At 37.9% G+C, this 72,089-nt stretch overlaps 1 protein-coding gene across 2 annotated transcripts; it reads left to right on the plus strand.

The window, feature by feature from the left end:
* Window positions 1-17,219: 17,219 nt before the first annotated feature.
* DCN (decorin) lies at window positions 17,220-59,834 on the plus strand. Of its 2 annotated transcripts, XM_074144635.1 has the most exons (9): window positions 17,254-17,414; window positions 19,940-20,012; window positions 21,485-21,717; window positions 37,798-37,910; window positions 47,638-47,851; window positions 48,037-48,150; window positions 49,373-49,466; window positions 53,972-54,110; window positions 55,212-59,834. In XM_074144635.1, exons 3-9 carry the CDS (start codon window positions 21,513-21,515, stop codon window positions 55,404-55,406), a joined length of 1,074 nt encoding a protein of 357 aa, XP_074000736.1. In that variant the 5' UTR covers window positions 17,254-17,414; window positions 19,940-20,012; window positions 21,485-21,512; the 3' UTR covers window positions 55,407-59,834. The 2 variants fall into 2 exon arrangements, with proteins under 2 accessions (XP_074000735.1, XP_074000736.1); XM_074144634.1 differs by lacking the exon at window positions 19,940-20,012 and having other exon boundaries at window positions 17,220-17,414.
* Window positions 59,835-72,089: the final 12,255 nt, after the last annotated feature.

The following is a 72,089-nucleotide window of genomic DNA, read 5'->3' on the forward strand; positions in this document are numbered from 1 at the left end:
CAAAATTCATTCAGCTTTGAAAATAATTTAAAAGAAAACTTTTTTTCACAAGAAGCAGGAAATCCTAAATGCTTATTTAACAGAGGGCAATGAACGCTTCCCAGTATGATGTAAAAGTAAAATAAATACCATTCTCAGTCACATATTGTTCAGACAGACACAATATAAACAGATTATATGAGAGGCCGTGAGAAAACTGCCTGCATTAATAGACTGAGATATGAAAATAGTTTGAATAGTATTATTACAGTGCATTTACTCAAGGGCATTTTCACTATTCTCTAGATACACCTCTTTTGCCTTATGGTAGAACACAGAAAAATACAAATTTTTTTTCTCCCAAATAGTTTGGAAAGAAAATTGTGTGATAGTCTGAATAAGAAATATTGTAATACAGAGATTTATTTTCCACTGTTCTTTATCAACAACCACTGCAGTAGGAAAGACTTAGAAACACGTTTTCCAAAATAAGTGCCAATGATCAGAAATAAACATTTTCCTGTAAACCCAAACTTTTTTACCAAATTCTACTTTTTGCATTTTAAAGATTCTTTTGACAGACATTTGTTTGAGTGAGTGCTTAAAGTTAAAGAATTTAGCAAACTCCTTCATCTGATTGCGTACAAGGGAATTATATTTTTCTTTAACCTCAGTGTATGTTTGATATGACCATAAATAAATAGGTCAATTTTGTGCATCAAATAAGTTGTGTTTGCTCAGTGGGAGATGTGGGAATTCAGCACTTCTAAAATGAGACCACATATCTGGATACAAGTGTGTATTTTGGGAACTGTATTAGAAAATTTAAGCTACTGTGAAATCATGTATGAATAAAATATTACGGGAAGAGTAACCAGATATTTCACATACTGAAAAAGAAAAGTGTTGGCTCACATACACTTTAATAAAGATTTGTATTTTACCTCTGAAGAACACATTCAGAAGACCCACTAATTTCACTAATATGGACTTTGTCCAGACTGCATTTTTCTCCACTAATGGTAAGAAACCATTTTAGCCTTTCTCAGCTCCAGTATCTAATGCTTTATCTTTCCTTGGCATGGGATTGGTCTGACATTCTTCATGGAGGGAATATTTGGGAAATAGCATGTAATATATTGCTGTGCGTTAATTGCTGCTGAGTTTTATTTTATTAGCATACATGCTAATAAGGAATGGGAGGACAACACAGCAGGGCACGTGAAATCCAGGAAGTTCTTGGAATGCGTTAATGATAATTTTCTTCTTCAAATGATCGAGGAGCCAACGAGGAGAGGAGCCATGCTGGACCTTGTCCTTACCAACAAGGAGGGACTGGAGGTGGATGTCAAGTTCAAGGGTAGCCTCGGCTGCAGCGACCATGAAATGGTAGAACTCAAGATTCATAGGAAAGCAAGGAGGGTGTGCAGCAAGCTCGCTACCCTGACCTTCAGAATTTTCACTGAATTTCACTGAATTTTTAGAGTTGGAAGGGACCATAAAGATCATCTAGTCCAACTCCCCTGCTGAAGCAGGATTGCCCAGAGCATGTTAGAGCATGTTACTCAGGATTGCATCCAGGCGGGTCTTGAAAATCTCCAAAGAAGGGGACTCCACAACCTCCCTGGGCAGCCTGTTCCAGGGCTCTGTCACCCTCACTGTGAAGAAGTTTCTTCTCATATTTGAGTGGAACGTCCTGTGTTCCAACTTGTGCCTGTTGCCCCTCATCCTCTCACTGGCAACCACTGAAAAGAGTCTGGCTCCCTCCTCCTTCAACCCACCCTTGAGATACTTATAAGCATTGATAAGGTCTCCCCTCAGCTTTCTCTTCTCCAGGCTAAAGAGTCCCAGCTCTCTCAGCCTTTCTTCATAAGGGAGATGCTCCAATCCTTGAATCATCCTTGTTGCCCTTCGCTGGACTCTTTCCAGTAGTTCCCTATCCCTCTTGAATTGGGGAGCCCAGAACTGGATGCACTATTCCAGTTGTGGCCTCACCAGTGCAGAGTAGAGGGGGAGAATGACTTCCCTCGACCTACTAGCCACACTCTTCCCTATGCAGCCCAGGATTCCATTGGCCTTCCTGGCCACAAGAGCACACGGCTTCCTCATTGTCATTTTGCTGTCTACCAGGACCCCCACATCTTTCTGTTCAGAACTTGACTCCAGCAGGTCCACAACTAACCTGTATTGGTGCCTAACATTCTTCTTCCCCAGGTGCAGGACCCTACACTTTTCCCTGTTGAACCTCATGAGGATCTTCCTTGCCCAGCTCTCCAGCCTGTCCAGAGCAGGCTTTGGTCTCCTGAGAGATCTGATTGGCAGGGTAGCGTGGGAGAAAGAACTGGAGGGGAGAGGGGCCCAAGAAAGCTGGTTGGCATTCAAGGATCACCTCCTCCAAGCTCAGGAGAGGTGTATCCCAAAAAAGAAGAAGTCAGGCAAATTAGCCAGCAGGCCTGTGTGGATGAACAAGGAACTGCTGGACAAGCTCAAGACCAAAAAGGAGGCCTATAGAGGGTGGAAGCAGGGACTGGTAGAATGGGCAGAATATAAAGAAACTGTCCGAGTGGTCAGGAACCAGATCAGGCAAGCGAAAGCCCAGGCAGAACTAAATCTAGCCAGGGACATCAAAAACAATAAGAAAAACTTCTACAGATATGTCAGGGACAAGGGCAAGACTAGGGAAGTTGTGGGCCCTCTCCGGAAGGAAACAGGAGACCTGGCCTCCCAGGATATGGATAAGGCTGAGCTACTGAACAACTTTTTTGCCTCAGTCTTCATCGGCAAGGGTTCTAGCCACACTGCCCAAGTCACGGAAGGCAAAAACAAGGGCTCTGAGAATGAAGAACTGCCCACAGTAGGAGAAGATCAGGTTCGAGACCTCTTAAGGAACCTGAAGGTGCATAAGTCCATGGGACCTGATGGAATCCACCCACGGGTCCTGAGGGAGCTGGCGGACGAAGTTGCTAAGCCGCTTTCCATCATATTTGAGAAATCATGGCAATCTGGCGAAGTTCCCACTGACTGGAAAAAGGGGAACATAAACCCAATATTCAAAAAAGGAAAAAAAAGAAGGCCCAGAGAACTATAGGCCAGTCAGCCTCACCTCTGTGCCTGGCAAGATCATGGAGCAGATCCTTCTGGAATCTCTGCTAAGGCACATGGAAAATAAAGAGGTGATTGGAGACAGCCAGCATGGCTTCACCAAGGGCAAATCATGCCTGACAAATTTGGTGGCCTTTTACAGTACTGCCACAGGCTTGGTGGACAAGGGCAGAGCAACAGACGTCATCTACCCGGACTTATGCAAAGCGTTTGACACTGTCCCGCACAACATCTTGGTTTCAAAATTGGAAAGTCATGGGTTCGATGGATGGACCACTTGGTGGATAAGGAACTGGCTGAATGGCGACACTCAAAGGGTTGTGATCAATGGTTCAATGTCCAATTGGCGGCCAGTGACGAGTGGAGTTCCTCAGGGGTCAGTACTGGGACCAGTGCTGTTCAACGTCTTTGTTGGAGACATGAACAGTGCGATAGAGTGCACCCTCAGCAAGTTTGCCAACGACACCAAGCTCCGTGGTACGGTCGACACGCTGGAGGGAAGGGATGCCATCCAGAGGGACATGGACAGGCTTGAGAGATGGGCTTATGCAAATCGCATGAAGTTCAACCAGGCCAAGTGCAGGGTCCTGCACCTGGGATGTGGCAATCCCAGGCACAAATACAGGTTGGGCAGAGAATTGCTAGAGAGCAGCCCTGAGGAGAAGGACTTGGGGGTGTTGGTGGATGAGAAGCTCAGCATGAGCCAGCAATGTGCACTGGCAGCCCAGAAAGCCAACCGCATCCTGGGCTGCATCAAGAGAAGTGTGGCCAGCAGGTCGCAGGAGGTGATTCTACCCCTCTACTCTGTGCTCGTGAGACCCCACCTGGAATACTGTGTCCAGCTTTGGAGTCCTCAACACAGGAAGGACATGGACCTGTTGGAACAGGTCCAGCGGAGGGCCACGAAGATGATCAGAGGGATGGAGCACCTCCCCTATGAAGACAGGCTGAGAGAGCTGGGGTTATTCAGCCTGGAGAAGAGAAGGCTCCGGGGAGACCTCATAGCAGCCTTCCAATATCTGAAGGGATCCTACAGGAGAGCCGGAGAGGGACTCTTTGTCAGGAGATGTAGTGACAGGACAAAGGGTAATGGTTTTAAATTGGAAGAGGGGAGATTTAGATTAGATATTAGGAGGAAATTCTTTCCTGTGAGGGTGGTGAAGCACTGGAACAGGTTGCCCAGGGAAGTTGTGGATGCCCCATCCCTGGAAGTGTTTAAGGCCAGGCTGGATGGGGCTTTGAGCAACCTGCTCTAGTGGGAGGTGTCCCTGCCCATGGCAGGGGGGTTGGAACTAGGTGATCTTTAAGGTCCCTTCCAACTCTAATCATTCTATGATTCTATTATTCTATAGTTGTTGTGCCCGCACAATCAGTACACAAAAATAGATGAAAGTAACTAAAATAAAATGTTACTACCCCTAGTTTTAGCATAGTTTTCAGAGCTTTGGTGCTTATATTTTCTGTCCACCCCAGAAAAGGGTATTTAGACGTTGGCCTTTCAATGGTTGATCTCATGTTTGTTGATTCAGCCAATCCTGAAGTCTACAGAAAAGCCAGGACTTCAAGATGGTTACTTTTTACACTCTTTCAACCAGAAGATGATGTGTCCACTTTTCCTTCTCATTTTAGAATATGCAGTCACATTTGTTTTTAGAGAAGTCGTTCTTTTTGATTTGTGAACTATTTTGTTGGATTCTGAAGTAAGAGAATTATCCACTGGATGTAGATCTTGTTTCATTACTGTAAGTAACATAGTTAAAGACCATGAGTAAAAGCCAAGCATTCAAATAATCCACCTCACAATTCTTAAATATGTGATTATAATGCCACCAAGATGTAAAAGTCCCTGGCAAACTCAAGAATAATTTTCATAGAAAGTCAGTGTTGTCATTCTTCTGCAAAAGGGGATCAAGCTACAAGATGTGATAAAGTCATCTGAGGTAATTTGGAATTTTCACATGGTAGGTGATATGGTGCCTTTGTATTGGATATGAAGGTGGAGGTTTCCTATATTTTCCTATATTTCCTATATTTTAAAGACATGTATGAGAACGTAACAGTGACAAAGATTCGTTCAAAAAAGGGCTGTTCATCCCAAACCAGGTTTTCCTTTCAGTTTTTTAAGCCTAAAAATAAGAAGAGATTTAATCACTTTGAAGGAAAATTTAACTAGATCAAGAGTCAATCCTTTTGAAAATTCTTTACTGTCAATAAATATCATCACAGAGTTAAAAGCACAAGATTTTCTAGTGTAGCAGACAAGGCACAGGGGATGATTGCTCCACTCTTTTAGGCTCTGGTGAAACTCATATAAAGTGTTAGGTACCCCATTTTATGATTTACTTAAGAGGATCTGTGGGAGAATGAATGAATTGTCAGAAGGTTGGGGAAAAAAGTGTGACAAGAGAAATGGTTGTTTAGAGAAAAGCAGTTGTTTAGCGAAGTCTTAGGAAGGAAATGGTGACACTCTTCAAGTATGCAAAAGATTCCTATGAAGAAGACTGTGATGAGTTGTCCCACAAGAAGTAAAATAAAGAGTAATTGGCTTAATTAACAGCAGAGACTCATATTTGATACTGGGAAAGCTTTAACAACCATCAGTAGAGCTGAGTAACAGGATCCAGTGCTGGGAAGTGGAGCCCTTCTGGATCTGCCTGGGCACAGGGAACAGAAACAGGCACAGGGGGAGAACCAGCATCTCTGACAGGTGTTTTACTTGATGCTGCCTCACAGCAGGAGGATGGACTAAATGGTCTCCTTTGTTCTTTCTCCTACATTGCTATTATTAGTGCAATTTTTATGCTGCCCTTTGTCACAAGCTTGCAGTGACATACCCCTACTGAGAAAATAAGTGCTGGAGATTCTGCTTCACAGATGTAGCATGCAGTTTATATACTATAAAGTGCTGCTGGGTTATCAGCTCAAAAGCATATCAGCATCAAAGGAGTGTTTGTCACACCTGTGACCCTTTTTACAGACTTGTAACACATGACACTTGTGTGAAATTAATTGTGTTAGCTTACCTTGGATAGAATATACTTTTTTTTCTGGAAATTAATGGACACTGAAGGAAACTACTCCATTATGCTTGGCAACCCTGTAAACACTATGTCATATTTACTATGTAATATATAACTGGTTAATGACTAATGTACATTGAAATAAAAGAGACATGGGACTCCAGTTCACAGTCATTCTTATTGAAAAATCTTATTGAGTTAAATAGGAATAAAATAAATTGTGCTCTTACAGAAATGACTCAAAACCCAAGAGAGCCAAATAATGAATGAGATTCTTTCAACAGAATTTTTACATGGAACACGATATAGAACAGAGATTTATAGCAAGAATATAATTTTCCATTAATTTCCCATTTGATTGTGTTGGCTATTTTGAAATTACTATACAAAACCAATTTTGTTTCCTATTAAACACTTTTGGCCATTTTCATACACACAATTCAGACAATCAGATTTCCTATCTGATGATTTTGGGTCTTCTTCTCTTCAAAGAGCTGGATGATTATAAAGACAAGCAAAAGGGTATTCTGATAAAATAATTTAATTCCTAGGCTTCTAAATAAAAAATTTGTGTGGATATAAAGGCATTGCTCATGGTGACAGAGAATATCCTTTTGTCCAGTTACTGCCTATATTGAGTACACTGTTCTCCAAAAGCAAAGAGACTGGAAGAGTTAAGAAACTGATGCACAGTTTTCTGTGCCTTATGCAATCATGAGTTGATGGGTCTTAGACTACCTCTTGAACTGCAGAAAAGCTCACATGGAAATCCAAAATTCAGTAAGAAGTAGATCTAAACCAAAATCAAGCTTTAACACTTAAGATAAGCCTGAGAAGTCTGAGCAAAGGGCACACTATATGTCAGAGATTGGTAGAGCTGAGTTGTTACATATGTCACACCAGTCACTTCTGTTCATCAGCTTTATACAAACAAAATGAAACTAGGAAAAAAAGAGGGTAAGGTACTCTGGATGTCTAGAAATGTCATATTAAATTAAGTCACATTTTGTACTAATTTGCTGTATAATTGCCAGCTGCCCTGACTCAAGAGGTTGCAGTCATAGGAATCATAGGGTCATCATAATATTTTTAATAGTCCCACTTAGCACCCAGCACAAAGCTTATCTCTCCTCAGTATCAAAAGGCAATTTCTTCTCCTTTAGAGTACGAAACAGCAAATCCCTAAGTGCACATCACTTTTTAACTGGACAAGATAAAAATACACACTTAAATATTTGTTTTGGTGAAAAATGGGAATATGTAAAAGGCGAAATTCTTTTTTTTTTTTCCAGAACAGGCTAAGCAATTCTTAGACTGGTAAGTTAACTAATTCAAGCTACAATAAATATTGTACAAACTTTCATCATAAGGCAGTAATTTGACTCTGTTTTTCCTTGATGAAAGATACCTGACATTATTTTTAAAAGCTTCAGACCTGAAATATAAGAATGTGAATTTTCATCTTCTACAGCCACTGATCTCTTATTATAAACAGAAGGTCATATTATGGTTTCATTTTTTAAAAATAAAATATCCCGAGGTATAATCTTATAAGAGAAGCCATAAAAATATAATACTCTCAGACAGGCTGAACCTCCTTTCAAGATTCAAAGAATAAATTTAAAAACTACAAAAAAATGTTTTGCTGTCTCTAGCATTTTTTGCAGTTACATTTCATACATTTTGTACTTTTTGAGTGCCACCAATTTTGTTCTCCTTTAATCTGAAACATACCATAATAAATTATCAATTCACTACTTGAAAAAGAAACTATATGAAGCAGCTTCTTGTTTGGGAAAATAACACCAAACTGTCTCAATGAATACAAAATCTGAGAGGTTGTGGGGGGACTTCCAGGAAAGGAGGATGAATTTCAGTAGATGATGGGAGCTCCATAACTCTGCACTAAATTCATATAAAATGGTTGGCCAGTGATGTTTGTGGAGAGGAGTCAGAACAAACTGAAAAATGAAGCTATGTAAAGTGGTGGTAAGGGATGAAATAGAAATCTACTCCCACAATGACCTGTTTTGTTGTCGCTATAGTTGAATACTTGAGGTCATCAGACTGGTCAGGACATAGAGCCTCTCAGCCTAGCAATGCCATCTCCTGCATGTCCTGGTAATGCGTACAACGAAGGATGTAAGATATCCCAGTGACTTCAGGTGACTTCAAGTTTAGCACTTCAAGGCCACAGAATAAAATAAAAATGCATCAAAGTAATCTTAACCCTAAGTAACCCTGATTTGCCCCTGCAAACCTGCTGTAATCCATAATCCAGAAGTTTATTCTGTTGGAACTGGGGGAACGCAATGTCTTTGGGACCCAGAAGGAGAAGTGAGGTTGCAGAATAGATGCTTTGTAAACCATATAGGTTTCCATTCTGGATGTGCACTTGACAAATACATGATTATTATTAGATAGGCACTTCAGACTAAATAGCAAGTGTCCTTTAGGGTAAAATATAACCTAAATTGTAGCCATAGTTGGATAGGTGAAAAAAAAACCCAATAAAGCCACAAAAGTAAGGCTTTTGTGAGGCCTGCAAGATTCCACAAAGTCCTCTAAATTATTAGCATTTTCTTGGATGTATTTTTAAAACTTGTTTTTCTTTCTTCTACCCTATAATTTGAAAAATAATTGTTTATTTTTTGTGACTTATTTCTATTACTTCTTTTGCCAAATATTTCTCATTTTAAATTGACATGAAAATGGCACTTCAGGCTGTGAAGGGATTACATACAGTATGAACGCCTCCTCAGAGAGTGGAATTTTCTAATTGTGACTGAAAGATCAGTAATTCCTCTTGTGAGGCTGATTCAAACAATTTGGAGGATACAAAGTGTGCAAGAACATAGTGGAAGACCTTTAACAACATGATAAATGACTGCTACAACCTGTCCAAGTTTCAAGGTCCAATTGACACTGGTTTTGGTTTTATAAATGAAGAACAGTCTCTGAATAGATTTTTGCTTGGAAGCATATGTGTGGTTTCTTCAGAGGCAAGTTTTCCATCTTATTAAAAGCTGATACATTTATTTTGAAACATCCTATTTAATTTTCACATGTAAGGCAAAATAACTCCATTTTTAAATTAAGTGGGCAGATTCAAACTAGTTCAATATACCGAGATTTTCAAAATTGATTAGTTGGTGCGGGTCCCTGGCTGTTTTCTGTGTCCATCCTCCAGTGCGTTATACAATACATGATTTTCAAAAATTGCTCTTTGAAAATCTCTTTGAAAATCAAATCTATTAGAGATATTTTGGAAAAGTGTTAGTCACTTTTCCAAATCTTGACTTAGGTCTCTACGGGTTTGTGTTCCTGGTATATTGTGACAGATGAAGATGATTCAAGAAAATCAGTGGCTAAATTTTGAAATGGCATAAATCACAGGATGCTGAAAATTCAATAAGATGGTACGATTTGTGTTTCCTGGGGATGTGTCTCAGCATGCACATAAATTCATCTATTACACACCTAGATCTAAAAAAAAAAAATAATCAAAAATCCAAAAGTGAGACAAAAAATGCAAACTGGGACTATTAATAATCAAAGTATAATTTAACTTTTGTTCGGCTGAAACACAATGGACGTGTGTTATCCTCTAAATTAAAATATAGCTGGTCTTTTTGGAACAGAAAGTTGCTCCAGGAACACAGTATGGAACAAAGAAGTGACTGAAAAACATGTTGTAAAGAAGGAAATACAGCAATGAATAATGCAGAAAAAGGACAGTCTTCATTTTTTCTAATTACCAATAGAGTAAACATTCCACTGTAATTCAATAGCTGAAGGAATTGCCATCACATTCAAAGTTTTTACATGTAGAATTAAACTCTGTTTTGTTTAGAAAACCTCACTATGTTCTATCCAGGTTGACCATGGAAAATTACTGTTGAGGAGCATGAGTACAATTACTTGGTCAGAGGAATCCTTTGAGGAGCTTATTTATAAGAATACAAATAGAATATGCTTTAAATAGTAGAAACCCTATATCTGGTTAATGGTAAGTTAAAGTGAATTACTCTTCAAATACTTAATGAAATGCAATGGATATTTTGAAGACTTCTCCCTGAACAATATTGTAACCTGGAAGTGTTTAATGGCTGATGACCATAACTCCAAGTGATCTTGGAAGTGGAAGAAATCTGATTCTATATTGGTCAAGAAACATTTAAAAAATGTTCAAGACTTTTTTTTTTTTTTTTTAATTCTGAGTCATGATATTGTGAAAATAAATTTCAAAGCTTCCTACTGCCCTTTTTTACAAAACCCCATTTCACCTTTCTTGAAGAGTATTTTACCTTTCTGTGTCTTCAAATCAGGTAAAATTTAAGTACCGTATATAGTGTTCTCATGATCACTTCTCCATTCTGAATGCTAATATCATCTGTGCTATTTGGACTCTGCTCTCACATCATTATTTTTCTTTATTATATTTTTAAATTGACTCAAATGCACTAAGGTACTTCAAAGGTTCAGGAGTTATGAAACCCACATCTTTTTCATTTGAACGCCACAGGGCACACGCTGTTTAGACAGGGTTGGTTCTTATGTAACTCATCACCATCTACCTTAAGATTCTCAACAAGAACTGAGAATGAACTCAGAAATTTCTGAGCATGAACTCAGAAATAATCAACTGAGGTGGATTATAGAGAGGTGTGACCTCTCTATAATGAGGTCACACAATCCAAACAAAATGGGTAAGTTTTGTGATGTCATTGCTTATATCTTCAAAGTCACCATTTTGTATGTTTAGTTGAAGTTAGAAATTATTTAGTTCCACAGCAGATTGCCAGCATACAAAAATGAATATTTTAATACAGACACACAGACACAAACCCTCCTGTAAAGGTCCTTTTTTTCTATTCCACTCTTTCTTTCAGGACTTTCCTCAGTAATACTGCCACTAGCTCCCCCTGAAAAAGTTTACTGTCTGTGATGACTAAATCGGAAATCAAGGATGACCTGGCTATTCACATGTTTTTCATAATATGGGAATAGGCTGTTCAGAGCTGCACAGGATGTGTCTCATTTTGAATGCTGGTTCATAACCCCTGACTAACAGAGGACATGCAAGGAGTATAGTTCCAACATTTGCATGAATTACTGTCATCCTTTTCTAGGGCATTGTGTAATCCAGCTGGGATGGTGAGTCTTATCCAGAGTATGACCTAAGGGCCATCAAAATGAAAACTGTTTGGATTTTTCATCTGAACCTTGAAAATGGTTGTATTCCAACACAAGATACTGCAAAAGATAAAGCAAGCCCAAAATCTGATTAAACAGCTGCTCACTTGAAATTTCATCTCCTCTTACCTAAACTAGTCCTCTCTCCTCTCCAGTCATCATTCCCTCTTTCATGGACCACACTCCCAGAGTGACACTCTTTCCTGGGAAAGTCTTTTCCATAGGGACTTGTGGTCTCCTGATAACTTTGGTGACGGGCATCTGCCAGCACAGTCTTTCCTTCATGTAAGAGATTTTCAGGAGAGCAGGAGACTGCTGACACTAGAACAGAAGGCAGGCAGGAGAAAATGTAATGCTATCACTGACATACAGGAAATGGAGCAACTGAGTACTAAGACAGAAGTATATCAGTGTGCATGATAGCAAATATTTTTGCATATGTTTTCTTCATGACTCATTAATGATGAAAAGGTAAAGTCAAAGTGAGGTTCTGGGGTCTTTGGCCCACGATCACTTTTAGTTTTCTCCCACTTTGTTTCTAGGATGTCTAGGAGCTAGGAGGACTTATAAAAAGTGTAGTTTTACCTATGTACTGCATTTTTGAGGGAGAGAGGTAACAGCGATCTCAAAACGTACGTCTACACTACAAAAGTGTGAGGAATAGTTAGGACAGGCTTCCTCCTCAAGAGTGGAAGTTAAGTTCAGAGCATTTCATAGAATCATAGAATAGTATACATTGGAAAAGACCGTTAAGATCACTGAGTCCAACCATTAACCTGTCACAGCCAAGGCCACCACCAAACTGTGTACTTCAGCACTACATCTACAAAAAAAATACACGTAGATGTAGTGCTGAGAGACATGGTTTGGTGGTAAGTTAACAGTGCAAGGTTAATGGTTGGATTCAATAATCTTAAAGGCCTCTTCCAACCAAAATGATTCCATGATTCTATGACTCTACATGTCTTTTAAATACCTTCAGGGATGGTGACTCAACCACTTCCCTGGGCAGCCTGTTGCAATGCTTGACAATCCTTTTGGTGAAATTTTTCAAAATATCCCATCTAAACTTCCCCTGGCATAACTTGGGGCCATTTCCTCTTGTCCTATCACCTGTTACTTGGGAGAAGAGACTGACGCAAACCTCATTACAACCTCCTTTCATGTAGTTGCAGAGACCGATAAGGTCTCCACACAGCCTCCTTTTCTCCAGGCTAAACAACCCCAGTTCCCTCAGCCATTCCTCATAATGCTTGTGTTTTAGGCCCTTCACCAGCTTCATTGCCCTTCTTTGTGCACCAGCACCTCAATGTCTTTCTTGCAATGAAGGGCTCAAAACTGAACACAGTATTCGAAGTTCAGTCTCACCAGTGCTGAGTACAGGGGGACAATCACTTCCCTCATCCTGCTGGCCACACTATCTGATACAAGCCAGGATGCTACTGGTCTTTTTGGCCATGTGGGCACACTGCTCGCTCATATTCAGCCAGCTTGCAACTAACACCCCCACATCCTTTTCTGTGGGGCAGGTCTCCAGCCACTCTTCCCCTAGCCTGTAACATTGCATGGGGTTGTTGTGATCCAGGTGCAGGACATGGCACTTGGGCTTTTGAACCTCATACCATTGGCCTCAGCCCACTGATCCAACCTGTCCAGATCCCTATGTAGAGCCTTCCTACCCTCAAGAAGATCAACACTCCTTCCCAACTAGATGTCATCAAACTTACTGAGAGTGCACTCAATCCCCTCATCCAGATCATTGATAAAGACATGGAGCAGAACTGGCCCTCATATTGAGCCCTGGGGAACACCACTTTGAAATCATAGTGAGTAGTAAGGCTACATGGATATGTGGTTATCTCCTGCAGCTGCTGAATACACTTGGACAAAATGAGTTGATTGAGGAGGAAACAGAAATGCCAGTGGAAAGGAAAGCCATTGCTGAGCACACGAACAGATTTGCCTTTCCAAAGAAAAGAGATCAAATTAAAGGACCTATCACATGTTGGATACTTCAGCTGAGGACAATTTGAATTTGTTTCCTAGAGTGACCTGTAGATCACACAGACTCCCTTCAGAAGACAGAAGGGGGATGACCATGAGGGGTACACAGCACATGCTCTTACAGAGAGGGAAAGGGAGAGAAGGGAAGACAGATGGTGATGGAAGAGACTATTCCTCCAAATGGAGGTCTCTCTTTTGAAGTTGCATTTGGTTGCATTTTGTTCAAACAGTTCTACAAGTAGTGTTTTCACAGCCATATAAAAATAATGCTACTGGTAGCACATGTCCAAAGTCTGATACGTTGGTCCTTTTGATCTGTAGAAATATCAAGAAGTTCAGGACTATAATTTCTGAGGTTACAGAGCACTGAAGGAAACTTTGATACTCAGAATATCCAGAAATTACATTTCTGTCTCTTTAGCTACCTTGTCAGGCTGTTCCTGGGTCAATATTTACCTGGATCAATGTTTACTAAGCTTGGGTCAATATTTACTCACATTTTTAGTAGAGGAACTCCATTGCTATCGTAAATAACAGTTTACGACAAGTGATTAGAAGAAATTATTATACATATTGTAGACAGGGGAGGAGAGACAGGCAGTAGTATATTAGAGAATGTGGAGGATGCTATGCTAGGGAGCTAGTAAATCCCGGGCATGAGATATAGAGGAGGTGGAGAAGGCCCCTGAGAGGCAGCCAAACATTGGGTCTGGTTTCATCCCCTCCTGATGGGGATTGGCACTTACCTAGCTGATTCATGAGGATTTTGAGGCAGATTTGCCTGCCCTTATTCCTTACCACAACCACAATAACACTAACCAGTCTTTGATCATCAAAGCTGGGAACTATTAGAAGGCAGCCCAAGAAGAATGCCTTTTTCTGTAGTGGAAACTTAGAATGAGGCAGAACCTGAATCTCTGGGCCACCATGTTCCTGCAGGACAGATCCTGTCCTCCTGCTTTGGTTTTATTCCAGTAACATTCTGGATTGCAATAAATGCTACCTTTTTATTAACCCAGGCTCCTTAAAAAAACCCTTTTCTTTCCACCCCCAGGGTCAGATTGTGTCGGCTCCCTGTTCTTCTGAAGAGTCTGCAACCTGTGCTGGCAGCGCTGGATGCGGGCTGGACATGCCTCTCTCCCAGCCCAGCCCAGCCCTGCGCTCCAGGAGCTCTTCCCCCAGGGTTTGTTTGCTCCTTGCAGGGCAGCTGCTCATCTCCTTCCTGCAGAGACTTCCACTGGACTCAGGCAGAGAAGTCAACAGCAGGCAGGCTTCCCGTCTTCTCTCCCACCACTGCCCTTTGAAAGGTCCACAAAATGATCTGTGAGCAAATGAAGCAGATGCTATCCATCAAAATTTAATAAAAAGACTGTTATATAAATAACATTAACATGCAGTTGCCTGTAACTTTCTGGGAATCGGTATTTGGAGCAGCATGTAACCCTATAAGTTCATTAAATTGGAGTAATAAAATCATATAGAAACCAAGATTGTTCTAATAATGATTTTTTAATATTGATTTTGCTGTACTCAAAGTAGGCCAGACTGAGAAAGAGAGTTTATCCATGTTAGGCCCTGTGTATGGTCATGGGCCTTAAAATTACATAATGACTTAATATTGTTTATGTGGTACTTTTGAAAAAGTTGTTTATTTTCTGAGTGACATAGCAGGGGGCAAAGAGTGGAGTTAAAGGAATACTTATATTAGAAAGTATCCCACATTCCCATAAAAGCATACAAGTGACTGAAAACAATTAATAGGGTACTGCACCAATATTCAATGTCATAAGACCTCTCCCATTCAGTTGCTCAGTCCTCCACATAGTTCACTGTACATTTCAGGAGGGCTTGGATGCTGAACACATACCCCTTCCACCTCTGCGTATCAACAGGCAGCATGAGTGTTTTCATAATTCCTAAAGGTGGTAACATCTTTTCCCCCTTGGAGCTTCTTGGGATGGACTTTATTACAGAAAAAGTAGGAAAATTCTCCTTCTATGGGCAGCAGTTCCTCTGCAGGTAGACTGGGAGCCTCCAGTCTACCCAGCAGGCACCTTGTTCTCCACCTGTTCCCACCTTGATCTTCATGTTTTTTTGACTCTCCCTAATGCCTAAGGCAAAAAAAGAAGGAGAGGTGGCTGTCCATTCCCTCCTGTTCCTCTGAAGAGATGACTAAGCTATTAAATTATAACACCTTTCAACCCCATAACTGATATCAGAACAAATGTATTACAATTTTACTGGGAAAGGATATGAATGGGTTTTGTGAAGCAAACTGACAAGAAGTTCACCCTGACCTGTTCCTCATCAAATCTTGCTTTGAAATGTTTTTAAACACCAGATGCAGCTGGTGACCAAGGTTCAAATAACTGACATTACTAAGATGCAGCCAAGATTTCAGCAAGCCTCATGGCGACACTTCTGGACAAAGATAAGGCTTTGTTGTAAGTATGAAAGCTTGGAACACCACTAATCATATGTAGAAAAATGTCACAACAGAAATCATTAGCAGTCTTGAATCCAGTGGAGAGACAGGGGAAAGAAGTTAACTCAAGGACTAGGCGTGAATAAATGATCCTTAACTTTTAGAGTGAACTAGATAAAGAAGCTGTAATGTAAAATGTCTGATTACACCTCTGTGCTACACTGACCAAAATTAACAGTCAATTATTCTACCATGTTTTCTTCCACCAAAGAAGAACAATTATAAGAGCTGTTTTAATGGCTCTTCTTGAAATTAAATGAAGAGAATAGCTAAAATTTCAAGAGTTTATTGTGTTTCTAAAAATTCAGTCTTCTTTTAAACATCATTACACATTTTACAGGCTTTAATTCCAGATTTGCACCTGGTCTTAGCCTAGGGGCAGAAATAAAAGGATACAAGCCAAAACACAGAGACACAAGCCTCTAGTATTTAGATAGGACAGCTAACAGCACAGGGAAGCTACACATGTTCACAATGTGTTTGGATTACTAAATAAATAGTAATTATTGTATTTGCTCTCCTTTCAGCTTGTTAGACTTTTAAAATTGCACAGAAATAGAGACACTGCAGTTTAGCTTCCATTGATATTTGCATCAAAACAGAAATTACTAAAATAAAATACAACTCTGAATGAGTCAGATACATTTTTCCTTTCATGCTTTAAAAAATCTCCACAGTCTCTAAAAAAAAAAAAAAAAAAAAACCAACACAAAAAACCAACCCAAAAATCAAAAAAATCCCACCCACCCCAAAAAACCAGTTAAATCTATTTTCCCCTCTGCTTTGCTGTCCTGGTGAGAAAGTGGGAAAAAAAAAGCAAAGTTTATATAAAGCAGTTCTAACCACAAATGTTAGAATTGTTCTACTAATGAAAACATGATTTTCATATATATCAAAAACATGCTGTAGTTTGAAGAAATACATAAAAACTCTATTATTAGACAGGATAATAGTATATTACACTACAAACTGCTTGGTTTGACAGTGATTATAGCATAAGCAAAGGCAGGTTGATATCTGTTTAAATAGTTTTACCTAAAGCTACCCTTTTTTTCTGATATAAATCTCCACTTTGACTAACTCCAAGATTAATTTTATATCATTTCCTTGAATTACAAATACTATAAACAAGAGGAACAGCCAAAAATTTTTCTCAGTATTGAGTCAGAAAAAAAAACATAGTTAAAACCAAGAAAACTTTCCTAAATATATGTTGTAGGGACATAAATAAAGTAAGTAAGAAGAATTACAGCTAAGCATCTGTCTTATAGTGTACAAGTAGTTTGGGATTCTAAACATATGAAAAAGAAATAAAAGCAAATGAAAAAGCAAAAGGAGGAAAAGAAAGCAAAAGAGCTGATAAAGTTTCTGGCTACAATACAGGAGACATATCATTACCATATGATCTAATGTGGGTGTCAGCCTGGATTGTGTTCATTGAGAGAAACCTTATTTTTTAACTGTGCTATGGAATAGAAGCAGGAGGGTTTTCCACCAAGTGACAGTCACTGAGCTGAACTTACCCCCTCCTCCTTTCCACACCTGCAAAGCCTCTTGCCTGGGTTGAATATTTAGTTTAATTACATCTCAGCTTTGAGAGCTCCTGTTGCAAATCCCTGGATTAAAAGGTACGGTTTTCAGTAATTCTCCTGAACTATGCTGCACTAATAAAACTTCAGGCAAGTCTACGGCAAGAACTAGTTGAATTTTAAGAGAAGCAAGGAAAAAAATCCTACTAAATGTCTAGCAATGTTAAGTTTTGTATCCAGCACTTTTGTTTCTTGTGAACATAAGAATGCATTCTCAGGGACTGTGCAGATTTCCTACTGTTTATTTGACTGTTCTGTCTCTTGTTTTGATTTGTATAAGCACAACTATAGTCCTTTCTTTTTCCTTACTGTAAACTTTTGCAGCAGTATATTCTCTGTTAGCAATCCAGTGTTTAGAATCGGTGATGGAGTGAGTGTAAAAAATGCGTGAGTTCTTACATTTCTGTTTTAAACTGCACTCTGTGATTTCTTTTTCATTCGGATTTCTTCATATGTATTCCAAACATTAATGAATATAATTTCAATTTCAGAGAAAAAAATAAGTAGTAGTCAGTTAAACGGGTTCAGTGTGTGCCTTTGTAATGTTAGAATGTGCTGTGTTACAGTGTACAAACAAGGGACTCGCATTTAAAGAAGGTTCCTATGAATGAAATAGCAGAAAAGAAAATTCCTGGAGTTTAAACTCCTGTTAACAGAGTTTGAATCTCTTTAAAACTTCCAACTTCTGTGTTTGCACATCTAGACTCTATTACACAAACTGGCTAAAATATATAATGTAGGGGATTTTTTTGGAAACTGCACGTATTGTTTAACATGTCTTTTGTGGCATTTTGAGAGATTTCTGACAGTAAGTGAACTAATATTTAAAGCTTAATATTAAGGTAAACTGACAAGAAGACCACCAATACAGTGGTGACGTGAACTGATGAAGCACATTTCCAGTGGTATTTTAAACTGAAATGTGGCCAAGTCTATGGTATAGTTTCCTCTGTTTGTGGAAAAGTCTTCCTCGTTGTAAACACATAATTAAAACAAATTTAAACAGTCATGTCCTGCAGACATAAATATTGTTTCACAGACCTTTAAGAATTCAGATTTTTTTCCCCTCTCTATTTTTTTGTTAAGTGAAATGTAAACATTTCTTACTAGTACAGTTTTGTATATATTTTTTTTTCTCTAACTGTTTATGTTCATTTACACATGCAAACAATAGGAACAGATGTGTGTGCCTGCAGTACGAACACGTATACGAATAAAGATATGCAGACACATATCTATCCCTATTTCCTGATTAATATGTAGCTTGTGTGTGCTATTTTCTCTGCGGTGTCCTCAGATTAGATCCTTGATATCCTTTGTTGTCCTACAGTTTTCCCTTATACACAGCTCTTACTGATTTCATTATAGTTTTGACAAAACAGAGACCAAAGGAAAAGGCCTACTACAGGGTTTAACTGAGATAAGTGAAGTCATCAATATTAATAAACAAGAAGTAAAGTGTGAAGACACTTCCAAAGTGCCTTTGTATTGGTTTTGGGGTTTTTTGAGAGGTAGTAATTTAACTCCAGGATAAGATCCTGATTGTGAAATCTTGGGATGGACTATGCTTCAGCAGTGAGCCGGGGAGGGAATACAAGCAGTTTTAAATATTTTAAAATATTTAAAAAATATATGAATACAAAGAAAAGAGCTGGGGAAACTCTTTAAAAAGTACTGATTTCCAGTGCTGTGCCAGGGTTGCGGTGCAACATTTTCAATGTTTATTAATGTTAATGTATATTCTGAAAAATAATTTGTACTGGGGCAATGTTTTATTGATAATTTTCACAAGACAGCTTATTACGATGGACGGTGATGATATAGCAAATTTGTCTTCCTGTTTCAGACTATTAATAAATTACATTGTTGTATTACAATAATCCATATGTAATAATGATTATTGCAAAAAACTTTTTTTAGTTTAAGCTGTGGTAAGAACTCACTACCATGTATTAACATCACTATGCTGTGACATCCTTACTTGTCCATGTGTACTCTTTGTGCATCCTGGGGATGTTACCGGGGAAGGGACCCAGCCCCAGTGTTGGTGGGGGGCCAGGGCAGGAGGGAGCTCAGGAGGATGGCCCACATGGGGACACAGCCTGCCCCTGCTACATGGCACAAGTTTGCAGAGCACTGAGTTGGGCTAATAAGACATGCTAAAGTGCTCTGACCCTCTAGTTGACATTGGCATCTGCTAAACCCCTCAATGCATGCAGTAGGTAATATGGCTGCACCAGGAAAAGAAAGTGCTTTCAGGTCCAACTAAGAAACCAACTATGTCTCTTAAAGAAGCAACAGAAACGGTGCTTTACTCCATGTGTCTTATTTTATACGACGCTATTTTATATGACACTAGCATGTTTTATAAGGTAACCTTATCATCTTCTTAATACTGAGCCCTAAAGGTTTCTGCAGGATTGCATATTGGCATCTGTAGGTAGAAATTAATGAAGGAAATTGAACCCAGGCACAATATAGATTGTTTCTAATTCCAGGCCTGTGCTTTTTATTTATTTAACTTTTTTTTTTTTTTTTTTTTTTTTACTAACCACTCCTGTTAGAGTACCTGGATGTGTTATTCTAGAATGTACCAGTCTCTCCTAAGATCAGCTGACCATGTTAGTCATCTACCTGGTAGGTTCCATATGTCAATGTAGAGAGGGAGGCAGTCCTTCTCCTCTGTCTCTTCCCCATTTTTTTATCTTTCCATTAGTCAATATGGAGCTGAGAAATGCTATACCACACCCCTAACTGTTAGATAATTTCTGCTAGAAAAAATTAATCCCAACTAGTGCCCAGACAAGGCATTTCAGAAGTTATTGACCTGAAGAAGCAAGTGAACTTTTTTGGTTTCATTACAAAGAGCAACACTGTATTCAAGAATATGCCATCCATTTTAAGAAAAGGGTCCTAAATAAATGACAAGTTTGCCTTTATATCACTTGGCAACTTGAAGGCAGCTTTCTTCATATTTTTTTTTGCGGGCAGTTTTTAGACACACAAAGGTTTGTAAAAGATAGTCATCCTTATATAAAACAAATAGTAAAAGAGAATAATTTTCAGAAAATTAACTGATCTATACAGCCTTAATAAAAAACATGTAAACAGATATTTTGTAATTTCTCCTTAGTGCACAACAACACAGGTAGCACAACATACAGTGTGTTGAAATGCATTTAGGCCTAGGTCCCAAGAACAGGTATTTAAGCAGTTTTCCTTGTTAATATCTATGGCAATACATACTTGTGTAAAGTTGCTCCTGAACATGAAAATCTGCAGAATGAGGCCCTGAAGGCCCATTAGAAAGTGTGCTGACAATACTACAAGCATCAATTCCAATGCTTATGCAGTGCAAGGCAGAGAATTTTCAGGGTGCATTGTTTATATCATAAAATCCCCTAGCCAAAAATCTGGAAAGCAAGCTGAGAGAATCCAATATAAGACAACATTGTATTCCATTTTATTGTGCTGTTTAAACTAGGAAAGAAGTACAGCTCATTTAAACTAGGAAAGAAGTATAGCTCATTTAAACAACTAAAGATCTTCCCCTCTCTCTCCACCCTGTCACTAGATCCCACTCTTTCTCAGTCAGTTTTACTAGGCTATAATTTAAAACACACAGCAAACTGGCACTTTAAAAAAATATTTCTTAAGACATGAAATACTGCATTACAGTGAGTTTGGGAACCTCAGGTTTGTCCCCAGGAGACAAACTCATTGCTATGAAACAAATGCTAATGAAATAAAATAGACTGTTACGTTGGCAGAAAACAGACACATGGAAAATGTGGCCTATTGTTTTGACTGTTTTGCATAACAAAGTTGACAGTGCTGCCTGTTCCTAATAAATATTACTCTAAATCTGCAAACAGATGTGTTTACAGTTGCCTTTAAACTGCTCTGTAAAAAAAAAAAAAAAAAGGCAGCCTATTGACAAGCACTTACCAGACTCCTATCTCATAACTGTCCTATTTTCACAATTCAGTTTTCATTTATTGAAAGGAACAGTTACGCAATTGGTGGATATGCTGGACCTCCTTCAGCAGGAACTGTGCAACTATGGGAAACTGCTACTTCTGTTGTAAATCTCCCGCTTTGATCCCTAGGTTCTGCCCGGAGTCGATGAACTAAGCCATGAGGTTGGCTCTTCTCTTCATCCTACTGCTGCCAGCATGCTTGGCCAAGCCGTTCCACCAGCAGGGCCTCTTTGACTTTATGCTGGAGGATGAAGGGTCGGCTGATATGCCTCCAACGGATGATCCTGTCATATCTGGATTTGGGCCAGTGTGCCCCTTCCGCTGCCAGTGCCATCTCCGTGTGGTGCAGTGCTCTGACCTAGGTAAGCCCAAGAGTGTCTTCACAGATTATATACTTACATTCTAGCGACAGGTTTGCAGCTGAGATGGTGAGGGTGCTATGCACTGTCACTTTATAACTGGGGTTTTGTCAAAGAAATATGCTACAGCTACTGTTAACTAGAATGTACTGTATCAAGTAGGTCATAAAGCCCTGACAAGATGGACATTTGTGACCATGCAGAATGTTTGATTTTTTAAATGTAGGTTTTCTGTATGTACCTTTCATTTGTTCTTTGAAATACCACAGATTTCTGCTGCAGACAGAACAACTTTTCAAGGCTATTCATTCAAATGTATGTTAAATAAATTCAGTGAGGTCAGATGTGGGGATGGAAACATTTTAAAAAGTTCTAAATTGCATGGTCCAAGCTCCAACACCCTTAATCATACTGTCTAGTACCTCAACATAAAAATCATCCCATTTCCATTGGAATACATGAGCATGGAATAACCAAACCTGATTCATATATGCTGGAACCAGTCATTTGGAGGAAAGAACTTGGAAATACTCCAAAACAATGAACACATTTTGGACCTCCTCATTCAATATCCTTCTTAGACACTGGTCAAGCTGAAACCATGAGAAACTTTCTCACAAACTCCCCTTACTCCCTTACTTACAAGGGCTTGTCTGCACTATCAGACCAGCAGGATGTGAAGCCATGCCTGCCACCACTGTATTTGACTTCCCCATGCAGAAATCTCAAGTACTGAAGTTGACTTCAGTGAGACTGCTCTTGGCTTAAGCCAGTATTATTCAGTCTAAGTCACTATGCAGTGCAGAAAATCAATTAAAGCTGGTTTTGCTCACTATTTTCCGATGTTATAGCATTGGCTTGAAAATTGCTGTAAACCATGGCACATATTCACCAATTAGGACCTGGGTCTCATTGTGGTGGGTGTTGTATAATTACAAAAAGAAGGGGGAAACATTAGTTACATCCCTAGAAACTTCTGTGAGTTTATTAAAGCAAGCCACATAATTATGCAACAGATACGTTTGGCAAAGACCCAGTGAATAATGCAAGCCAAGTTGCACAAATGAGCATGGACTAACCTAGCCATGCATTCATAAAGTTTTCACAGTACTGTCCCTGTTGAAAGACCTTTTCTCTTTTTTACCATTTAGGCGCCAGATAGTAGCAAACATGGGGTGGGGAGTGGAGAGGAGGTTGCCCCACATGCCATGAAGGTCTTAGGTTTTATTGTTGTTACACTGGCTAATGCTGATGGAATTTAAGTTATTTTGGGAACTTGTCCCCAGTCTGCTTCAATTCTGCAGAACGTAAGGAGCTTTCACTTGGTAAAAAAGTAGAGATATTCACACAGGGACCCTTTGTTGCTGTACTTGCTCCCACGTTCGTTCAGCTCTCCTTCACACACATGGTTTCCAAAGGGCTGCACTACAGTCTACTCCCTATAGATGCTTCTGGGTTAATAGGGTCCCATACTGACAAGGAGACTCAGAAATACAGCAATTAAGGCCCCAGGTCTGTATCCCGTTATCTGTTTCCCAGATAATTTTGAGAGGGGTGATAAGAAAGAGATATATTTTGAGCTTGGTTTAAACCCACATGCTGCAGATACTGCAATGAAAAGATTGTGTTTTTGGCGCAGCTGAGCTGAGAACATCCAGCCTCTGGGCATGAAGGAAAAGAGATCTTCCTGGGCTTAAAATAAGCAGCCCTGAAAAATAAATAATATTTCCCTGGCAGAGCTCAAGGAAGTAATAATCATTCTGAGTTCCTCAGCCTTGGCATTAAGTCCATCCTGATGTCCAGCCCCTGATGGGTCATGGCCCAAGTGGGAGGCTCACCAGGGCGCAGGTCCCATGGCTGCCCCTGTGAGCAACCACAGGACAGCTGTGTGTGCTGCCTGCTCAAAGGCAAATCTGCCCTCCGCTCTCCTCTCTTCTAGCCTTGAATCTGTTTCTGTATCACTCATATTCAGATAAGGTCAGATTTACCTACTGACTTGAGGAAAGCTGAGAGCTGGCTCCAAGAGCTCAAAATTTTGTTGCAAACTGTGGAGGTCCTACCAGGATGACCAACCATGCTCCTGGGCTGTGGGATGAAGGGTGCTTGGGGCACAGCAATCAGGAAGGCAACGTGCAGGCAGGAGCCATGAAACCAGAAATGACAGTTCTACCTCCCTGCAAACCATGTCTCCTGGCCCGCCTCACCCTTCAGCTCCGGGCTTTCTGACCCAACCAAATTAGCTACCTCCCTCCCCTCACATTATCAAATTTAGTCATCTAGTCCCACGAGCACTAATTGAAGAAAAACTGCAGGCAGTAACAAGACTCCTCCCAGGGATACATTAAGAGCTTACTATATTAAGTCCCACAAAGGAAAGTTGAAATCTGGATCAGGATCCTTCCTTCCACTCAGTCTCTGGCATGGAAGGAGGGCTCTTGGCAGCCATGAGCCCCTGGGTACAGAGGGCATGTCAGAGCAAAGCAGTGGGAGGACACTAATGTGGGCTACTTATGGAGAAGTCTCCTCTTCTTCAGCATGCTTTTTTTTTTTTCCCAAGGGGGCATTTGTTATTTTTAAACTCTTGTTTCATAAGGAAAAGCCAGCTATATGACACAGTTATGTGAATAAACCACAGGAGAACTATCACATCCAGGTTCCAGAGATCATGTTTGCCCCTTGTCTAATGGTCACTGGATGGGAATAATAATAAAAAAATAATCCAAATTCAGTAAAAACAGTGAAAAAAATGCACAGTGGTCCAATTACACTCTTGTCAGCTGAATTTTTGCATTCCTGTACTTTTAAGCTTCAGTCACATCTTCCTAAGCACATACCTCCAAATTAATTTATTTTGCCTCCAAGCCAAGAGCTGAGTTAGCAGGAAGGAGAGCGCTGTCTTCTCACACCCTGAAGAAGAATTCTTTCTGAGCTGCGGTTACTGACAGATCGAGAGCAGAGCCCCACGTGCCTACCTTATATGAGATATATTACCTTTGTGCAGCAGGCTCAAGTATCTCATCAAGGAAGGCCACCACGGTATCTTTATAAAAGCTCTGCCTTTTCTGAATCTGCCTCCTGTTGCTAAAAGGGAGCCACAGGTTCACTTTTTAATCATGCCTCAGCATAAGGCATTACTCTGCTATAGCCAGATTTTCCACAGAAATCACAAACATCTTCTTTATTAGCACATATTACAGGTGGGGAGTAGCTGATGTAGCTGGTCAGAGGCAGGTTTTCATGTTCTAAAGTAATACAGGGAAGATATGCAGTCAGTTGGCCAGGCAAACATACCTCATAAAAGCCCTAGCAAGGATTAACCGTTCCGTTTAAAGTCTCATCCTCCCAAAGGGAGTCTCAGGAAAAGGTTCTTCCCAGAGTGCCCTGGTAGGCAGGAGGACGCATGTGTGATTACTCAGTCCTGCAGCGGATGCAAAATGCTCCATAAGCGCATTCAGAGGTGGTGGTCAGAGCTTTATTTCACCTTCAGATAAGTCTGTCAGCCCCTTACAAAGTGAGCAGTGTCTGTGTTCTGCAGGATGCAATGAGATCGCCTTCCTTGGAGGCTTCACAGGACGTAGGGGGGTCCCTCCAGCACTCTTGCCTTGAGCATCCATGGAGGTTTTGTGGTCTCCAAAAAGTGTGTGAGAGATGAATGTCAGTAATCAAAGTTCAAGCAGTATTACAGCTTAAATTGGAATTTTACTCACAGCTCAGAAATGCATGGTTTCTCCAGCTGTAAAGTAAAGGAGGGTATATTAAAGCTCAGCATGAGTGTTGGAGTGTGTGTTTGAAAATCACTTTGAGATCAGTGGGTGAAAAGCTCACAGATACGTAAAGCATTATTCCAGGGATCTGGTAACATGAGGCAGTTTATCTGAACACATACTGTGTCTAAACTGCATTAACTGATGGTTCCTCAACACTTGAACCGTGGTAATGTGACAGCAGCTAATTTAATTGTTGACAAAAGATGATTTATCTCATTGTATAAAATCTTCCAGAAACACCTGAACACCCATTTTTGGATCATGACTCTATTTGTGAACTTCATCTCTCATTATAAAGGAAATTATCTCATTTGGGATATACTGTGATTTGAACTTCTGTTGTCAAATAAAATATTTTTTTAAGAAAAATAATGCATATCTCATTGGTGATCAGTCTCAGACATTACATGAGTTCAAGAAAACAGATAGGATTACTTACTATTGTGTACTTAGTTTTAGAATCCCTGCCATTATTTGAATGTTTACCAATCTTTCAAAAACATAACTTTTAAAGCTATATATTTAGCTCAAAATCTTACAGGTTTATAAAGGTGTAATAAGAGAAAGCATGGATCCTTAAAAAGCTAGACATTAACAAATGTAATTTTTAAATAAAAAAGACTTTGTTAATTTACATTGTAATTGCTGAGCCCTTAGGACAAGTTATTGCATATTTTATGCATTTTTTCCTTCTAAATATAAGGAATAAAGACATTCCTTTTATGTTTGATAAAAGCTGAGACCCTTATGAAATCCCCTGACTCCATGGAACTGGATCATTTAACAAAAATATTAATAAGAATGGAACCATGAAATCTGGGAAAGTATATTGTCATTTATACTGAGAGTAGCCTCTGCATCACAATACCCTGGCTTAAAACTAAGGACTAGATGCCTTTTTGGACAACATTATTTAGCCAAATATAAGTAGCGCTGTAATTAAACACAAGTCATCTGGCTTTCCACATGCTAACCGGCTGAACTACATTACTCTAACATGATGGAGATCAGACTGGATGATCTGTATGAAGTATTACAGGTATTATCCATGACTAGGAGTGATCTCAGGTGATGTTAGCTATCTAAGAGTCACCTGGGCTCCTTTCACAGCCATGGGGAGAGTCAGGCAGCCACCCCATGGGGCAGTTCATCCTCATCTAAGGTGGATGTTAGTGACAGAAAGGATTCTTGGAAAATTAAACTGCCAACACAGGGCCTCAATGACCACTGGAGGCTATATGATTTACTTTCAGATTAATTAAGTTATGTGTGATAAAATTAAAGCATGGGTAAAATAAACTTGGGTTACCAGCACTATTTTGTAATAAATTTGCCAAGGATTATTAAAATTTTTGTATATGTTATGCTTAGATACAATTTTTGGGATGCCTTGGAAGTTAAAGAAAGCATCAATTAAAGCCCTGTACTCAGTACATCCTGAAAAATTATTAAGTCAAGAACCCAGTAATTACAAAACGCTCTTGAAAAGCTGTCAAGAAAAAAAAATGTATTGGCCTGGATGTAGACTGCTTTATATTAACAAAAAGTCCTTCGCTTTTGCCAGTGTAACAGTAAAGGACAGGCCATGTTCTATTGCAACCTGAATTGCTGATGTTCCAGTTCCAGTTGATAAACATTATCCTAGGTGAAAATTAAACCACTCTAAATACATCCCTTCTTTACTAGCTGCTTGCTCCAAGGTAACAGTTACCAACTCTGTGAGCTTTCTTTCTATTTTTTTCTTTTTTTCTTTGATTAGTTTGCTTGCTTCAGCCTAGGAAATGCCATTTGAGAAAGCTTAGTGGCAGGAAAAGAAATCCTAACTGCCAAGTCCAGGTGATACAAGAAGTGACTGTTTTCTGGTTTGCACTGTGACAAGGGTTTATTTCTAAAATTTCCTAATGCACAAATAATTAGTTGATAGCTAGTAAAATGTGAGTCAATTATTATGTCATAGCAGGTGATTACAGTGCTTAAAACATACTAAATAACTACTGCTGGTACCTACTAGTGTTATGGATGTCTATAGTATATGTATTATTTAAAAAACTATACATGTTTTCACAACATAAAGCCTGTGTTATTGAACTGCGAAAGATTCCCGGCCAAGTCTTAGGAAGAGCTAAAGAGTCCAAAGGCTCCTTCCCAATGTTCACTGAGAATCCACTGCCAACAGGGAGACCTAGGTTCTGTGCGGAGTCACTAATGATAACAGAGAGGAACCACCTATACTAGCCCCCAGCTACTCAGGAAGACCACTTGCAGAGTCCAGTTGCCATGGTACTTAGAACAGATTCTAGTTTTAAGCAGATTTTCAAAACACCTCTCTCTAACACAGATTTGAGAGTGTCCCTTCCTTATTAGCTTTGGACGCACTGGTCTGTATTTTGCTTCACATAGAACTCGAATTCCTAGGTCTCCTCCCTGTGTATTAAAAACAATAAATTGGCTTCTCTGCAAGCAAAGACAGACACAAAGGGTCCTTAACACCAAGGACTATGCTTGCATGGGGCATTTTTTGAGCGGTGGGGGGATTGAGTTGTAATTTTCAACTTATGGGACCAATTACGGGACTCAAACAGCTCTGAACAAGTGACCTTGTTGTTAGCAGGGTTACATTTGCTATATGGGCAACTCTACTGCAGACTTCTTAGTCAGTCAATAGGGAATGAAAAAGGTGAAAAGCAGTATTTAAAGAATTTGTTTGTTGTCTGCATGCATGCTCTTAAGTGAGAGGGCACCCAGGAGAGCATCCACTACCTTTTTTGTGTTTGTTTCCTGGGCTCTATTTGGAGTGCTTTGAGTTGCTATAAAGATCTATTATGGAGAGGATGCTTGCAGTTTTAATTTCAATGAGAAAAGGAATGCAATAAGTACTCATATTTAAAAAAGCAGTGAAAAAAAGAAACCTTTTCTGCCCACAAAATCTCGAAGCAAATTTAGATTTAGTTGAAAAACAACAAATTGATAGATTATTTACAGAAATAATAAAGCATTTAAAACAAGTGCAAGTGTAAATGGGGTTACAATCTGGTTCTGTAATACATCATCAGATAGATGATGAAATTTGTAATGTGCAATAGGTCATCCCAGAACCAGTTTCTGCCTGTACCTCCTGCACCATCTAAAATGTGAAAGCCTAGGATGACCTCCGTTTCTATGCTGAACTGCAAGTTTTCCCTTCTACTACTCCAGTGTGGGCCTCAGAAACTAAACAGGCTCTCAAAGAATTCATATTTTAGGGTGACATGGAAGAAGAGTGTTTTTAGTGGTGCAAACTCATTGCTGCATATCTCTGTCTAAGAGGTGTAGGAGCAAAGAAGTGAGTGAGTTAGCCAAACAGGATTAAAAGCTATGTTATCATTCAGCTCCGATGCCATTTTTTTTCCATAAGTTCAATTAGGTCTTTAGCTTTGATTTCTACACCTTCAGATTGGGAAGATTGTACTAATTCTTTACCACTGGAAAGTAAGAATGCAAAAAGAAAGGTGAATGGTGCTAATAAAGTCTGTATATTAGCAGCAACCCGGAAAAGAAAAAAAGGCAGATACTAGATACTGAGCAGATACTGCAATAAAAATGAAAGAGGAGAAGACCAATGGAAGACGACCAGGATGTGAAGACAGACACAATAGGAACTCTTTCAAGAAAAGAAGGGATAGTGTGAACATGGAAGGGAAAATCGTGCTTTTTCAAGGGAAACTATAAGAGAAATGCTTAGAAAAGGGTATGTACAGAACGTTTCAGATACAGGAGGAACTTAAGATAATAACTGAATGAAAAAATTACTATTCAGGGTTAGGGGGCAAAATTTCTCTTCTTTATTCCCTCTCTATGGCAGAGAGTTTACATCCTCTGTAATGAAGGAGGTGACTGTTACAGTGATAGCTGACCTGGGGAAGGTCACTAAATGACTAACAAAACAAAAAAGTAACAAAGCTAAAATATCTAAGAGTTACAAGGATATATACAACATCTTTTAGGAGAAAGAGGGAACCAGCAGATCTGCAGACTCCCTGTTTTGGTCAGGAAATCCTCTCTCAACATTTATTTAAATGTTATTCACTATGTCCAGACAGTCACAGCAACTCCTTCCATTGTTTGCTTGCATGAAAGTAGGTTGAAAACAATCCTACAACATTTATGAAAAATGGCCGTGTTATGTTTAGAAGTACCCGAAATAACCAGGAACATATCTCTGCCCTCAGGTCATAATAAAACTAGGGCTGTTCAATGACCATGTGGTCAGAACAGGAAGGGGTAGGTTTATTTGAAACCAGAGAAGATCCACCCCCCAAACGACTCTTTATGGCCACTCCATTATGTTAGTGCTAATTTTGGTAAATCCCAAAGTAAAGATTGAGGGAGCTACCCTTAAATTGGTATCTGTTGCCTGCTGCTTAAACTACGAACCAGGCAAACCTCAAATTATATTACTCCAAAGGATAATTCAAAATGTAATTTGTTAGATAGTGCTCACTTTTCTGAATCATTGAAATGATCTCTTCTGACTACTGTAAATACTTGTAAGAAATAAATGTTTCACCTTAATGCATGAGTACTCGTAGATAGTACATCTGCACTGCATCCACTTTAACTAAACCATTATGCACATGGTGCTGGCAGATCACGTGAATCATACACGACAGTTGCTATTCTCTGATGGGATGTTTTATGTCTGTAACCATGACAGTGGGAAATGTAAAGCTGGTTATTCTAGGAGTTCAGAAAACTCATATTTGATTTTTTTTACTTAATGTCTTAGTCCCTGAAGTCTCATGATTATTTCAGAAAATTATTCTGCCTTTCTGAAATACTTCTGTGCTTCTTGAGAAGGCATATACCTTCCAGATCTTTGAAATTAAAAGTCAGTTAGAAAGAACACAGAAATGGTAGTTGCTTGCTTTTTAGTTTCAAGAATATATCATTACTCTTAGATATTAGCTTTTGGAGCCAGGAGGCTGAATCTATCTGTACCAAAAATGTGACTAGCACTGAAAAATAATTCATAACATCTGTAGCTTGCAATATCCATTATTCTTTGTAATATGTGTTCACTACACAGAGTGGGTGGAAATGGAAAAAAACAGTTATAGCAATGCACTAATTTTTAAACCTTTGCTAGCGCCTTTATAATTTTTAGTACTATTGGAATGGAGAATTGTGCATTTGATTATAACATGTGAATTCGTGTCTATTTTTCTGTGTTCCTCACTGTTCTGGAAAGCAATGTTGCAAATGTCTGGGAAAAAACCCCAGTGTAGTAAAATCTCAGTAGGTCTACCTTCCTGAGAGGCCACCTCAGCAGGGGGTGGAGTTCAGTTTCTTGTTTTTTCCCTACGGGAAGGGTCAGAGGTATACAAAAATAAAAATCTGTGATAAAAATAAGTCCAAAATAGATCTTAGTGGAACACGACCTTTATGATTGTAGAGCAAAAAACAAGTCTGAGAAATGGTTGTGGATAACCTTTAAAGAGACGTCTTTTAAGAGTCTTATATTCCAATAGGCACTGCTTTTTTTTTAGCTCTTAGAAAAATTGCTTAAGATAAAGAATTCTTTAATTTTTCAGGCTTTTAAAAAAATATTACTGTTGATTTCATAGCAAGCAAGAGGAAGGTAGAGAACAAACTTTTACTTTGAAAGTGGGAGAGAGAAGGAGGCTGTAGATACTTCTCTGTAAAGGAAAACAATTATTTCTTATTTTATGGATGGTAGGACACAAATATTGAAATTACTCATTTTTGCAAATCCCACACAATAGAGAACAAATTTCCAGTAAAGACTGAAGTACATAGCCTGGGAAAGTGTCAGTGAACTTTTCTAAGTCAAAGCATTCAAAGCTGTGTTAAGCAACTCGCCACTCTTCCAGAAAGCAGTCCTTGACTCCTGTTGTTTTCCATGACCAACTATCCTGACCCTGTAAACTTGCCATTTGCCTCATTCATCCCAGAGTCCACTCAGGGCATTACTAAGGGCATTTGCCCCCTGGGGAGGGTTGCTGCCTGTCAGTGGGATGTGGCAGAGCTCGACGGGGAGCAAGGGAGAGCCCACAGCAGCCTGCGAAGGCAGCTGCTGGAGAGGCTGCCTCCGCTGGGAGAGCAGCTGCTGATGATCACGGTTGGGAATTACATGTAGCTCAGCCCAAATTCCTCAGCTGGCAGCAGCTGTTTGTGGAAACTGAAGGAGTCTTGAAAAGAGCCCCATTTTATGGCCCCTGTGATAATAATCGTGAGTGTTGCAATGTAATAACACATGTATCTGAGCTACAGTGTTCAGATGTCTCTGCCTTTTGGCCCCTTCTCTGCAGCTGGGGAAGGGAAGGTTTATTCAGAGGAATAAGCCCCATCCCTCCTTGTAAAACAGATAGGTGGAGAAATAAAAAATAAAAATACTCCAAACAAAACCAAAAAAATATCAAACCACAAGCTCTGTTGCGTTGTTAAATTTGTTTGTAATTGGCACTGTTCACATATTTGTTATTTTGACTGTGTGGTCTCAGTGTTGCAAGGATGCAATTCTTAGGGAAGTGTCCTCATCTCTGGGCTACAGACTCAGACTCCCATTTGCTTAGTCTCCCTTGCTGGCCCCATAAATCTTACATTCCTTTTCCGCGTAGTCGTACGGTTTCAGCAGAAATGTGGCTCTGTGCCAGGTTGCAGACTAACTTGTGGCTCTCACTTCTGAGAAACTGGAGCAGTGGACTGAAACCCCGTCATAGCGAGGAGGGTTCAGAAGCCACCCTTCTCCTTTTGTGGGTTCAACAATTCCATGTCTGCTTGATCACAGCTCCTGTAGCTGAGCAGGTTATTCCCTCAGCTGCAAAAGTAATAAAGCCTGTCTTGTATACCAAAACCCCTAACCTCCCTTAGTCCTCACACTCTTCCCAAATCCTTGCTACATCTCCTACACCTGCTTGGCTGGCTAAATGGCAGCACATGCTAGTTGGGCTGGTGCAGTGCTACACAGGAGATGCCTAGCCGCTGATTGCTGCTCTCTCGGGGACTGGGTAATGACTGAATTGTACCGGCCTTGGCTCTTCTCTGCCCAGTTTCTGGTCTCATAAAATCTCCAGATCCATCAGCCTTCTGTCCTCTCTAGGAGTTGAGGCAATCACAGTTAAAAGCCAGACACTGTAATTTCCTTAAGAAATTTTTAAAAAATCTACACCCCACATGGATAGGATCCCACAGAGACAAGCCTGATTTCTGCAAAGTTACCTTCTCCTCCATGCTCCCACTAAGGAGGGATTCCTGGTCCTGTTAACCTCTCCCCACCAAACATCTTCCAGGTGACTGTAAATGAGCCTTTCAGTGCTCCCAAAAGTGAGTGTGGGCCCTTGTTGTCTGCATGGAAGAAATCCATTGATGATCCAGCTCTGCTGGATTTTGATGAATACATTTTGATTGTGTTTGTTATTCCAAAATTCTGTGGTGTAGCAACTAGTGTAAGAAAAAGTTAGGAAAACTTCTGCCAGGGATAATAACAGTTCAGCTGATCCTGACTAACAACAGGAAATATTTCAAGTTTTCACACTTCTTTTTTTTTCCATTTTGTAGTTCTATTGCATATTCTGTTCTTCATGTATTTTCATATGTATGCATTTTTACATACATACATGCACACTGATGGGAATAGTTGAGTGCTATAGGCTGATAAGGTAGAATAGAAGAAAATTTCTACTTATAGAAGTCTGCAAAGAATAACACAAACCTTACCTGTGCTGCGGGAACTGATAGCTGTTCAGCTTCTATAAAGAAGTCATGACTTCTCTGAAAGAAATACTTAAGTGCAAATCGTAATGGTCTTTATGACTAAGGATACATGAATGGGTTTATTAAATCCCTTATATTTCCAGAATCTTTAGGCTCTTAATTTCAGTGTAAGCAAGGATTTTGGAAGGGTGGAGCTATACCATTTCTACTTATTTGTGAATAAGTAGAAGTTTTAAAAAAGTATTTGCCAACTTAAATAACAACTTAGTTTGATTCAACCAAAATAAATACATACGTATCTTCAATTTCACATACAGTGGGAAAGGCAGAAGAATTTAAATCTTTAACCAGTTATAAGTTAATCTTAGGAACCAGAGGCCTGAAATATTTCCAGGGAACTGAATTCCAAACTGTGTAGCACTGATTATTCACATAAAAAATCATACTGCTATGAGTGATTTTCATATGGTTTTTTAAGAAGCAAGCTCTAATGTATTAAAAAAATCACGGCCAAGAGCTGGAATACTTGTGTAAACTGTTCTTAAAAAGTTTGAGAGTTGACTCAATTGACATTTTCCAACACCAATCCCCCTTTCAGTTGGTATTACATAAATTTCACTGCAGGCACTTGTAGGTGGACATGCAGCCATACTGTACAACATGGCTTCAGAAGTATATGAGCATCACTTGAGCTTCTCAGAAATAAGTAGTGAGGACAACCCACAATTTCCCTCTAAACTTCTCAGTCGTCCAGACAGAGGAATCAAAAAAAGGTCCTTGGAAATAGTAATTCTATCCTAGGAGCCAAGAGTCATTCCTATGTCTAGTGGGATTACAATTTTCTCGACTCAGTTCAAATTCTGTCATGCTGTTGTGTTAGTTCAGGCTCCCCTATTCATCTGAACTGGCTGTCTGTTGACCTGTCCTGACCAGAAAGGTTTGAAGGTTTGCTCTACAGGCAGGGAATCTCCAGCACAGGGGCTAGTTTGCACTACACCAATGCTCTGCCTGCCTGTATCTACCTGGAGACACATCTACCTACATGGAGACCCGGACCTGCAAGCTGAAGCACAGCTCTTGAAGTCAATGTAGATGTGACAAGTGGTGAAACACTTGGATCCAGTCCACACCTCAAACATATTCAGGTTTAGTCCTGAATTATTTAGCTGCTCATTTTACAAGGCAGTGTCCAGATCCACGCATTTATAAGTTCTTCCTCCACTGGAGAGCTCCAGTTGTAGCTTTCAGCTGGAGGATGTACTAATCTGCTTAATGGTCATGCAATGTCTCTCCAGCACCTGGAGTGCATCCTGTACTCCTCTATGCTTTGCTCTCCAAAACTCAGACAAGGCAAGAAAAAATATTCAAATATAATTTATACAGATGTTTTGTGAAACATTTTTAAGAACAGCTTCAGGAAATGCATAAAAGAATATACATGAGATAGGTAATAAAACAAGTTTAACATTTTAAGGGACGGCAATTTTATTCTTTGCGTGCAAAACTAATTATTGTATTGTACATCCTTCTAGTTTATAGTACAAGATAGGAAGATTTTATAAATCACTTTCCACAAATGTATGTCCAATTGTTAAATTTGTCGGGGGCAGGGCTGGGGAAGGGCCGTCAGTCCGGTTTTGGTAAATTCGGCCAAAACCACGACATTTCATCGTTATAATATGAAACATTTAAAGTTTAACTTCATTGTTCTGAGAAATTATCAGTTCTACCTTATTCAGGGATAACGAGCTTTTAGAAGCTGACATATGAAGCTTGAAATGTACAGTTGGAAATTTAGTTTGAAGTTTAGTCTCGAGAAAATTACCTCTTCAGTGGCAATCCAAGTGTTCTTACAAAGTATGTTCCAAGGGCATCACACAAAGGACAGCTGTACAGTTCCCATGTGCCTTAGTTTCTGCCATAAGCACTTATTTACAGTTACCAGCCTACTAGTATAAATATACTGACAACAAGAACGTAGTAATATTACTTTGAATGCAAATAATTAAACCTTATTTTTATATTTATATGTGAAAAAATCTATAAAAGCTGCTAGACTGTAAGAACTTCTTATAACAAAATTATGATCTTGAAAAAGTAGTGCTTTTTGGGAGAGAGTTTTTAGTTGCTGACATCATTCCTGTCCGCTGTGGCCAGAAACTGTCCAAAGACAACCAACATACAAATTATATGGTATCACATTTTTATATATTTGGAACTCTAGTCCTACACTTCTAAAAGTAATGAGGGTTTTGCAACAGCCTTCAGTAAAAATGAAGTCCACGCCTGAATGAGGAAAGGTTATTTTAGTAATATGTAGAATCTTAATTTGTATTACGTATATTCATGCACTGAATATCAGTAAGGTAAACAGGATGAGATGTGAGCTTTGGCTCTTGTCATTTTATGTATGGTAGAAGCTTTTGCTAATTAATTCCAGGCTAGATTATTTTAAAAACTTTTGGATTGGATTAAAACTCAGCCGGCTTAATCTATATTATACTCTGTTTTAATAAATATCAGATCCAAATATTTTAATAATTTTTTAGCTAATGTTAGAGAATTTATGGGTGGGAAAATAAATTTGAAAGAGTAGGTAGGATGTTTTTTAAGTTCAGAAACAAAACTTTTTTAATGGTAGGACAACAGAGTGTTCTATACAGGCTAATATTATGAATTCAAAAATAAGATTAAAAGAAGCAAACATTTTTCAAAAGTTTAGATCTTCTGCACCCATATATAGATAACTAAAAAATCAATCTTGTTTCCAGAATTTGCTAAGCATCAAACAGCTGTAACAGACACCACTGGGATCTGTGAGATTCTCAACACTGTGGAAGACTCAGACCAGACACCTAAAGATGAATTGGAGGCCTCATCTGCATGCAGAAATTTTTAAGAATATGGCCAAATCTATAATGAATTCTTAATGCATCACTAATTGTAGTGAAAAGATCCAGTACACATCACTGTGGCCTCTCTAGAATTTATGGTAAAGTGTTATAGTAGTAACTATAGGATAGTGCTCTTTATGTAGGTTAAAATGATTAAATATAGTACCAAACATATACTTCTTTTTATCGCTTACCATAATCCTTCCAAACAAGAGCCACCCATTTTTTTGCTCTACATATGTATGTTCTATAAAGGATTGAAGAGAAGGAGTTACACTTAACATTGGAATTTGACAGAGAAACCTGCATTCCAGGTGTGAAAACACATTTGTGATGAACGTTAAACATCACAGAATTACAGAGTGGTTGTGTTTAAAGGTCACCTCTTGAGATCATCTAGTCCACCCCACTGCTAAATTAAGGTCAGCCAGATCAGGTTGCTTAGGACTGGTTCAAGTCAACTTTTTAATATCTCCAAGCATGGAGACTCCACCGCCTTTGTGGGCAAAACATATATTATCTCTGGGCAGGCATATCTCAGTGTGTTTGCAGTGCCATGCTTAAGATTAGAATACATAGGTTTAAAAAGTTAGTATATATAGGTATATATCTTTCATCTGAGAACAAGAACATGCAGTCCACCATCATACTGAGGAGACACTGGTGATACCTGCAATGACATCTTTCCCGGGAGAGTTCAAATATAGCTTCAGAAATATTTGTTAAAATTTTACTGGTAAAAAGACTGTTCTATCCAGAGAAGTCCACTTCTGTTAGATGCCCATATAGAGACTTTATTAGTGTCTATAAATTTTTCCTACCAACCATTCATTTAGCATTTCACATTCTGTTAAAAAAAAAAAAAAAAAAAAAAAAGACTAGTTAGAAAAGAACATTTTAATTTTGTGGTAAATCAGAATGACTATAAAAGATTTGCTCTATTCCAAGTCACAGTATGAAAGGAAAGCTGGGTAAAGCAAGTGTTATTTAACACTAAATAATTTCATTTCCATGACTTCATCGGCCTTACATATCAGCTATTCAGAAAATAGTCCCAAAGAGAGTCTTTAATTTAAACTGTCTGATGTTCTTTTGGCAGTTGTAGGGAAACCGAGAGATTTGTTCTCCAGAAAACTTGGACATAGTTTCAGATGAAAGAAAAGGGGGGAGCTGGATTGGTTTTTTTTTTTTTAAGGTGGACTTTACTGCAAGTTATTCAGTTACTGTCAAACAAATAGTATTTTTTTCTGGAAATGATTATAATTAACTATCATACTTTTTTCAAAAAAGCCCACTACCTTTTAAATAGCAGGAAATGTTCTCTGTCCACAAAAGCTAACACACAATGAAATTAATAAATACCATACCTCTTTCTGAAAGCAATTTTTATTCACACAATTCAGTGGAATTAAATGTTAGAAATATTTTTCCCAAACTCAATCCTTTGCTTCAAGCTATAACTCAGATATATTCTCAGAAAGGGGCACAATGGAAATGTGACTAAATAAATTTAGATTTGACATAGCAAAATAAAACTCCCTTTGACTGGCCGGAGACAGCAATATTTTCACATAAGTCTTCATAAGCTTCTTCAGGAAATGAGTTCTAGAAATGGTGTTTACTGAAAGGTAAATGCCGCTATGAAAAGTACTGACCCCTATTTAAAGTTTCTTTCAAAGCCAATTGTTTATTCTTTTCACTGTCCCTAGGTTTGGAAAAAGTGCCAAAAGACCTTCCTCCTGATACAACTCTACTGGATTTACAGAACAACAAAATCACTGAAATTAAAGAAGGAGATTTCAAGAACTTGAAGAATCTTCATGTAAGTGTATAAATGAACTAGCATTTGCCAAAAAAATGGGGAGAAAATGTGGTTTTGGCATGGCACTCAGGTTTTTAAGGAAAATCGATGAAATACTGTCTGATCTTCCTCCACCAGCCCAGCCTATTTATTTCCTTTCCCATTCCTTTCCTGCAAACTCTCTTCTCATACCACAGAAGTTTCTCATCTCTTTTCAGCTCTTCATACCTGTCTCACGTCCGTTTAGTCTCCTGATCTCCATCATAACTTCTCTCACTTATTTATTTACACTTTCAGTCCCTTTGGCACAGTGACTTGGTTATTTCTATTTAAAAAGCAGATCCATCTCAACCCTGCCACCTCACTCACTTATTACTGTATTCCTTCCCCTCCCACCTCTGAGCTCACAGGTTTTTGAATATACGTTTGTCAGCAGTTTTTCTGTACTAATTTTAGTTCAAGAATCTTTTCAAATCCATCTACTGCCCCCTGCATTACAATGAAATTGTGTTTTTGCAATAATTTTCTCCTAGCAAAACTCCATCCTCATCCTCCTTTTCCTGCCAGTCTCTTCCAACACTGCTGTCTGTTTTCCTCTTTGCTGAAATATTTTCCTTCCCTGGTTTCTGTGACTGCCCTTTTTTTCTGGTTCACCTCTTCTTTTCCAAGTTTCCATCAGACAACTACCTTCCTCTGTTTCCAAATTTTTGTTTCTGTGTCTGAGATCCTTCTCCCTTATTTCTATACTTTTTATCAACATCTTAAAATTCATACCTCAAAGTCAATTTTTTTGAAATATGTCTTTCTTTCCAGATCAGAAAAAGGCTATTACTTCTCTGCCTTTGAAAGTAATACCCCAAATCAGGCATATTTCTGAAATATTATTTTTCTAGCCTTTCACCAACTGAAATTATTCTATGTGTTATTCCATTTGATCCCTTTTGATTATAACCAATATAAACTACTTGGCTTTGCTTTTCTGGCTCTTCACAGCCTCTTTCTATTCTATTGTTTTCATCCACAACTGAGAAGCCAACTCCCACTTTTGATTGGTTCATGATGCCAATGCCATCACCCAAACAAGCACTCTTTCAAACAAGAATCTGCATTCAGCTACTCATAGTTGGAAAAAAAAATCCTATAAACATTTATTTCCTTAATTACTTCCAAATTACCTCTTAAATTTTTGTTTTAATGCAACATCAAGAAGAAAAGTTTTAAAAAAATTCTAGGAATAGCACAATGCCAGGATGTCCATAGTGGAGGGACCTGCATGAGTAAATCATGAAGTTCATGTTATCTAATTTTAGCATAGATGCCTATACTTGAGCTAATTATATAGATAACCTCTATAGTCGACAAAGAGGAGGAGGTATTTCTACATCACATTTCATCTGACTTGCTTTCAGAATGGGATGACTTATGCCCCAGAATTTATTTTTTTGTAATTCCTCTGCTTGGCTGCTGAACAGATTGGATACCCGAATTCCTGCCCCACTTATTCTGGTTTTCTTTCACCTTGGAGTGAAGTCCTGTATTTTGAATGGAAATCATCTGCAAGTTCCTCAAAAAGAGAAAAGTATTGTCAGTGAAATTAATCTTTTCGCAATCCTTCTTCATGACACTGCATGAAATGAATCAAAGCATGGTATTGCAGATGAAAAGCACTGACCTTGGGGACTTCTGCATACTTGGCACTCAGTGCAGGTCTCTGTTCTACATCCTGCTGTGACTTAAGCTGTTGTGAACTATGTTATCTCATTGAGGTTAACTCTACAGATTTATTTTCTTTCTTTTATTGAAGTAAATATAATTTAATAGTGAATTAAACAGGTAACTCTTCAGGGAAGAGATCATTTGTTTGTCTTACTCCCAGAAGTAACCAGTACATGATTAAGGGCCAGTGGAAATCATACAGAAGAGTGGCGATAGTAAAATCCGTTTTAACAAATTACTTTCAAAACAATACAATTTTCCTGGATTTACTCAAGAAGAAAAAAATATCCTCTCATTTCTTCCCCAAAATAATAATTTATTCATGCAGTACATTTATGTAACTAGGCACCATCTTTAGTCTCAGCAGGCATCATTCTTATTCTTGTGTAATATCTGGGAATGATTCCCATTCCCAAACTTGCAATTAAAAATTCTACAGAGTCTTAGTGAAGGGGGAATATTGTTTTTAGATAAACATAACTCAAAAGCTTTGTTGTTGACAGAGCACCATTGTCACTTTTGGTTTAAGGAGATATATGTGAGAGAGATATATATAGAGAGAATGTATATGCTTTTTAATCATATTCCCTGATAAACATGACTTGTGTTAACGTTATACTCGATGGTGTGATGTTTAAAAGATTCTAGACTTCTTGGACTTTACGAACCCTCCTTATACTCTACCAAAACAGCAAGGTTTACATAAATAATTACTAATATTGTTTCAAAATCTAAAATTGTCAACAACTGAAGTTAACCTCTTGCATGAATTCATTGCTTAAGGGAAAAATTCCTTAAAATCCAATTTCATACATCTTGAAAAAAATGAACATATTCAGTTTATTCATTTTGAATATTCCTTTTAAATTCCTTCCAAATTTCTACAGACATCATCAACTCCAGATGTAATAGTTTTAGAAGGGGTTTTCATGAACAAGTTGGGTTGAACCTAAAGTTCAAGTTTTACTGAAAATCAGATGAAGTAAGGAGAAAAGAAAGGATCTATCCTATAAAGAAAGGATCTACCTAAGCACATGGCTTCTTTTTCAGCACAACTTCAGCTACTTATGCTCTGAGTGAAAAAGAAATGAAAGGCTAGTAATTTGTACTTAAAAAAAATACTCTTTGTATCAGAAAATTTTCCTCAGTAGTTAAAAGAGCCATTAAAGTTTGCAGCTGTGGAAATATGGCAAACAATTAAAAAAGGATGCAACTAAGGGAATGTTTATCTGCAAATAATAGATGCCTGCCAGAAAACACCAGAGTCAACAGTTTTGGTGCACTTGATATTTTTATAGTTTTAAATTTATCCAGGAAAAAGTGTCTAACGTTGTACTATAAAAACTCAGTGAGACCTCACACTATTTAAAAATGAAAGATAAGATATATTTTTTTTACCAGAGGACTTGGGAAAATAGGGAAAAAATTCAAGACAGTCTTTTTTTAGGGCCGAGGACTGAGTTTTGTGATTTCAGAGAGCTGTCTGATATTATGTAAAACTTGCTTATGATTTATACCTGTGGCAAAACAATCAGCGAGGTGCTGTTGGAAAAGCCAGGAAAAAAATCTTCTATGAAACTGTCAGAATTTTCCAGGCAGACTGACACTTTTGGATAGAGTACAGTACTTTGACCCCATGGACACAGTAAAGAATCCAAAATACTACATGAGTAAGCCCTCATGCAGAGTGAAGGAGGAGTCTGCAAAAACAGCACATGGAGTTGCATGCTGTGTGGCAAAGCCAAAGCAAACCAGCGTAAAGCCTGGCACTTGGAAAAAGAGGTAAAAGAAACTACTGTGTATTAGGTCACTATATGAACAGCCCAAACAACAGAATAGTGACTGCATGCTTTTCCAACAGGAATTTTTCAATGGCACAGTGTTAGTACAGCAAAAGAAGACAAATGCACTATTGGCCTGAAATCAAATGGAACATTGCTTAATTTAAGCTGGCAGAACTATGCAAAGACATGATTGTGCATACAACAGTGCTAAAACCAGTTGTATTTATACTGAAAGACCTGCACAAAAGAGATAAAAGATTTAAACTTGGGACTTAAGGTTATGACCATATCCACACTAGGGATTATCAACAGTAAATGTACAGGCAAATAAACTGAAACACTCTTTGTAGTAATATCAAGTGGAAAAATAATGTATTGCATTAGAAGTTTCATGCACTCCTTTTTTTCATTTTTTCTTTTTTTTTTTTTTTTTTAATCAAAAGAAGGCTCCCTGTGGATGGACAAGAGCCCAGATTAACTGAAAAAAAAAGTCTAAGAACACCTTCCAGGGATACAGAAAAGTTCCTAACAGATCAAACAATATTAATGAAAGAACACAGTCTTCTGTTGACTCATTGCAGCTTCAGTTCCTTTTTCCCAGGCATAATTAAAAGAGAAGTTAAGTAAACATAATGCTCTGCAAATCACTGAATGAGGAATCGGTAGCCACCACCATACTGCAAAAAACCAAAGACAGGTATCTCTGTCCAGTTTCTGCCTCTATACTCAGTTCACACTATCGTCAATGGCAGACATTCTTAACAGGACTGAGAAATACCATTTTTTAAATGTTTTTTTTCCACTTGGTGCAGCTGTAAGTTTCTAACAAATATTCTGAGAAGAAAAAAAGTTAATCTTTCTGAAATGCAGCACTCCTTTAGAGAGCTCTCATTTCCTCAGACTCTCCTTTGCATTGTGCTATTCACAATGAAATTTTCCGCTGAAACAAGCGAAGTGCAACACACAACACACATGCAAAAATTTTTTAATGTGCAGAGGGTAAAGATCTTTTCACGTGAGGAAAACACCAGAAGAAAATACTTTGAGGTCCTTAAAATTCTGGAGAGAATTCAGCATACTAAGCTAATGGAAAAGGAAATTCTACAGAGTACAACAATAAAATACACAAGTAAATTATGATAAAATGAATGACCAAAATGCTTGCCTCAGTAGAGAAGGACAGGGCTGAAAGTCTAGAGCATTAGGATTATTTTTTGTTGGAGCAGGACAATGTAGAGCCAGCTCTTCCCTGGTCATCTGTGCACATCATGTTACACAAAACTTATCAGTGAGAGCTCAAACTCATGCGAACTAGATCTGCAGCAGGCTTCTTGGCTTTGTGAGATTATTCAACAAGGTGCTGTGGATATGATCAAACAGCTTTCCACAGTCGTCTTTCATTTATACTGACGGGCTGTTGTTTCGAAGCCTTGCCATCTCCTTCCCTCACAGTTCATTCATTTCTTCCCTCTTGTTTCAATGTCATCCTTTTTCCTTGCCTTTCTATACATCCACTTGATCCTAGATTTCATAGGGTTACTACTAAACCCTACCAAAGACTTTCAATAACAACAAATAAGAATAATTACACCATCATGGTTTTCTATGCCTTTACCTTTTTCCTGCCTTAACTATAGATCAGGGGGCCTTCAGGAGACATAACATCTGGAATTCTGTTCAGAGACCTCCTTGGATTCAGGGGCTTTTGGTGCCTTCAAGTTTACCGATGTTTATGACTTTTAAAATGAATTTAAAAATGAATGCTTATTTTGTAGAATTCTGTCTCCTGGTATAACACAGTTAAAGAAGGAAGTCAAGTTCTGTTTTATATTTCTGGTGTTCTTGGTTTTTTTCTTTTTCCTAAGTGTACATCCACTCCTAATAATTTGGCAGAAAAGCTGGAATATATGTCCAGGTTATGAGTATGACTTAACGACTAAAACCATAAGGCAAGCAAAAAAAGCCAAATTTATTATTATTTTTATTTGGAAGCCTGGCTCCTGAGCTTACAGTTCTTCAGGCATTACCATTCCTAGCAGAACTGTAATAAAAAACAGGTAATAATGTAATACATAACCCAGGAAATTAAAGAAATTCCATTGGGTCAGCAGATTGACTTTTCAGTTTAAACCCTGAAGGACACATGCATCATTAAAGATTTGATGTTAGGTAAGAGTACCATCCCCAGCTGGCAAAACATATGTATCACCCTGTATTACGTATGATAACAATTTTCTGATCATTTTACTGTTCACTTCTCATTTTGGCACGGCTCTCCCTTCAACCTATTCTAAGCTAAGAAGCAGGGATGAAAACCCTTAAAATTCTCACATAATGAAGTTACACCAAAAAGATATAATTCCCTGCTCCCCACCCAGAGGGGTAAAAATTGTAAGTTTTGGTAACCCCAAGAAAAGCAACCCTATGCTAGTTCCTACATGATTACCACACGCTCCCTCTGCGGTTTGTCAGGGTGTATTTTGACAAAAGCCTGCCAACAAGTGTTCCAAAATTTTCCTGAATTGTGAATCCTCCTTTTTGTTTTGGGAATAAATATTTGAGGTAGAAACCAGGCCAGAGGGAGCTAAATGGCCAGAATCCCACTGACTTCAGTGGAGCCAACATCTATTCCTGTCATACTTTGATTTTTTTTTTTTTCTTACTACACTAATATCAGAGGTGTTTCAGTAAAAAATAAGCCGTCTTTGGAGCAATGGTTGGGTTTTTTTTCTTCTCTGTGCACTGCTTAAATTGCTGGTATTGACTAATACTTAATGTATTTGTGCTTCTTTGTTTTCCCTTTCTGTCTTACCTCTTTTCGTACCAATGGCTAAATATCTTAGCACCCATATCAAGTCATGCTGAAAGCTGTGCATTGGTGGGCTCAGCCTTTTGTGTTGGAAATTGGTGATATGTTTCAATTTTATTTTTTTTTTTCTTTGGGGGTACATTTGTTTTAAAAGAAATATCTTTTTCTCCAACAAAAAAGGAAGTGTGGAAGAAGATAGATTTTTGAATGAAAGTACCGATTCCTGTGACTCTGTTCTAGGCTGTCATGTTTCTTCAATATGCCAAATCATTTCATACTAGCAGCATCTCAAGTGCTATTTGTGGCCAAGGGGCTCCAGTACTTTCAGCACTTTCAGGCTGACCCTTATTTTCCCCTCCAACTACGCTCTGTACAAAATTCTTATATGTCCTTTGACAAGGGGAATATAATGACCCATCATGCCATCTGGGCTTTATTGAGGATAGTTAGTCCATGTGGCATGTTTTTGCCTAACATCCCTTCCTCAATAACACTGCCTGCAGATGTTTTCCCTAGGTTTTTCTCCTCTAGTTCCTGTTTTCACTGACCTCTAAATCCCCCTGAGTTTTTAATTTTATTTTTGTTTTGTTTTGTTTTAACTTTCGTTACATGCAAACCATACGGGGCACATTCTGAGGAAAGTAAACAGCAGTGCTCCAAGGCTAATAACTTCATTCTTTAAGTCTTGCATATAATAGAGTTATTGTGAGGCGGGAAAGGAACCCAGGCATATGGCTTGCCAGGTGCTGTGCTGGTGTGTTATCCTCATCATTTGCTGTTGCTCTGGGAGACAGTAAAACTTCTCTTGCAAATTCTGATGTGTGGGTTTGTTTTTTTTTCTTCTTTACAGCTGCACAACAGTGTGGAAAAATAGTCCAGGTTTAGAATATTGGGAGCAGGGACAAGTGGGTGTAAGTGGGAAACGATACCATCTTACAAAAAACATTGAAAACTACAGGCTTGTGATACCTTCCCGCTAAGTACATTCCCACTGTGAAATCAGTATTTTTAAGCCTACCTTTGACAGACACCATCATTTCTAAGTGAGACACTTTCTGAAGGTTTGAATAAAACAAGAGTTTTGTGTGTTTCCCCAAGATAGCATGATCATATTCAGGAGACAGCACTGGCAAAGCAGAACAGATTAATTCTAGATACCTGGATAATTTCTGGGTTTGGTCAGGACTATCAGTTCTGCTCTGAAGAGCTATAACAATCCTCCTAACATCAGCTACTCAGAGAATATTTATATTGAAGTGCCTAGCTGAATGTATATCTATTTCCAGCAAGAAATATTTCACATCAGATCATCAGCTGTGATAATCATAGCCCCAACATTTTTTATCAAAAAGGCAACAAAGTTTAAAAAAATCCAAATAAAATGGAAAAAAAAAAAAAAAAAGATAAGGCAGACCAAGATAAATGACCAAGCAGCACAAAGCAGGATGTAGGATAAAAATGTCAAGTGCTGATAAAATAAATCTAAACTCATTGAATGTTGACTTAGAGATCTATGGAAAATAAATCCATGGTAAAATTAAGAAAGGAAAAAGAAAAAAAAAAAAAATTAGTGGTAGGACATCCAGTTATTGAGTTATTATGATAAATACAATGAAAGAGACTCATCTGCATAATTCAAGCTGTACCCCTCATAATAACTGGATTTTTTCACATGTCCTAATATTGTGCAGGCAGCTGTATTACACTATGGACAGAATCTACATCTGTATCAAAATTCTGGCAATGATGACTCAGGAAACCACACCCCATGTATACCCCATGTGTTCTCATGGCAGTTCTTATAGCTCATGCTCAAATAAAAAAGAGTTGGGGCCATGGCTTCCACTGACCAATATATTTATTTTGGGAGAGGCTTATTGTTAGGGAAATACTCTGCTGAACTGTGAGTGACCTTTTCTACCTCCTCTTGCAAATGTGTTATTGCTAGCTAGCATGCAAAATTAAAACCAGATATGCTCAGCTTTATGCGCACTCAGTGAAACCATGTACAGAGCACACTGCTTGCTTTGCTCAGGACAATCTGCAAGAGGAGTCCATTAGGGAAAAAACACACATCCAATACCATTTTTAACTATCTTCTCACCTCTTTCTCAGTTTTCATGATAGAGAGGTGCTGTCACAGATGCTGATACAGTTCTTGGCACTGTTTTAATACTGAACTGATTACGGAAAGAGCTGAATACTCAGTTTTTCTCCAAGAAACAGGCTAAAGTCTAATTCTGAAAATATTAAAAGTGTATTAAAATACACTGAATGTTAACTATAGTATATGAAATATAAAAATTGTGGTTTAGCAGCAGCTGTTGCCTTCTGTTTCTGAAGATAGCATGAGAGTTAGTGAACAAAGATGTTCTATAGCTATTCTCTAGTAATTAATATAAATAGGTATCAATACAGCCCATTCTACCTAGTTCACTGCACAAAAACACAGCACTGTAAGTCTGATGAGTAGATAGCAAACAGACGAAATGACAAGATTCATTCTCATATGTATCATATCTGAAATCCTTTCCGTTAGCTGCATTATTGTTCCTACAGCAATGGGACTTTCTTCTTCCTTTTTATGTCGCGGTTAGTTAATCAAAAAGAGAGATAGCAACAATGTAAAATTTCAGAGAAATACAGAGACCACCTATAAGAGGCAACCGAGTTTTTATGGAGACCTTTCTCTCTTGACAGTATAGAGAGCTGATTTGCCTACAGTTACCCTGAGTCTAGATATCACAACTGTGAGAACTAGATTAGGCACCTACATAGTAGGCAGAATGAATATGGTCCACGATCCCTCACTGCAGGACTTAGAGCATGGTGCTTCAAATTGTTCCCCTTCCATACCAAGTTATACTTACCAAAAAAATAGCTTATATCTCTGCAAAAATGAGCTTATTATCAGACAGAAGTCTAATAAGTGCAGTCTATAAGACTGACAGCTGAGAGGTGATGATATACATATTTTTATTAAGCTAGGCTGTGTCTTCACTGTATTGAGTCAGTTCAGGAAAAACTGGTTAGGATGGTTGTGTGGTGATGGATAAGGTGTAAAAGTATCCTTAGAATAAGTGAAACCAGATTTAAAAAAGCAAATAAAACTGATAATGTTTGGTTTATGCGAATGACTTGTTTTTCAGAGTTTTCAAGTGGAAGGGTTGTAATTATTCTTGGATATAAATTATGTACGTTAACAGAAGCTGCATATACCTTAGCAATGAAATAATACTTGTATGTGTAATGTAGGCCTTGTTTATCTTTCCCTGCTTTCAGAAGTTCCTAATCTGCATGACATTTTCTTCAGCTCACTAGACTGACCATCAAAAGAGATCAAAAGACGCTAGAAAAGAATAATAATTTTTTGATGTTGCATTCTTTAAAATTATTTCTCTAGCGGTTACCTAAGACCTTCTTCATTATTATCCCACAGGCATTGATCCTTGTTAACAACAAAATCAGCAAAATAAGCCCATTAGCTTTTGCTCCTCTGAAGAAACTGGAAAGACTTTACCTGTCCAAGAACAACCTGAAGGAACTCCCAGAAAACATGCCGAAGTCTCTTCAGGAGATACGAGCTCATGAGAATGAGATCTCCAAGTTGAGGAAAGCTGTCTTTAACGGACTGAATCAAGTGATTGTCTTAGGTATGAGCATGAGAAATCATAACAAAATCAGCTTAGTGTTTTTTCAAGATGTTTTAAGTTTAATCAGTGATTTTATGTAGAAAGCCAAGAAATGTTCCAATAAATTGTGCCTCCAAATTAGCTTTGACCTGAAGGATATAGGTACCTACATTACAGCACAGCTCATGACCATGTTTTGTTGGCAGAACTAGGCACCAATCCAATCAAGAGTTCAGGTATTGAAAATGGAGCTTTTCAGGGGATGAAGAGGCTCTCCTACATCCGTATTGCGGACACCAACATTACTAGCATCCCAAAAGGTAAGAAATTCAATGAATATTTCAGAGATTTGCACAGGTATAATATAGTGACTTCATGTCAGTTGGAAAAAAATATATTATGGAAGGCTTTTGAGTCAGTCTTTAGACTAGCCACTACTTGACTACCTCATTTTTTGGTCTGTTGTCTTTTATTGGTTTGGAAAATTTTGTTTTTCTATTATGAGAAGCTCCACAAGAGATGCACTGGCAAAACCAAGCCATTTTATATTATTTTGTTTTTCTTATCTCATAGCTGAAATACAAAGAGGAAGAATGTTTTTATCCTCCAGCCCTATTTTGTGAGCCTGATCATCATTGTATAGATGTAAACTCATGTAGAATTAACTGAAGTTCTACAAGCATAAAGTTAGCCCTCTACAAGTCTGTGGGTTTGAAGTCAAAAATACTATTCTTATATGAAACAGAAACATTTGATATTTTTAAAAGTACTTCATTGCAAATTGCTACACAATAAGAACAACATCAATATAACCTATTAAAAAAAAAAAAAACAAAACCAAAACAAAGCAACAAACAAACAAAAACATACAAAACAAAACAAACCAGAATGGTTCCAATCCAGAGGAAATTATATTGAATATATTCATACTTTGGCCAGAAGATTGTTTTGAAATAGCTGAAAAGTTTTTGAAAGTTAATACTAATTGTTATTTCTTTCTTCCTGGATGTTCCTTTGAGGGGCCTCAGATAGTTAAAATATTTGGTTCCAATTTTTTTTCCTGATAAACAGAATTTGCAAACTAGTGTGTGCCCTACCTAACATTAAAGTTGTTTTACCTCATCTTTATAATCTCATTTTCTGCTGCTGTTATTTTAAAATAGCTAAGTGCCAAATGTTTGTAGACTTATGTATGTGCATAGTCTGGATAAAATGAAGGCTCTTTCTCTTACACTATTATATATGTCCCATTTACATAATAGTGAAGGCTAGAATTCATATCTGAGAAGAATTTCATGTAGGTTTTTTTAAGAATTAACTGTTCTATGAGCTCGGTCTTATTTTATGCCAAAAAAATTTGTTACTAGCTGTTTTCAGTTTCCCTGATTGTGAAAGTTCCTTGTTTCATTCAATAAATTGTCCTTGGCCATGTCTAGTAAAAATCTTTTTGTTATTGTAAAAGAGCCTCAGTGTAACACAAGTCCTTTACAAAAAGCTCATCCCGTTTTATAAAAAGTAATTTGATGGTGTTCTCTCTTTCAGGCCTTCCCCCATCCCTTACTGAACTTCACCTTGACGGCAACAAAATCAGCAAAATTGATGCTGAAAGTCTGTCTGGACTCACCAACTTGGCAAAGTAAGAATTCATTTCTTCTTTTCACATAGATTATTAGCTGAAATTGTAACCACCACACACACAAAATTAGAAATCATTCTGGGCTTCATGAGTGTTATGATCATTGAAGCAGCACATAACTTATCAGGAAAAGCTTCTAAGAGCTTGTGTACTGACTTACTTAAGAGAACAAAACACTTGTTTTTTTTCTAACAACACTTTCCAGCTGTTTTTAATTGTGAAAGATGTATGCCCAGGAGAACTGTTTCTTTGATTTAAAAAAGAAAGAAAGATAAAGGAAGCAAATAGATTTTTTAATTATGTCATGCTTCTCTCGTATTTCTATCTTTGGTTTATGGGGCACTGCATTGCTCATGCAATTTCCTCTGGAAATTGAAGAAAAAAACACATGGGAATTAAAACTGCTTGCAACAGTTTCTTTTGTTTAAAAAAGGCAAGTTTGAAATGAGTACAAGAAAGTGAAAAAAATTAATCATAGAATATAAATGAAAAAGTGTCATTTTTTTCAGGGTAATTGTAAGTTTCTCTAACAGTAGGAAAACATAAGGAGAATTCCCAAAGAACAGTTACATACAGAACAGAATTATTTGTGAATTAGTTCATGTTAGATAACATGCTAAATTAGTAAAATACAAGGTGTTTTAATGCTGTGATATACTAATTTAAATATGTTCTATGAAAATAGAAGTGTAATTGATCTATAAGACCGTTAATCAGATTACTGGATCTAATTCCTGGATCTTCACCTTAATAATTTTGCTTAATCATCTTAATCATTCTACTTGTCACAATGAAGGTAGAAATCAGAATTCAAAGCAATGTTACTGAGCAACAGGAGTTAATTTTACCACTGTTTATAGTAGCTTGGATAGCAATTTAGTGCAATGAAGTATATAGTAACTTAACATGTTACTCAAATCTGGCAATTCCAGGTGATAAGGTTTAGAACAGCTTTCTAGAGCTTGTAAAATAAGGCATTTCAGTTCATGTTTGATGTTTATACTTGATCATAGATTAATCCCCACTCAAAAAAAGTCTGCTCCTGGATTTTAATGAAAAAATATAAATACCATAACTATAGGCTAGGGGACTATGAAGCAGTTATTGTTAATGATAGAGGCTTAGTATAGAATGTAACATCCTCCAGAGAAATGATCAAGAAAACTTTGAAAACCAAATTAAGATCATAAGTACTCAGGTAGAGAGTAATTTACTTAACTGGAGGAGGGAGGTGTGGGCAAGTCAGTTGTCCTGCAGATGACCCAATTTTCACATTCTCACTTGGAAAACATTACAGGCAACATCACATGGACAATATTGTTGGAAGTCCTTCTTGAGACATGAAGTTTTATGCAGCAAGTGCTGATGGACTACTAAAAATATCTAACCTTGGGCTGCTTCCATTGTGGCTGTACTGTACAGAGAAACTAGATACTCTATTGATCATGGTGTGGAAATGCAGAGTTGCTCACACCAGGACCAGGTTTTAAACTGCTCTCTGGCCTGTGCTTAAGCAGGCAACCTAAGTGCAGTCAGAAATCCTCTTTTGCAAAGTTGAAAAGTAAGGCAGAATACAGATTTGGTGAAAAAGGAGGACATTGAACATAACAGAGGAGAGAAATGAAGAAAGGAGGGAGCTACGGGATTGCTCCAGGACAGCATACGGGATAAATCTATGGGGCAGCATGCCCCTTATGGCACAGAAACAAGCTACCAAAAAATAGCTTTTATTTACACATCTAAGACTTCAGGGACATCAGTATGGGGTCAGACTACTCTCCTCCTGGATCATGTCAAAGCATGCTCAACAGTCTAATGCCCTAAAGAGCAGTTAGGCTTTGAGAAACAGGTCACTTTTCTGGCTCTTTTAAGGTGTTTTGAACTGTAAAAGAGCTCAGTGTAGATCTACTGCTCATTCTCTTTAGAATACTTGAGTTCTAACAGACTGTCAATATTTGTCCTTTCTGTTTGTTTGTTTTCCTTGTAAAATTACTCTTAAGTATTCCAAAAGTCTTCATATAGTGCTGCAGTGGAAAAAACCCCCCACATCTCCATAATGTAAACCTAGCAAAGACTTTGCTGATTTCATGCAGGAATGAGCTTCGCAGGAGGAAATACACATTACATAGCTGATGTTACTAAAGTCTATAGCCTATTAAAGCTTACTGAAAAGGTCTAGCTCCATATAGTGTAAGTTACATCAACTCCTGAATAACAATGTTGAGCAGCTTGAAGTTTGTTAATGTGCATATAACAAAAAAGTGGAAATGGACAAGCAGGGATGTTGAAGGCAAAAGAGGGTGAAAAAACCTTTGAGAATTTCTTATGTTTTTAGATATGTTTTTGATGATTCTCTTCAATGATTTAGGGCATTGTGATTGGGTCAGGTAAAATACTGGAAATATGTTACCTATTCACTAATATAAAAGGATGTCAATATAATAATATAGTCAATATAGTAGTAAAGAGTGATTTTTCAAATTCTTCCCTTTTTGTTCCCATGGGAAAAAGAAGAGAGATGAAGACCATATTCTTTCCTGACAGTCTTAATCACCCTGTATTTTACACACTAGTATTGTCTTATTTCATTTGTTAACACAGCCCTGTCAATAAGAGTTTGTTTGTAACACATTTAGATGAGATGTAATTACATATAATTTCACTGCCCGTGGGAGTTAGATCCACTTTTCTACAGACTCCTCCAATTTTATTTTTTCCCTAAAAGAGTTTCCCTTCATGAGCTAATCCTGAGTTGGATCTTGTCCAGCTTATGGTGTGTAAAAGGGTTACTTTTGCTTCAACAAACCAATAGGAAAGTCTAACTTGCTTTTTTCACGCTGGTCTTCCTAGGTGTGACACATCTGCTTATAGACCTGTTTATGCAGTGAGCATATATTTAGATATGTGTCAACCAAGAATTTATAGACTTCTGCCAAAATGTGTTTTTTCCCCCAGTCCTTTTAAAGACATTCGCTATAAGCACCCACTACTGAAGTCCTTAGTAGACATTCTGTAGATCTTCAGACCAAATTGCTCTGTAGGATCAAATCCCCCAAGCTTAACTAAATCTTGATGTACTCTACTTAAAAGGAATTTTGTTCTAATAACTTATAAATGAAAATTCTTCCTGACCAAATTCTAGCAAAGATATGGGATGCTGTGAACTGATTTCTGAGTGAAAGAAATCCCTGTTCATGTCAGTGGGAGATCTCATTAAGCTGTCCTTTATCATTTAATACTTTGACAACACTTCAATGTTTAAATGAGTATCATTATGACTATTTGTATTACATGTAATACTAGTTAGCAAGATCTTTCTTTGACTGTTTATTTTTAGAAAGAAAATTATAAAATGTTCTTCCATTCTTGAACAGCATTGTTTCTGGAAACATCTCTGCCTTAAAGATTAAACAAGAATTTTTACTTCTGTGATTTTATACCAGATATATACCAGATTCTGACTTTTGAAGCTGGCACAAGCTGCAAAGAATTAGAGTAGTAGATTACTGTGAATCAAACTTTCTTTAAAAGTACTCATCCGTAGCAAATTATTTTATCACAAGGGTCCTGCTTACCTATATTAAATTCTTTAATTGATTCAGTTGTTAATAAATCTCAGAGCATTTTTCCCTCAAAATTAAAAAAAAGATTGCTTGAAGAAAAAAAATAAATGAAATTAGATGAAGGAGGTTTAGCCTTTATAGAAATAATTTTCTCAACGGACTAGACTCCTGGTGATGACAAATCGTGCAGAATTACCACTGGATTCCCTACCTCAACACAGAGCATTTTAACTTAGTAGAGTCTCTTGAAAAAATTCTGCAGTTTGGTAGCTGCACATTGAAATAGTATAAACACAGAAATACACAGATAGGACCAAATTTTCCAAATTGGACATAAATTGTTTTATTAAACCCAGAATGTGGATGTATAAAGCAAGAAGGATGATTTTGTGGTGAAAGCTCTGGACTGGAACCCAGGAGAAACGTGTATGTCCTGTTTCTGTGTCCTCCTGAGCTGAAAATTATGTATGACTCAGCTCTTGTTTCCATTCTCTAACATGGCTCTAACTACGTAAGTATCTTAGAAGGATGTGGTGAAGATTTAAACTTAAGAGTTCTAGTCACCCTGGGTTGCGTAGTTTGACAAAAAAAGTTATAGTCAGTGCTCCTGAAGTCAAGCAAGGAACTCTTATTAATCTTTTAAAGAAAGACTGGTGCCTATGCAGGTACACAGTATGTATTTACAGTGGGATTAGTCATATAATGAAAGTATGCAGTACCAGGACACAAGTTGAATGCTATCATGATGACATCAGCTGTCGAATTTATTTAAATATGTTTAGCCAAACTGTTTCTCCGTGGTGACTCTGTACCTCATGCTTAATTCTGAAAATCACCCGTCTGTTCTACAACAGTAGTATATAGAAGGAACCAACCTGAGAAAGATGGCTATAGGAGCAAGTTTAACAGTTTTTTTTGTTTGGTTGGTTTGTTTTTTTTCAGATTGGGTCTTAGCTTCAACAGTATTTCTTCAGTTGAAAATGGCTCTCTTAACAATGTACCTCACCTGAGAGAGCTCCATTTGAACAACAATGAACTTGTCAGAGTACCTGGTGGACTGGGTGAACACAAATATATCCAGGTAAAGTTTGTCATACTGCCTCAGAGAGCAACAGTTTAAAGACTCTGAGTGGTATTTGTGTAATTATCCAGTCTTGAACAGAAACATAGACAGTAATTGTGAAGAACGTAACTTGATGCAAATTTCATAAACTGTTGATTAGGCATGGAAAAGTTGCAAACAGGAAGACTCTTATTCTGACTTTTGTGTGGGTGTAGTTATGGAGGTGTATAGATCTGGAGGTGTGCATTCGTACCTCTGTGTGTCTGAGGGAATGCCACAAATATGGGATTATTTGTGTATTTTTGTTTCCTCTTTACTCAAAAAATGCTTTTGAAGAACATTTCTTCCGTTGAGTTTTTTTTTCAATTCTATTCAGTGACATTTTGCAACCTTTCCCAAGAACCTTCCCTTTGGTGTCTCCCAAAGCTATGCCTTCGGGAGGGCAAAAGAGATGCAATATGCATTTCACATCAGCAGTATTTTTGAGGTTTCTGTGGCTGGATAGCTAGAAACATGGCCTCTTGGAACCAATTAAAATCTGTCTTCACTCGGACTAAGATTTTACAGGAATGAAAGCTCTCAAAGAATGAAGACTCCCAAATGTAAATCACCACTGCATGTAGCTTGGGAAAAATAATCTGAAATGGTAACTCTGAAGCAAAGTAATATTCATCAGTTATTTTAAATCATCGTTAGTGATTACTTTGGCTCTGATTCCTGTACAGTTGCACTCATGAGAGTGAAAGTGTTAGAGCTGGAGAGAAACCAGTTAGAACCGAATACATCCTTTATATAAAGCGCGTGCTTCTGAACCACAGCACTGTATTAATAATTTCACATCTTTGACTCCTTTTTTTTTGCCTACATTATGACCAAATGATAGTAATGCTATTAGATTGCCTTACACATTTTCTGCTCTTTCTGTAGATATTATTTCTAATTGGCTATACTCTAGGTATTTCAAAAGGTAAACAGAATCAAGCATTTGTTTGAAAAAAAAGGATATATTGTTACTCTGTATAACATTGTACAACACACACCAAGTCTATGACATCAAATTATTGTTCTTATTTGCCACAGTAGCTCTATTTCTCACGTCTGTACTTCTATGTTTTTCAGGTGGTCTATCTTCATAACAACAAAATTGCTGCAATTGGTATCAACGACTTTTGCCCTCTTGGCTACAACACCAAAAAGGCCAGCTATTCTGGTGTGAGTCTCTTCAGCAACCCCGTGCAGTACTGGGAAATCCAGCCCTCTGCTTTCCGATGTATCCATGAACGCTCTGCAGTACAGATTGGAAATTACAAATAGATGTCTAAAGAAGGGGTTCGGTTGTGTTTCAGCTAAAGTACCTGTTGTAATAGGCCTGTTCAAAAAATTGTTGCTACCAATTAATGCCAAATACCAGAAACTTCACTTTAAAGTGGAGATGGTCCATTGATGTAGAATAAATGAATGATTACAGATGTACAAGTCCAAGCATACCATCAAAAAGAATTGCCAACTGTGCTTTTAACTGACTATTGCAGCCTTCTTTTCCAGCATGCTTTCTGTGGTATTTTTCAGTTTTCTGAATGCTACAGGTTTTCAGATTCCACTGTATATGAGATTCGGAGTAAATATTTGTCAATCTATGATATAAAAAAAAAAAAAAAGATAGTGATTGAGGTTATTTTTATAGCCACACACACACACACAAAATAGCAGAAGGAAAAAGGACTCTCAAATCATCTTGAGTGAGAAGGTGAGAGTTACCTCCTTTAAATTTATTTCAAGCCCTGGAGGTTTAAAAATATTCACTATAACACTAAGCTAATTCTGAATGTATCTATTTAGTAGAGGCAAATAAAGTGGTTGCTAATGTCATTATTTTGGGAAAAACAAGATAATTTCATATTGTACACATAGTTCTTTTAAGTTTGCCATTCTTCTAGAGCAATGCTATTCAGGATTAGGCTAACATAATCCTATTGAATGAAATAATGAGTAGTCTGCAGTACAAAACCTGTAACCCATGTCTGGAGCTCAATGGCTAAATTTCTCTAGGGCAAATCCCTCTCACCTTAGTCATAAGAGCAGTTTTAATAACTTCAGTGAGACTGCTTTGCAGAGTATGATATTAGGGTTTAGTCATTAGTATCAACCCATGTATATATCTAAACCAAAAATAATAGCAGTTCACTGTTCACTTGTTCTGCATTGTACATTTGTCAGCATCCTTCACTGTTTTTGGTTTTTTAAACAAAGTTTTTAATTGTCAAGTAGAGATATGCAGGCTCCCCATCTGATTAATTTGTGGCATTTAGTTTATAAGTAAAATTATAAGTATAGCAAAATATGAAGTAAAATAACTGCAAGGCCTAGCTGGACATTGCTGGGACACCATTCGTAGAAGTGTCTTCTTAGAGTGATTTGAAGCCATATGCAAATTGGATTCTTCAACCCATACCAGTGGGTAGCAAAACACGTCAAAGGTAGGCTGCACATTTCTACTGTCAATCTACAAAGCTAACCATATACTCAATAAAAATGTCACCTTAAAAGAACCTTCTGCAGCCTTTTAATACTCCAAGGTCAATCTCTCTAATTTGTAAAACTTATATGTCATTTATATTAAAGAATAATGTAATACAGGCAAACTCCAAGGCGTTTGTCTTTATTTTTTGTTTTGTTAGCATAACATAGTGTGTCAGAACATTAATTATGATTAAGTCTTGAAAATTGAACATCTTTGGCATGGTGATAGGTAAAGTAAGGGTAAGTTATGTGAAATACTCTTGCCTTGAGAAACCTATTCATGGCTAACACTCAAAGATACTTTTTTTAGAAAATGAATATGTTCTCTTTATAGTTGTCATCTATTCAGGTAGCAAATAATTGGAAATTATTATGAATCACTAAAGCTATTACACAGAAAGAGTGTGTTTGCACTCTTGTTAGCAATCTTCATCGTATAATAGCCAATGATTACCCCCATTTGCATCTGTTCTTTCTTGTAGGTTTTACATTTTCTGAAAATCACATTTTTAAATAAAAATAAAACAGTACATGATATTCTTCTGTTACTGGAGGGAAAACCCTCCAGAAAATCAGCAGTTAGATTTTTTTCTTTTGGTTCTTAGTTGGGTATCTGCTATTATTCAGAGAGAAATATGCCATGTTGGGCGCTTGCTTTCCTGCTTCAGCAGGGGAGTTGAACTAGATGATCTCTATGGTCCCTTCCAACTCTAAAAAAAATTCAGTGAAAATTCAGTGAAATTCAGTGAAACTTGGTGCAGAAAGCTAAGCACTGGAATTTCAATAGAGAACAAAGGCATTGCCTTATCTTGGAGAACTCCACAGGGTTTGTATGTACATGATTCAAATTAGCAGATACAGATACAGCTTACAGGAAGAGATTCATACAATAAATAATAACAGTTATTACATAAAACTTTGTCTAAACATATACACAACCTTCCCATTTCTCCCTCCATGGCTTTAAAATCTCTCCTTACGGGTTTTTCTTTCAAACCAGAAGCAACTTTAAGTCCAGAAGAAAATATCTGAGCCTGATCCTCTTCTGTAATACCTATGGTATGTCCCATACCAAGCTTGCTGCCCTCTGTGCTAAAGCACAAGCTATTCCTCATAAATTACATTCCCCACTAACAACCAACGGCTGCAAAGGTAACAGGAGTTTCCTCATGCCCAGTCCTGTGAAATAAAAAAGAATAAGCAAATCTTATAACATCCTCATCAAGATCATGATAAATTCAAAAGTTAAACACACTGTAGATTTTTCATAAATTGTGCAGCCATGCCTACAATTTCTGACTGACAGGACCCTATCCTAAGTCTAGTCCACGTACAGTATCTTCAAAGACTGCAAAGCAGTGGGAAGCCCAATACTTTTAAAGGTCCTTTTCATATAAATACAGAACAGATGGCTCTTCCACTTAAAAACAAAACAAAACCAACCAAACAAACAAAAAAACAAAAAGGAAAAAAAGGGGGCCCACAAGTAAGATGGAGAGGGACTCTATCAAGGAGTGCAGTGATGAGATAAGGGGCAACAGTTTTAAACTGAAAGAGGGTAGATTTAGATTAGATATCAGGAAGAAATTCTTAACTCTGAGGGTGAAAAGACACTGGACGAGGTTGCCCAGAGAAGTTGTGGACACCCCATCCCTGGAAGTGTTCAAGGCCAGGTTCGATGGGCCAGGTTGGATGCTTTAAGCAACCTGGTCTAGTGGGAGGTGTCCCTGCCCATGGCAAGGGGTGTTTGGAACTAGGTGATCTTTAAAGTCCCTTTCAACCCAAACCATTCTAAGATTCTGTGGGTTTGTGAAAGAAAGAAAAAAAAAAAACACAACAAACCCAAACAAATCATAACAATTGGGTGGAAAGAAATAAGAGAGCTAAAGTAGAAAGCCTTTGGATCCAACAGTGCATCTCTGATCCCTCAATAAAGTATGAAGACTCTCCTAGGGAGCCTGAAATAAAACATGTCTGAATAATCTGAAAATTCAAGCTGGTGGAAGCAAAGGATATGAGAATAAAAAGGTGTTGTTTCAGATTCTTGGCTGCAAAATGATTTAGCTGACATACAGAAGCTTCTGATTTCTTCCATCAAACATAAAATTTTTAAAAATCCAAAATAAAATAATAGCGCTTACTTTTAAAACGAATGTTCTCACAATATTTTAAAAATTCTATCTTTTGCTAAAGAATATTATTTTTCAAAACTTCACTACAAATCAGTCAATCCCTTCATATATGTTTGTCTTTTAAGGCCAGAAGGGAGCTGACTGGTTTCTCATAAGGCGCACCAGGTTATGGACAGTTGTCATACACCTGATTGGTGATAAATGACATAAAATCTAATTTAATTTCCAGGAAATAATCACATCTTAAATCTCTGGCAACAACATGTTGCTCTGATTTCCAAGCCTATAGATTTTTTTTTCAGTTCCCTTCTAAGTCTGCTTGTCACATCCTCTAAAAACAGCTCTCTGGCCCATAACCTGGCTTTTTTGACCTACCAGCAAACCACTTTGTTATAATCTCTTCCTTTGCTGCTTCTTTTAAACAGCCAGTATTGTCTACTTCGGAGTCACATATACAATTTAGCAGAAAGCTGAGAAATTGCTTTTGTTTGACGCTAGCTCTAATTTAATGCCTCTATAATATCATATACAAAATAACTAGAAAAGATTACAAAAGACTTTCTGATCCCACCACTACTCTGAAGTGCCATCTAGTGTCACTGACGGACAGTAACAAAGTTACTGTTCACTAATTGTGAAAACCAGGAGGAAAGATGTTTATGTGGCTTTATGAAAAGAGATTATGCAAACTCACATGCTTAATCTGCTGTTTCAGTTGGTTTTTTCGTTTTTTTTGTTGTTTTTTGTTTGTTTGTTTGTTTTTGGTTTTTGTTGTTGTTGTTGTTTTTGGTTTTGTTTGTTTGTTGGTAAAAAAACAACAAACAAATCAGAGTGCATAGTTGTGAAATCAATAGCCTTTTTATATGTCCAGAGTCACACATTCTTGCTTTGCACATGGATGTTATTTTGCTCATCCTCTCTGAATGTACACATTGCTCTGAAGTTAGTTTTGCTACAGAGACTGGTCTACATCTCTGTAACTTGTTTTCCATGGTCATTATCAAGCTGTTGCTAAGTGGTTGGGTTTTTTCCATTCCAAATTTTAAACCATGAAAGGGCTTTAGTCGGTGCTAATTTAGTTGGAAGTAGTTTATTCAATAAAAACAAAAAGAAATTAAGGATCATGTTAATGACAAGTTTGTGCAGCACTGAAGGGGAAACATGAGCTGTAAGATGTGCAATATTAAGTGCATGGACTTCAAACTGAAATAGGGGAACTGAAAATAGTTGATAAATTTTAGCATAAAACATTACCCTAACAGAGCTCCAGCAGCTCTAGCTGCAATAGAGCAAAGTATCCATGCATCTCCTGAAAAGGCATAAAAACTGTTTTAGCATTTGAATCAAACTCAACACAAACACTCAATCAGCTAGACTCATCAATGGATACATTTAAAGTGACATAAAACAGCCTTTGGTCTCCTGCCCTTCCTCCTGCCCTGAAAGTTCAGGGCTGTTCATGTACCATAAATGCCTGAGGATGAGTCTGGATGCAGGCGCTACAGAGGGATGCTTGTCCTGCGTGTTAAAATCTTTCTGAGATACAAAGCCGTAGTTCCTTTCAAATTGCTTTGTCAGGCCGTTCTCTTACTCAGTGCTTACATTACGCCGCTTGAAAGCTTGGGAGATTACCTCCACGTGGGTGTGTTAAATCAGCAGACAAGAAGAATGTTAATGCTCTGTTATTGCCTGCTTAAACTGGGACTTAAATTAACTTATAGCTGTGAGAGAAAGAATGGACAAAACTATGAAAAAATGGTATTGCTTTAATCATGCATTTGTATGTGCATACATTTTTTAGATTAGAACACAATATTAAAAAATAAGAAATAAAGGGAACTAATAACAAAATCAGAGAACCTGCAGTGTGATGAGAAGCAGTGATTGTCGTGTCTGAATCCACATGTACAGGTGCAGCAAGCAACACAGTGAAGAATTTTTTGGAAAATAGCAAACATTGTAGGCCTTGCATCTGCAAACATTGACACACAGGAATAGTTCCAATGTTTTCAGTCAGAGGAACTGAAAGCTACAGATGGGCACTCAATTTTGAAAGGAAATTAAACAAAAGATGCCATCCACTGTCTAAATACAAAACTCAGTTTTTAAACAAATGGCCAAAACCCCTATCTAAACTACCTCCATCCAGAAAAGTTTCGTCCAAAGAATTGTCCCAGGGACTGTCTTAGGCTCACACTCAGATGGAGAGAAGATGAATACTTGCAAATTATGGGTTTTGGTGACTAATGGCATGATATTTTTCTTATATGCACAAATATTAATTGGTAGTTTTTGTTTCTTCTAGCATTTGGCAGAATGGACAGCAGAATATGTACTGCTTTATTCTGTATAAATGGTTACAATTTACAAAACTTTCTATTTTCATATGTAACATGAAATCTAGCAAAATTCCAGGCTTTTTTCCCCCAATCTTTATGTTATTTATTCAACATCATTGAAGTATATAACATGATAAATCATACTTACACCTTTTATTCATTTTCAACTAATATATAAAAGTCCATATTATATTTGAATGAAAAAGCCTTAAGAATTTTGTTACTATTTTTGCAAACTTCAGGTTTGGACAAGTTACATTATTGCTTCCAGATGAAGGCTTTAATTGAGATGAATTAAGCTAGTGCTTCTCCACATAGCAACTTTCTGAGTGTTCAAATCCTAATATAAAGGCATGGAAAATAGGGACCATGTGCCTGTTACTAAATGCATGTTAGAAAGCCCTTTCAACAGGAAAACTCAGAACCAATTAAGCTAATCATGTAGTATTCTGCTGATGAATACTTTCATCTTTTAATTTCAAGGTATTGATTCTTTGCAGGAATCAAAAGATTATAAAGAATAAACCAAATTCCAGAGTGCGGAAAAGAAAAGGAGTTTCAAAATGAATAAAGTAATCTTGACATGAAAGACAGAATAATTTTAAATATTGCTTGGCTGTGCTAGAAACTCTAGACAACTGAAATGCTTCAGAAGGCTTATTCACTTCTAAGGATAATCCTTCAGAGGTTTGTCCATACACATCATTCTCATGTGGAAGGAGAAAGTGGGTATGTTGCAATGAAGTCTTAAAACAAAGCACTATCTTTGAAGTGTTGGCTAACAGAGAGTGATTGAGAGATCCTAAACCTCAGGAGATTTAATATTTCATCATGCCATCACCAAAATGAAACAAAAAGATTAACCTTCTGGGTATTTTTTTTTCTCTTCTATCCCTTACTGCTCATTTCCAGCACCAAGTTCTTTAATGACGTGCCAATCATTTTTGATACATAGTAGGAGCCACTGCATGTGTAGGTTATAGGGAGATAGAGAAGATTGTGTGAATTTCCGTTCAACAGATGCAGATAATTGGATCGTTATGGAAAAAGTAAAGTAGTTAGGCTCCTTACCGCTGTCAAGGACTAAATTACTCCGAAATGGTAATATTTCCTTTGAACTTCCTTGTCAGAATTCTGACCCACAGGACTGTTGTGTTCCCAACATCTTAGGCAGCTGGGAATGTGCTCACACTGTGGAAAAATACAACTGCACAATGATTTTAGATTATTCTGCAGGGCTGAAAAAAGAAAATGATAACAGGTATAGGAATTGGAGAAGACATGTCCTGTTTACCAAAGCTTTGCCCTACCAAGGAGGAAGCTGAGGATGTCTCCCAAGACCCTCCACCCTCTCTTACAGTTAAAGTGAGAGAGAAGAGATAAAAGAGCTTTCTAGCCACTTGGCTACCTCACAAACAGCTTCTGGGCTGGTATGAGAGCATGTGTTAGTATCTGAACATACTTGAACCTCATGAAGGTCAAGCCAATCCCACTATCAGTACAGACTGGGTGATGAATGGACTGAGATGAGCCCTGCAGAGAAGTACTTTGGGATACTGGTGGATGAATAATTGGATATGAGATGGCAATGTGTGCTCGTAACCCAGAAAGCCAATCACATCCTGAGCTGCATAAAAAGAAGCACGGCCAGCAGGTTGAGGGGGGTCATTCTGCCCCTCTACTCATGTCTCAGGAGACCCCCACCTGGAGTACTGCACCAAGCTCTGGGGTCCTCAGCACAAGAAAGACATAGACCTATTGGAGCGGGTACAGAGGAGGGCCATGAGAATGATCAGAGGGCTGGGATACCTTTCCTATGAAGAAAGGCTGAGAGAATTAGGGTTGCTCAGCCTAGAGAAGAGAAGACCTTATTTCAGGGAGACCTTATTGTAGATTTTCATAGAATCATAGAATGGTTAGAGTTGGAAGGGACCTTAAAGAACATTGAGTTCCAACCCCTCTGCCATGGGCAGGGACACCTCCCACTAGACCAGGTTGCTCAAAGCTCCATTTCAATATATATGAAGGAGGCTTATAAGAAAAGCGGATAGAGAATTTTTACGAGGGCCTGCAGTGACATGACAAGGGGCAATAGTTTTAAACTAATTTAGGTTGGATAAAGGAAGACATTCTTTACATTAAGGGTCACAAGACGCTAGAACAGGTTACCCAGAGAAGTTGTGGATGCCCGTTGGATGCATCTTTGCAAGTGTTCAGGACCAGTCTGGATGGGGTTTTGAGCAACCTGATTTAGTAAAAGAAGACCTTGCTCATGGCAGAATTGGATTAGATATCTTTAAAGGTTCCTTCCAACCCAAACCATTCCGTGATTCCATATGTAGTACCAGGGGCCTGAGTACATCAGGAGGCTCTTGCTGCCATGACTGTACTCTTCCAGAGCCTCTGCCTACCTAGACATCTATCAATCACTGTCTCAGGAGATACATTTAAACTCAGGTGCTTGTCCTTTCCCTAAGCTTATTGCCGGGGTTCAGCGAGAGAGTGAAACTGTGCAAGGGAAGGCAAACTGAAAGCCAGTGGTTACACCAGGCAGTGCAGCAACCTCATGAACAAGGTGCACAGTCCCACAGCACCTAATGAAGAAGAGCAGAGCTGGTTTGGTGACTGTAATCAGGGCTGGCCAACCATACAATGACAGATAACCACTGAGGAGGCAGATCTAAGGTCAAGCTCAGATATCAAGTCAATAAGATAATGTCAGGTACAAAACCAGAAGTCCCCAGTCACTCCAATGGCCTTGTTTACAGACTTGAAATGTGTGAAATAAATGAGTTCTCTGAGGGCACTCTCAGCTCCAAGCTTAACAGGCAGTTCAGACATAGACAAGACAATCTTTACTACGCTGGGAGGCACACAGGCATGGAGTAAAATGTTCAACATCACCTGAATGAATTAGGAGCCCAAACACTGTTTTCCAAGACCTTGGAAGGCACATTTCTGAAAACGTTTTGACATGTGAATATGTGACAAGCCATTAGTGGTGGCTTTCAGGAGAAGGATATCATCCTCATTAGTAAAGCAAACACCTTCTTCCCTTCACCATGCTTTCAATCAAAATGTTGTGGACTAACACCTGTACATCTATTCACCATGTGGGTTGCCTAGAAAAGTCACTGGTCTGAGACAACACAGATCTCTGATGGGTCTGGACATAGAGGAAATGAGGATGCAGGCTCACACGTGCTCAGAAACAGCCTTGCTCATTCATCAACATTTACGTGCCTCAAAAAACCCTCTTACTAAGTCTCAGAAAGGGGAAGAGTAAACCTTAGTAGGATAGGACAATAGCATGAAAGCCTCACCAAAACTCTTTTACAGAAGGTGCAAGTCTTTCTAATATGATTGCCCTGTTTATGTTGTTTTCTGACACCAGATACTCACAGGGTTATTCAATTATTGTTATGCTAAAAGTTCCATAATAATGCAAAGATTTAACTGCTAAAACACAGTGTAAAGCTCTTCCATTCATGAGCAAAGTTATTACAAATGTGTGATGCTCAGCTCTGGAAACAAGAAGTTCTCATTCTGCTTTCATGAGATTGGAATAGGAGCAATGGATTTTCTATACCGCAACTGGATAGCCATATTATTGAAGTTATCTATGGGATAGAAACATGACCTAAATTATAGTGTTTCTCACCAGTACTTCTGTAGCTAAGTTTGTGTCAGCAATTCTATGTGAAACCAGCTTTTCCACTTAGAAATTATTACTCTGCTAAATCTTGGAATCAGATCTTATTTCTTGAACATATTTGCTCCTCTCTTGAAAATTAAAAATAATCCATGTATCTTCTTTAAAACTTCAGTGTAAAGCAAGAGTGACATATGCACACACACATAAATTTTGAGAAAATTGTTAAAACAATGAAATTATGATTTGATAAAATTCAAATTGTGGATCAGTTAATCTCAGCTATTTTCTTATTGATAGCCCAGGTTACATTCCAGGCCCTAAAGCTTCATCTGTATTACTAAGTGAAATCATACCGTTTTCCAGCTCTGGACCATGTAGCATGACTTAGCCCCCATCTCTACTGTAAGGATATCTTATCCCGTGAAACAGGATAGCTTTGTTTAAGCTCTCTCTTGAGAGTAGTAAGTCCCAAACCATGGCTAGAATTGTTCGGTTCAAGCTAAAATCACGGAAAATCCCATTCTAACTTAATACTATAAAAAATTACTTGCCAGGACCAGGGCCACTATGCGGCTTACTAGTGTAAGTATAGCCTAAAGGGGAGGTAAGTCATCCATTTGCTTATACACAATAATTTTAAGTGTAGTGACACTAATATTCTGCATTGATCTACCCAAATATTGCTTTTACCTGCTTGCTATCTGAATGCTTTCCTATTTTTTCTTCTCAGGCAGTTGTAAGGCTTTATTCAGCCCTCCATGGCTGAAGTTTATCTCTGTCTTTTTATATCTTTGAACAGCTGATAACACGGAGTTCTGATCTGACTGAGAGTTTGGAGGAGTTACAATGTTTGATTGCGATGTTTTACTTTCCATACCTACAATCCAAAAGAAATTACAATCCAGTATTTGAAGAGAGAAGGAAAAAGATTCCCTGTAGGTTAGCTTCATATCACTATACCAAAAAGGTGCAGCTTCTTTGAAAATGTTATTCTATTTTTTAGCATAATATATCTATATAAGCAAAAGTAATTTTACATATTAAGAAAACTTGAAAAATACTACCGGGAAGCTAAACAGATAGATGTTGATTCCAGTTTTTTGTCCAAATCAGTTTGCCATTTAGCAAAGAGACATACATACATGTGTATAAATATACAGATACATAACTATCGAAATACAATTGCTAAGTGCTTACCAAAATCAAAAAAATACAGAGGTAAAGAAAAAAGAGTCAGGCTGACTAGACAGAGGTCTAAAATCTATGGGAAGTGGACAAGAATGCTTGGAAAGTGATGTATTCTCCTTAATCAACACAGTATGAGGGAAACGGTGGTGCAACTTGTCCCTTCTTGGGTTAGGTGGCGAGCAAATTAGACCTTGAACACTCTTGTCTCAATTTAAAATAAGCCTATGGAAGCCTGTGATGCAAAATCTCTTAAATTGTTTCTGTACTTTCCAATATCTATAACTCATGCAATTATAGATGAAATCTATTGAAAAGATTTGTTTGACTAAAACAAAATAAAACTGTTCAGTGAGGACTCAGGTGATGATCTAATGGAAACAGAGGACGGTCTTCTAAATTTTTATTTAATTTTTTTTTAAAAAATCCTTATTTTGGCTTTTTTATTATTATGTTTTTTAGAGGTGGTAAGAAAATGGAAAAATACCTGTGGGGGAACAGATCATGACTGTCTCCAGGTTTGTACATCTCATTTTGCTTGGCTCTATTTCTGTGACAGTTCTTTGCAGACATTGTGCTGAATACTCAACTAAGAGAAGTTTACAGAGAAAATTGTTGGAGAAAACACCTTTCAGACAGTTTACACAAAGTGAGGATATTACCTCACTTGGGAGACTATCTCCCACACTGGAGCTCCAAGGGCACAATTCAAGTGCCAAAACATAAGTGTCTGATACCATTCTAGAATGCTTATATATGCTTGGCCTCCTGTCACTACTTCAGGACAGGGCAGGTCTGCTCAAGATCCTGAGTTGTAGCAGCCAGCTCCACTTGGATGTGCTGGACAGTCCAGGGAATGACAGACAGCAGTAGATGCCTTTGCATCGCCAACTGACTGAAGCCCCTTGACGGCAGGCAATTACCTAAATGAAGCTGCCTCATCATTAGGCACTGCGGACCTTTCTCATAACATACACAGATGAGTTGGTTATCTTAGAGCATTTCAAATGATACTAGATGCCTACATTTAGGCATTTACTACTATGGTGTCTGTTTAGAGACTTGAAACACTCCCTGCATTCCATATCTCTATTTACTAGATATCCACTGATCATGAGGAGTGCTTGGACTCCTAGCACAGATGTAGACACCTATGTTTGCTGTCTTGCAGGACCAAAGTGCAAGATACAGCATCTAAGAACAATTTATAAAAAAGAGCAGTGGAAGCAATCTTCATGTGGTATAAAATGGAGTAACTTATGAAATAAATAGCTTTTCTAATGCAAACAATTATTTTGTGAGATGTTGCTAGCAGTGCCATGCAGCCAATAATAAAGCATTTGCAGAGTTTCTCAATACTCCACAATTCTTGAGACAAAAGGTATTGCATACACCATGAGGTAAATCCACTCTGGACCTCCTTATGATTAATAAAGACAACTTAATCACTGGATTGGAATCTGGTGGTTGCCACAGCTGACCATTTAATATGGTCAAAAGCATATTTCCAGCCAGTATTTCAGAGAAGGCCAATGTCCCCAAACAGGAAAAGGATGAGCAAATTTGTCTGGGAGGAAAATATTAGAAGAAAAATAAGAATAACTATACTTAAAAAGAATTTAAGAGATTGTCCTCAAATACCTTTTCTTCCCCAATTTTGCAACCAAAAAAAGGGCAATTTTAGCCATAAGCTTGCTTGTTTCAGTAGAAAAGAGAAATGCAATTAGTTGTGAAAAAATAGAAAAAAGTATGAAAGATGAGATTGAGGAAATATAAAGCATATATAATAGTGTCTCTGTACATATAGTAATAATGCAAAAATGAAACTGAGTTGCACTGAAGATATCAGTGACAGATCCACTGATAGGGTGGTTGAAGTAAGAAGCTGAAGTTTATGAGGAGGAAAATAAATTCTAGTAATGTAAAGAATCACAACTGTACAGACACAAGACAATGGGTAGAAATTAAATATGTGAAAATAAAAAAAAATTAAACATTGTTTCTCTGCATTTGAGGAGGAGTAGGCTGATGTGCTTTCATCAGACTGATGTAATTTTATCATATGAGGATTATCATATTATTTCTAAAGGGGAAAAACTAATTAATATTTGTTAGTGATATATATATTTTTAATTGGATTGTCAAATAATTTGTACCTAAATGTTTGAGGAGGCTATGTAAGAGATCTTTGGTTCATTTACAGTCCATTTTCATGAGCCTGGGAATACCAGAACATCAGTGCATTATTGGTGTTCATGGACTACAAGTAGGTAGATATTATACCTCAAGGCTATTCACCTGCCATTAGTCCCAGGAAAAATAATGTAAAAATCTAATACAGCTTTCAGCTGGTAATGAATTAAGTGACAGCTAATCTTAGAAAATATTCTAATAAATAACTAATGATACAATAGGTATCATCTAGCAAGCCTTGACTTGACCATGAGATTGTAAACTTGATGGATAACAGGGTCTTCTGTAGTAGTAGTAGATTTTCCCAAGTGTTTCATTTTAAAAGAGACAATGAGCAGTACTTAAAAAAACTGCACATTAAGTAGCTCCCAAACCATCCCATCTTCATGGCAAAGACAATTTATCACCATATGGATACGTTCGAGTTGAGTGTTGCATCAACTGGTGGAAGCCCAAATGCTACGTGCAGTGTCTGGATGCTGTGTTCAAAGCTAAGGAGTATGTGGCTGCACACCAGACTGCTGCTTTCTTCATAGAAACATAGAATGTCTCATGTTGGAAGGGACCCATAAAGGATCATTGAGTCCAACTCCCTGCTCCCTGCAGGACTACCTAAAACTCAACCATATAGCAGCATACTGCTGTATTCAGGCAAAGGGTCGCAATTATAGGAACTCACTGGAAGACAGTGTGTCATGGAGAAGCAGCATGATGCAGCATACCAGCTTTGCAGGAGGCACCAGCTCCCACTCCCACTGAGGTCCTATAGAGCAGACTGTCCCAGCAGCTGCTGCCCACTGTAGCTGCATGCACAAACAGAAGCTGTTAACTCCCCAGAACCTCACCCTACACCCTGCGAGCTGAAAGATACTGTACCAGCTGGCAGCCCTGTTGCATTCATAAACCTAAAGTTTTCTGGTGTTTGTGCTTCAAAGAGAAACAGAAGAAGACTAATGTACTTGAGGGAGGATGCCCTGCTTCTGTGCTAATCGAGCAGACCCTTCTTCTTACCAGCCTGGGAACCAGCCCTCTACTTTTGGGTGCTGCCTGCAAATAGACACTAGCAGACTCACAGATGAACACTGTGCTATATCAGCCTTATTCAACTGGCAGCCTAAGTTATGTTGGCTGCTTCTCGAGATGCAACCCTCTGCCCACAGATGGGAGAGTGCTGAGTGCCCGTCATAACTTGCAGATCCTGAAACCAGACTGGGCAAAAATTGACAGATTTTTGCGTCAAACTAGAAAACTGCCAAACTTTTAACGTCTTAGATCATAGTTATATGTTGTCTGGAGCGTATGTAAGCAAAAGTGTTTTGTTGAGCTCAGCGCAGCAGTAGTAGGATGAAGTTTAGTGGTTTATGTTATACAGCAGGTCAGGGTAGATCACACAAGATCCCTTCTGACCTTATACAGTAGTGACCTAAAAGCAGACAGACATTGCTAACGCTCAGAGTAGGGAAAGATGTTTAGTATCGCATGATGTTCTGAGAAAGTCTATGTTTATACAATATTAGTATAGACAAACAATAGGCAGTGAGCTAGTCTGCCAAGTCCACCTGTTCCTTTTCCTACAAATTACCTGTACAGTTTAAAATACAGAGCTGCTACTATAATTTTTACCTGTAAGCACATTTTTCCCACAATTTCAACAACTCCTTGAGATCGTCTTACATTCTTTACATTAGGAATCATTTGAATTGGTTCACGTATCAGGGCCAGCTGACTTTCTTTTATACATAGACCTACACATTTTAAATGCTGTAACAGCAAGTACAGTATATATGTACAGGAATCTGTTTTAAAAATAGCATCTTCCCTTCATCTGTGCAGTTCTTATTGTAAAAGAGGTTTGATTAAGTTTTGAATCAACTCAGAGGAATTTTGCTGTTTACAATTTGAATCAATTTAAGTGCAGTCTACTACAAAAACAACTGAAAAGCAATGGAGAGGAGGCTGCTAGTACTAGAGTATAGACGCTGTCAAGTTTGAAGCAAAACAGTGAGCAATTTTTCAGAACCACAAAAACAAAGATCCATGCTCTACTAAAATATCTGTTGTGGTCTGCTAATAGGTTGTACCACTATTACCATTTTTGTAAATTTCCAAAGCTGTTATTTCCTTTTTAGGAGAAAGGGAAAAAAGGATTTGGATCACCGCAAATTTTGTAATGCTTATAGTATGTGCCCTAACACTTTCCATTTAACATGTAAGTGCAGTGTAGAAGCTGAACAAATAAAATTTCAATTTGGAGGAATGGAAGTTTTCAGATGAAAAAATAATAAGCACCTACAGCCTTCAGAATCTGGAACTGAATTGTTTTTAGTGGAACACATTTGATATGAGTCAGCCTTAAGTAATATTTTCAAAATGCTGCAGGACTTCACAAAAATATTTATCTAATTATTACTGGAAATTTAAGCCAATATCATATTCTTGTTTATTCACTATATATAGGCTAACAAGCTATATATTAATAGTTCAGAGATATGGAAAACATCTTGCATAAACACTACACTATCTCTTAATTAAGTGGCTTGCTGTATGGTGCCCATGGAATAGCCTTTTCCCTTAAGGTAAATTTATTTATCTGCTGCAGGTAGCCGATTCAAATGAACTAACTTTCTTTTCATCTTGAGAGTAATATTTAATTTAAATCATGAGTGATCAGTGTGAAACCTCATTACTCATTTTATTTGGCAGTGTGAATAGATCCACAAGGACTTTTTCTGGGGCTATACACTCCTATTACCCATATATCCTACTCTTAATTTTAGGTACTCAAAACTCCTTGTTCTTGGGGTACACATCTGGGTACCAGATGTGTACAAAGGTTTAAGACTAAAAGGAAGAAGTTGGTTTAGATAATATTTATTAGGTTTTAGTAACTTGAGTCTTTTGGGAACAAGGGGTTTAAAAGCGAACAGATTAGAAGGAGTTTCCATTTATGCAGAAGAGGGTAGAAGTTATAAAGAGGATAGTTTTACAGGAAAGAAAAAGCAGAAAAGATATCACTGTAACTAAACAATATTTGAAAACTACATCTCACCCACTGTGAAGTGATATGTTTGCAGTGAGCTCTGTTTTGAGATTCTTTCTCTGCAACCTGCCAGAATTCTTGGCCATCTCCATCCATGAAAATATGAATTAACAAGAATGGAGATTTGAGTTAAGAAAAGGAATATTTCTGTTCATGTATCACAAGCTGAAGAAAACTAGATGAGAATAGGTTTTGATCACATTTCCCATTAAAGAAAAATTAATATATAAGGAATAAGAAAGTTAATTTTGGAGACAACAAACTGAGAAGGTTTAATTAGGAGCATAGTTGATGTAAAGGTGAAATATCAATATATCCTGATATCAGATATGAAGCATATTCATAACTTGTTTTCAATGTAGGTGTTTTACGTGAAATTACACATTGTTTTGTGTGTTCCTTGGAAACTGGCTAGACTATGTTCACATGCTATTTAATGACTTCTGAGAGCTACCAACACACACACCACCACCACCACCACTCACCGCCCCAAAACCACAAATTAGGGCCAGAAAGAAGAAATGACATATCCATTTTCCCACCCTTTGCTCTTTAAGAATCCGTATCTCTATTTGCTGGGCTTTAGTCCCTACCTGCTCTCCCAAACAGAGTTTTATAAGGTAGGTGCTTCATGAGTCACAATAGTAAGATTAGGAAAGCATACAAAATGATGCTGAAGGAAAAGTATTAAATAAGAGAGTAGAGAGATGACAAAAATCTTATTAAATAAAAGGGAAAATATATTGTTTTATATCTTATCTTTGGAAGGCATGTGATTCTTCATCTTGACTGTGCAATGTATGTAGCTAATTCAAAACAGTCAGCAAAATGGGAACTATATGAATGGAAAAATCTCAGCTGAACTTCATGTGACCCAAGTTTTTACCATATGTTAATTGCAAAATATCATCATGTTTGTTTAATAAGATTTCT

This window comes from Numenius arquata, chromosome 2, assembly GCF_964106895.1.
Source record: "Numenius arquata chromosome 2, bNumArq3.hap1.1, whole genome shotgun sequence".
NCBI lineage: Eukaryota > Metazoa > Chordata > Aves > Charadriiformes > Scolopacidae > Numenius > Numenius arquata.

Excerpts from the sequence above, each read along its gene's own strand:
- DCN (XM_074144634.1), top strand. The coding sequence starts at position 21,513 with ATGAGGTTGGCTCTTCTCTTCATCCTACTGCTGCCAGCATGCTTGGCC. Across the intron at positions 21,718-37,797 it reads GGTGCAGTGCTCTGACCTAG|GTTTGGAAAAAGTGCCAAAA; the intron begins GTAAGCCCAAGA and ends CACTGTCCCTAG. Across the intron at positions 54,111-55,211 it reads GTGAACACAAATATATCCAG|GTGGTCTATCTTCATAACAA; the intron begins GTAAAGTTTGTC and ends TATGTTTTTCAG.